This window comes from Rana temporaria, chromosome 7 (assembly GCF_905171775.1).
Source record: "Rana temporaria chromosome 7, aRanTem1.1, whole genome shotgun sequence".
NCBI lineage: Eukaryota > Metazoa > Chordata > Amphibia > Anura > Ranidae > Rana > Rana temporaria.
In genome coordinates, this window is record NC_053495.1 from 208,089,453 (window position 1) to 208,161,541 (window position 72,089).

At 47.0% G+C, this 72,089-nt stretch overlaps 1 protein-coding gene across 3 annotated transcripts; it reads left to right on the forward strand.

The window, feature by feature from the left end:
* The first annotated feature begins 16,233 nt into the window (after nt 1-16,233).
* KDM4A (lysine demethylase 4A) lies at nt 16,234-45,169 on the forward strand. 3 transcript variants are annotated; one of them, XM_040360914.1, is made up of 22 exons: nt 16,234-16,480; nt 19,309-19,488; nt 19,745-19,920; nt 23,582-23,696; nt 26,022-26,218; nt 26,310-26,359; nt 26,670-26,773; nt 26,873-27,010; nt 27,631-27,809; nt 28,351-28,517; nt 31,236-31,525; nt 31,755-31,872; nt 31,998-32,179; nt 35,327-35,522; nt 37,114-37,190; nt 37,309-37,364; nt 39,407-39,515; nt 39,599-39,784; nt 40,777-40,944; nt 42,532-42,651; nt 44,334-44,426; nt 44,517-45,169. In XM_040360914.1, exons 2-22 carry the CDS (start codon nt 19,351-19,353, stop codon nt 44,655-44,657), a joined length of 3,000 nt encoding a protein of 999 aa, XP_040216848.1. In that variant the 5' UTR covers nt 16,234-16,480; nt 19,309-19,350; the 3' UTR covers nt 44,658-45,169. The 3 variants fall into 3 exon arrangements, with proteins under 3 accessions (XP_040216848.1, XP_040216850.1, XP_040216849.1); XM_040360916.1 differs by having other exon boundaries at nt 16,235-16,480; nt 26,025-26,218; XM_040360915.1 differs by lacking the exon at nt 16,234-16,480 and adding an exon at nt 16,743-16,765.
* The last annotated feature ends 26,920 nt before the right edge of the window (nt 45,170-72,089 follow it).

The window sequence follows — 72,089 nt, forward strand, 5'->3', positions numbered from 1 at the left end:
AGGGAGGCAACCACCACCCCAACAATACCAAGGGAGGCAACTGCAATCACCACCCCAACAAGACCAAGGGAGGCAACCACCACCCCAACAATACCAAGAGACCCAACCACCCCAACAATACCAAGGGACCCAATTACTACCTCAACACCACTAAAGAGATCTAGCCAGCACCCCATAAATACCTTTATTAAAAGGGGGCTCCCAGATTCCTATAAGCCCCCCGCCCGCAGACCCCAACAACCAACAGCCAGGGTTGTCGGGAAGAGGCTCTTGTCCTCATCAACATGGGGACAGGGTGCAAATTGTATGTATAAAACGTATGGCCAGCCTTAGGAGGATGCCCAAGCCCATCTCGACCAACACAGATCCCCCTCTGTGCAGGAAGATTTACTCATAAGAAGAGATCCAGGTTGAAAAAGGGATCCCGCGATGTCGGCACCCCAAGCCGATCCATCAGCTCCGGGTGGAGGCGTCGGCATCTTCAGTTAGGGAAGTGGAGCCTTGCGGCTTCACAGCCTGTTTTCTACTACGCATGCGCGAGTCATGCTGCGCTTTCTGAATGGTCTCTCTGTCTTCTGGGACCTGTGTGTGTTTCTCCCAAGAGATAGGGGGGGCAGAAATGTTGTAGATCGCCACACGATTGCAGCAATCTTACCCAGAAGTGGGAGCGGCTACCTGGTTTTGAGAGTTATCCCCTACCCCCAAAAAGGTGGCAAATGTGGCAGCGGAGGGGGGGTGGGGTGAGCAAACAAGCGGAGCGTCCCCCCTTTTGGGCAGAGCTCTGCTTTGAGTTCACCACACTCATATTACAATCTGATTGTACCATCTCTTTTAGATCTGCTAACATGTATGTAGTCCAAGGGGGTTGCCCGATACAAATTGATTGGATGGTTTATGTAGGTCCCAGGGCCGATCCGCCCTATAGGCTCACTATACAAGCCGCTTAGGGCCCCACAAAGGTGCGGAGGGCCCCCCCAAATTACTAGAGGCCCCGCCTGGTCAGAAGTCCTTTTCGGCCCCTCACTCAACTCGCTGGCTGCATGGGAGAAGAGGTAAGAAATCAGTACCCCCCGCTTCTCAACTTTAGTGTAGATCTGGGGTTAATTGTACAGAGATTGTGACCTGTATGGTGAGCCTTAGCAGTGTGGATTTTTTTGTCCCTTTAATGGTCTGTATATATTTTAGTTGTTATTATTACCACCACAGCTTTCCCTTCTATCCCGGCTCTGCTCCCTGGTACTGCGCTGACAATGCTGACAGGTCTCCTGCTGCCTCTCTATGATTTATACACAAAGAGATAAATACTGCATGAGCGTTTCCCATAACTTCTTGCCACCCACATAATGTATGTGGTGGTAAGGGGGGGAGGGGGGGCTTCAACACCCACACAACGCACATACACTATATTGTCAAAAGTATTGGGACGCCTGCCTTTACACGCACATGAACTTTAATGGCATCCCAGTCTTAGTCTGTCGGGTTCAATATTGAGTTGGCTCCGCCCTTTGCCGCTATAACAGCTTCAACTCTTCTGGGAAGGCCGTCCACAAGGTTTAGGAGTGTGTCTATGGGAATGTTTGACCTTTCTTCCAGAAGCGCATTTGTGAGGTCAGGCACCGATGTTGGTCGAGACGGCCTGGCTCGCAGTCTCCGCTCTAATTCATCCCAAAGGTGTTCTGTTGGGTTGAGGTCAGGACTCTGTGCAGGCCAGTCAAGTTCCCCTACCCCAAACTCACCCATCCATGTCACACAAAGTGCACCTCGGCCCCCCACCCCCCCTTCTCTCTGCTCACAGAAATAGATTGACAGCAGCTGTAGCCAATGGCTCCTGTTGAGAAGAGAGAGGGCGGCTGCAGATGGGCATAGCACTGGATCGAGGTCGGGTTTAGGTAAGTAAAGGGAGCAATACAAGTAATGAACATTTTGTATCTTAATGCAGAGAATAATAAAAGGTTAAAAGAAAATGTCTAGCCTTTAGAATCACTTTAAGACATTGGTGCCGGGCAGAGAGGGGGGTATTTATCTAAAACATATTTACATTCTTTAAAGAAAAGAAAAGAAAAAACACACGTCTTATAAATTTGTAAAATAATTATATTTTGAGACATTTAGCCCTGGAACGTGGTGGAATGGAGATTCACAGAACAATCTCTATCTGGTGAAAATATATCCCTGAGCTCCAGGAAGAAGAGTCTCGCACCGATACAGTGCACTCTCACACTGAATACAGTGTACTCTCACATTGATACAGTGTACTCTCACATTGGATACAGTGTACTCTCACATTGAATACAGTGTACTCTCACACCGGATACAGTGTACTCTCACATTGATACATTGTACTCTCACATTGAATACAGTGTACTCTCACATTGATACAGTGCACTCTCACATTGATACAGTGTACTCTCACATTGAATACAGTGTACTCTCACACCGGATACAGTGCACTCTCACATTGAATACAGTGTACTCTCACACCGGATACAGTGTACTCTCACATTGAATACAGTGTACTCTCACACCGGATACAGTGTACTCTCACATCGATACAGTGTACTCTCACATCGATACAGTGTACTCTCACATCGATACATTGTACTCTCACATTGATACAGTGCACTCTCACATTGATACAGTGCACTCTCACATTGATACAGTGCACTCTCACATTGATACAGTGCACTCTCACATTGATACAGTGTACTCTCACACCGGATACAGTGTACTCTCACATTGAATACAGTGTACTCTCACACCGATACAGTGTACTCTCACATCGATACAGTGTACTCTCACATCGATACAGTGTACTCTCACATCGATACATTGTACTCTCACATTGATACAGTGCACTCTCACATTGATACAGTGCACTCTCACATTGATACAGTGTACTCTCACATTGATACAGTGCACTCTCACATTGATACAGTGTACTCTCACATTGATACAGTGTACTCTCACATTGAATACAGTGTACTCTCACATTGATACATTGTACTCTCACATTGATACATTGTACTCTCACATTGAATACAGTGTACTCTCACATTGAATACAGTGTACTCTCACATTGAATACAGTGTACTCTCACATTGAATACAGTGTACTCTCACATTGAATACAGTGTACTCTCACATTGAATACAGTGTACTCTCACATTGAATACAGTGTACTCTCACATTGATACATTGTACTCTCACATTGATACATTGTACTCTCACATTGATACAGTGTACTCTCACATTGATACAGTGCACTCTCACATTGATACAGTGTACTCTCACATTGAATACAGTGTACTCTCACACCGGATACAGTGCACTCTCACATTGAATACAGTGTACTCTCACACCGGATACAGTGTACTCTCACATTGAATACAGTGTACTCTCACACCGGATACAGTGTACTCTCACATCGATACAGTGTACTCTCACATCGATACAGTGTACTCTCACATCGATACAGTGTACTCTCACATCGATACATTGTACTCTCACATTGATACAGTGCACTCTCACATTGATACAGTGCACTCTCACATTGATACAGTGCACTCTCACATTGATACAGTGCACTCTCACATTGATACAGTGTACTCTCACACCGGATACAGTGTACTCTCACATTGAATACAGTGTACTCTCACACCGATACAGTGTACTCTCACATCGATACAGTGTACTCTCACATCGATACAGTGTACTCTCACATCGATACAGTGTACTCTCACATCGATACATTGTACTCTCACATTGATACAGTGCACTCTCACATTGATACAGTGCACTCTCACATTGATACAGTGCACTCTCACATTGATACAGTGTACTCTCACATTGATACAGTGTACTCTCACATTGATACAGTGCACTCTCACATTGATACAGTGTACTCTCACATTGATACAGTGTACTCTCACATTGAATACAGTGTACTCTCACATTGATACATTGTACTCTCACATTGATACATTGTACTCTCACATTGAATACAGTGTACTCTCACATTGAATACAGTGTACTCTCACATTGAATACAGTGTACTCTCACATTGAATACAGTGTACTCTCACATTGAATACAGTGTACTCTCACATTGAATACAGTGTACTCTCACATTGAATACAGTGTACTCTCACATTGATACATTGTACTCTCACATTGATACATTGTACTCTCACATTGATACAGTGTACTCTCACATTGATACAGTGCACTCTCACATTGAATACAGTGCACTCTCACATTGATAGTGTACTCTCACATTGATACATTGTACTCTCACATTGAATACAGTGTACTCTCACATCGATACAGTGTACTCTCACATCGATACATTGTACTCTCACATCGATACATTGTACTCTCACATTGATACATTGTACTCTCACATTGATACAGTGTACTCTCACATTGATACAGTGCACTCTCACATTGATACAGTGCACTCTCACATTGATACAGTGTACTCTCACATTGATACAGTGTACTCTCACATTGAATACAGTGTACTCTCACATTGATACATTGTACTCTCACATTGAATACAGTGTACTCTCACATTGATACAGTGCACTCTCACATTGATACAGTGTACTCTCACATTGATACAGTGTACTCTCACATTGAATACAGTGTACTCTCACATTGATACATTGTACTCTCACATTGATACAGTGCACTCTCACATTGATACAGTGCACTCTCACATTGATACAGTGCACTCTCACATTGATACAGTGCACTCTCACATTGATACAGTGCACTCTCACATTGATACAGTGCACTCTCACATTGATACAGTGCACTCTCACATTGATACATTGTACTCTCACATTGATACATTGTACTCTCACATTGATACAGTGCACTCTCACATTGATACAGTGCACTCTCACATTGATACAGTGCACTCTCACATTGATACAGTGCACTCTCACATTGAATACAGTGTACTCTTTCACCTTACTCCTTAGTACAATGTTCCCTTGTTGTTTCCTACATCCCTAAAATGATCCACACTCTGTACTATTCCTGCAACATGAGATTGTTTCCTATGAATGGACTGTAACGATCCTTTTCTTTTTTGTGGTATTTACCACTTTTATCTCATATTTCACTTCAATGAATCTGTTCTTTCATGATCACATGTCATGTTTTAAGAAGGAAACACAAATATCGCCTGTGATAAGTATCAGCGAATCGGCTCTGCTGATCAATGATACAATGAGGTTGATGATTTACTGAAGGGAAATAGACTGAGCACTCTGCAAGAGCAGTTGCTCCAGAGCTTAGTAAGTGGGGGGGAAGCTCTGCTAACTTTTGTTACCCAATCATGTGCTAGAAAAAATGCTGATTTTCCTTGCACATGATTGGGCGTTTGTTGCAAAGTAAAGTGTTACCCAGTGGCGGCTGGTGCTCAAATTTTTATTTTGGTGGGGGGCTCAAAAAAACGAAAAAAAAATAAATAAATACCATCAAATGTAGACACTGGGCCCCGTCAAAACGCAGACACTGGGCCCCGTCAAAACGCAGACACTGGGCCCCGTCAAAACGCAGACACTGGGCCCCGTCAAAACGCAGACACTGGGCCCCAAATGCAGACACTGGGCCCCAAATGCAGACACTGGGCCCCGTCAAAACGCAGACACTGGGCCCCGTCAAAACGCAGACACTGGGCCCCAAATGCAGACACTGGGCCCCAAATGCAGACACTGGGCCCCAAATGCAGACACTGGGCCCCAAATGCAGACACTGGGCCCCAAATGCAGACACTGGGCCCCAAATGCAGACACTGGGCCCCAAATGCAGACACTGGGCCCCAAATGCAGACACTGGGCCCCAAATGCAGACACTGGGCCCCGTCAAAACGCAGACACTGGGCCCCAAATGCAGACACTGGGCCCCCGTCAAAACGCAGACACTGGGCCCCGTCAAAACGCAGACACTGGGCCCCAAATGCAGACACTGGGCCCCAAATGCAGACACTGGGCCCCAAATGCAGACACTGGGCCCCAAATGCAGACACTGGGCCCCGTCAAAACGCAGACACTGGGCCCCAAATGCAGACACTGGGCCCCAAATGCAGACACTGGGCCCCAAATGCAGACACTGGGCCCCGTCAAAACGCAGACACTGGGCCCCAAATGCAGACACTGGGCCCCAAATGCAGACACTGGGCCCCAAATGCAGACACTGGGCCCCGTCAAAACGCAGACACTGGGCCCCGTCAAAACGCAGACACTGGGCCCCCGTCAAAACGCAGACACTGGGCCCCAAATGCAGACACTGGGCCCCAAATGCAGACACTGGGCCCCAAATGCAGACACTGGGCCCCAAATGCAGACACTGGGCCCCAAATGCAGACACTGGGCCCCGTCAAAACGCAGACACTGGGCCCCCGTCAAAACGCAGACACTGGGCCCCAAATGCAGACACTGGGCCCCAAATGCAGACACTGGGCCCCCGTCAAAACGCAGACACTGGGCCCCAAATGCAGACACTGGGCCCCAAATGCAGACACTGGGCCCCCGTCAAAACGCAGACACTGGGCCCCCGTCAAAACGCAGACACTGGGCCCCAAATGCAGACATTGGGCCCCCACTCGCTCGCTGACTGCCCAGCACTTACCCCATCTTGATGGGGAATCAGGCAGCGGGTGACAGCGGCGAGCTGTGGGATGAGCGGCGGGTCATTTGTCTCACTCACTTCCGTTAGGCATCCAATTGGAGCCCCTGTGCCTTCAGCCAATCATGTGACGGGTATTAGACCCGCGCCTCCTGATTGGCTGAGGGGCGCTTCAGTGTTAGAAAAGCGAACATTTTTTACCGCGATTTTGGACAGGTCTAGAGTCACCAATGTTAAAAACAGAAAAACGCCCAAATGTGCTCAATTCGAGCGAAAAAAAAAGGGTCCAGAACTTGTTTGCGCTTCAGGCGTTCGGCGTCAGGCGTTTTGGAGTGGAGATGTGAACCATCTCCATTGAGAATAATGTATTTTTTCCCCTCTAGCGTTTTGGAGCTTCATGCTGCAGGCGACAAAACGCTTAGGTGTGAATGCAGCCTAAAAGCCTCTGGGCCAGATTCACAAAATAATTACGCCGGCGTATCTATTGATACGCCGCGTAATTTTAAAGTTCCCGCGTCGTACCGTTGTTTTATATCTACAAAACAAGATACGACTGCATCTGGGAGGGATCCGACAGGCGTACGTCTTAGTACGCCGTCGGATCGTAGATGCATTTTTTCCGCCGGCCGCTAGGTGGCGTTTCCGTTGAATTCCGCGTTGAGTATGCAAATTAGCTAGTTACGGCGATCCACGAAAGTACGTCCGGCCGGCGCATTTTTTTTTACGTCGTTTGCGTTCGGCTTTTTCCGGGGGATAGTTACCCCTGCTATTATGAGGCGTACTCAATGTTAAGTATGGCCGTCGCTCCCGCGTCAAATTTCGAATTTTTTTACGTCGTTTGCATAAGTCGTTTGCAAATATGGCTGTACGTCATTTACGTTCACGTCAAATCCAATACGTCCTTGCGACGTAATTTGGAGCAATGCACACTGGGATATTTTACGGACGGCGCATGCGCCGTTAAAAAAAACACGTAAAAAACGCGGGGTCAAGTCAAATTTAAATACATCACGCACCCAACATCTCCATTTGAATTACGCGGCCTTACGCCGCAACACATACGTTACGCCGCCGTAAATAAGGGCGCAAGTTTTTTCTGAATACAGAACTTGCGCCTAAAGTTACAGCGGCGTAACGTATCGGGGATACGTTACGCCAGCAGAAAGATCCGCTGATCTTTCTGAATCTGGCCCTCTGGCTCTAATCAGGTGCTTAAAAAAAAAAAACAGCCCCGTCGCTGTAATTCAGGCGCCCGGCATCTGAAAAGGGGGCCGGACGCCTGAATAGGGGGTGGCTACTGTGGCCATGAATCTATCTAATTCTTCATAGAGGGGGTGGTGTAACAGAGGGGAGGGCGCCCCTGGTGGACGCACCGCCACTGGTGTTACCTCATTTACGCACAGCTCCCAACTTTCTGAGATGGGGATGAGGGACTTTGTGTCCAGATCAGGGACAGTTGGGGGCTGTTTACTAAGCTCTGGAGCAATTGACAAGTGCACAGTCTATTTGCCTTTAGTAAATCAACCCTTTGTCACAGCTGGCAATGCAAGCTACTAAAGAGAGCAAGCTTTGGGGGGGGGGGTGGGGGGTGTTAAAACTTTTGCACTGGGGCCCTATGCCTCATAGTGACACCCCTGCCCCTCACTAACCTCAGTCTGCTGGGTCAGGTCTCTGGGCAGTGCGGGTTCATCTGTCTTCTCTCTTCCCTGGAGAAGGTTTTCTGGATCTTCTGATGACGAGCCCACCTGTGCCTGCACCTGGAGCTCTGCAAAACCTGCACCGGATAACCATGAAATCTGGGACAGCCAGACCTGCTATGTTTAGGCTCCAGAACCCCTTATGGGGGGAGACAGGCGTCCTGCGATTCTCTTTGCGCGATTTTTGCCGTAATTTGTCGGGCAAAATCGCGCAGCAATTGGGGTGCCATTCAAAGTAACGGGATCGCGAGCGCATCCCGCGATTTTCAGCGGTTCGGGAATCACGGGGCGATCCCGCCCACAATCCGGAACACCTAGGTGTGAAGGGAGCCTTATTCTGGCCATACACTCCACGGACAATTGTCCCAACGAACTTTAGAAAAACGAATGTTCGGTCGTGAGCGCAAATGATAGTGCCATCATGTAATGACCGATAAATCGTTCAGTGGACATAATAAAAAATTGGTTCGTTTTTTTTTTACATATACCTAGTGCAGAAAGTTCGGACGGGAAACACATTAACCACTTAAGGACCGCCTCCTGCAGATACGTTGGCAGAATGGCACGGCTGGGCACAAGCACGTACTTGTACGTCCTCTTTAAGTGCCCAGCCGTGGGTCGCGGGCGTGTGCCCGCGGCCCGGTCCTAAGCTCCGTGACCGTGGACGCGGGACCCGATCGCCGCCGGAGTCCCGCGATCGGTCCCCGGAGCTGAAGAACGGGGAGAGGTGAGCGTAAACACAGCTTCCCCGTTCTTCACTGTGGCGCTGTCATTGATCGTGTGTTCCCTAATATAGAGAAACACAATCAATAACATCACATGTCTAGCCCCGCCCCCCTACAGTTAGAAAAACATATGAGGTCCCCTTCAGCGCCCCCTTGTGGTTAACTCCCAAACTGCAATTGTAATTTTCACAGTAATCAGTGCATTTTTATAGCACTTTTTGCTGTGAAAATGACAATGGTCCCAAAAATGTGTAAAAATTGTCCGAAGTGTCCGCCATAATGTCGCAGTCACGAAAAAAAAACGCTGATCGCCGCCATTAGTAGTAAAAAAAAAAATATATATAAAAATGCAATAAAACTATTATTATTATTATTATTATTATTATTATACAGGATTTATATAGCGCCAACAGTTTGCGCAGCGCTTAACTATCTCCTATTTTGTAAACGCTATAAATTTTGCGCAAACCAATCGATAAACGCTTATTGCGATTTTTTTTACCAAAAATAGGGAGAAGACAACGAACCGCCTAAACTGGGTGATATTTTTGGGGTATATTTATTATAGCAAAAAGTAAAAAATATTGAATTTTTTTCAAAATTGTCGCTCTATTTTTGTTTATAGCGCAAAAAATAAAAACCGCAGAGGTGATCAAATACCACCAAAAGAAAGCTCTATTTATGGGGAAAAAAGGACGCCAATTTTGTTTGGGAGCCACGTCGCACGACCACGCAATTGTCTGTTAAAGCAACGCAGTGCCGAATCGCAAAACCTGGCCTGGGCATTTAGCTGCCTAAAGGTCCGGGGCTTAAGTGGTTAATATCACAAGTATTTAGCACATACATATATATTAATACATTCTTTATAGTCACTAACGCTTTCCTACGTTCTCCCTCCGCCCCCCCCCCCCTTTTTTGGGGGGGGGGGCCGGAAACCACCACATAGTAAAGGAAGGTAGTATCGAGCTGCCTTTTAAGTGTCAAGACATGTTAAATGTTATATGTAAAGAAAACATTTAATAAAGAAGAGATTAAACCAAAAAAAAAATACCCTTCCCTTGATTGGCTGAAGGCACAGACGCTCCAATTGGATGCCTAACCGAAGTAAGTGAGTGAGACAAATGACCCGCCGCTCATCCCACAGCTCGCCGCTGTCACCTGCTGCCTGATCCCCCACCAAGATGGGGTAAGTGCTGGGCAGTCAGCGAAGGAGCGGGGGCCCAATGTCTGCTTTTTGACGGGGCCCAGTGATTACATTTGATGGGGCTCACGTCCCCTAGTAATGTCCTCCTCTGCCCCCTTCACCCCCCCCCTCCAGTAATGTCCTTCTCTGCCCCCATCCACCCCCCTCAAGTAATATCCTTCTCTGCCCCCCCTCCCCAGTATTGTCCTCCTCTACCCTCTTCACCTCCCTCAGTAATGTCCTCCTCTGCCCCCTTCAGCTTCCCCCCCACACAGTAATGTTCTCCTCTGCCCCCCTCCCACAGTAATGTCCTCCTCTGCCCCCTTCACCTCCCCCCCCACACGGTAATGCCTTCCTATGCCCCCTTCACCTCCCCCCCCCCCCCACAGTAATGTCATCTGCCCCCTTCACTCCCCCCGGTAATGTCTTCCTGTGCCCCCCCCCCCAGCTCACATACTTCAAAGGCCAGTCCTGCAGGACACGGCTGCTAATGGGAACGTCGTTCTTGCTGTGTAAAAAGCACAGGAACGCCGTTCCCATACGTTCCTGCTGGACTCAAGCCCTGCCTGAATCGCACCTGAACCGGTGGACAGAAACGCACCGGACTCTGGACTGCAAACCGCAGCCGCACATAGGTGACCCCAGAATTAGAGATGTGATGGATTCAGATCATTTGATTTCAATCTGCACTGAATTCCGATCTGTGTTGGATTTTGATCTTTATTGGATTACGATCTGCGTTGGATTTAGACCTGCGATGAGTTTCGATCTACATTAAGCCGTTCGGTGAAGTTCCGCGCTATCTGATATCAGTGGGGTAGATTCAGGTACCTTTGTGCATTTTTACGGAGGCGCAGGGCAACATTTTTGCCCTGCGCCCCCGCAAATTTTCTGCGCTACCCACGATTCATGGAGCAGTAGCTCCGTAAATTGTGTGGGCGCTCCGGCAAAATGCCCGGCGTAAGCGCGCGCAATTTAAATGATCCCGTAGGGGGCGGGAATCATTTAAATTAGGCGCGTTCCCGCGCCGATCGTAGAGCGCATGCTCCGTCGGGAAACTTTCCCGACGTGCAATGCGGCAAGGACGTCATTTGCTTCAAAGTGAACGTGAATGGCGTCCAGCGCGATTCACTTACGCAAACTACGTAAAGTTCAAATTTTGCGACGCGGGAACGACAGGTATACGTAACATTGGCTGCCCCTGCTAATAGCAGGGGCAGCCTTACGCGAAAACTACGTAAACTGCGTACGTACAAAAAAATGGCGTCTGCAAAAGTTTGGGCACCCTGCAGAGTTAATATCTTGTACTGCCCCCTTTGGCAAGTATCACAGCTTGTAAACGCTGGTGTAGATTCAGGTACATTTGTGCTTTTTTTGCGGAGGCGCAGGGCAACGTTTTTGCCCTGCGCCCCGCAAATTTTCTGCGCTACCCGCGATTCACGGAGCAGTAGTTCCGTAAATTGCGTGTGCGCTCCGGCAAAATGCCCGGTGTAAGCGCGCGCAATTTAAATGATCCCATAGGGGGGCGGGAATCATTTAAATTAGGCGCGTTCCCGCGCCGATCGTAGAGTGCATTCCCGACGTGCATTGCGGCAAATGACGTCGCAAGGACGTCATTTGCTTCAAAGTGAACGTGAATGGCGTCCAGCGCCATTCACGATTCACTTACGCAAACTACGTAAAGTTCAAAATTCGCAACGCGGGAACGACGGGTATACGTAACATTGGCTGCCCCTGCTAATAGCAGGGGCAGACTTACGCGAAAACCGCCGTACGCAAACGGCGTAAACTGCGTACGCAGGGCTCGCGTAACGTTGTGAATCGGTGTTAGTATGCAATTTGCATACTATACGCTGAGCACAACGGGAACGCCACCTAGCGGCCATCGCAAGAATGCAGCCTAAGATATGCGGGCATAAGAGCCTTATGCCACGCATATCTTAGGCTGCAGTCGGCGTAACGAGGTTCCTGAATCAGGAGCATTCGTTACGCCGGCGCAAGTAAGCAATTGCGCTGCGTAACTATGGTTACGCAGGCGCAATTGCTCTCTGAATCCGGGCCAGTGTATGTAGAGTGGATGTGATTGATGTGAGTATTGTAGAAATGGGGTGATATTCGATGTGTGATGTCTAACGAGGGGACAATCCCCGCCTGGCACTGAATTGGCGTAAATCTGTCATCAGTGAGTGTTCACAGCGCGTTGCGGGGATAATATTCACCGAGGTGCCGAGGACAGAGCGGTGATGTCGAGAAATCTTTTCATTTACATGAGAAGACAGAAGAGAGAATCCAGGAGATGAGTTGTGAGGAATTCTCCTGGAGGGGAGATCAGAGAGACGGAGGGCGATAGAAGTCTTCACAGAAGAATATCCAAAAATGCGTCTCAGACAATAGAAGAGGCTCAGCTTATACATGGAGGAGCCACTAATGAGCCCCATTATAAGACAGACGCGGCCTGAACTGTCACTCATGGCGGAGCGCCTGGTTATCACTTCCCGGAACAGGAGCCGCGTACTGAGCAGAATGGCGCAATGTACAATATTTAATGTGGGGGGCAGGAGCAGGTTGCTAACCCACCATCCCTGTGCTGAGTTCCCGGGTCTGTACACCCGCTGTGCCCCATTATGAGATGTTCTCACCATCCCTGTGCTGAGTTCCCAGGTCTGTACACCCGCTGTGCCCATTATGAGGGGTTCCCACCATCCCTGTGCTGAGTTCCCAGGTCTGTACACCCGCTGTGCCCATTATGAGGAGTTCCCACCATCCCTGTGCTGAGTTCCCGGGTCTGTACACCCGCTGTGCCCATTATGAGGGGTTCCCGCCATCCCTGTGCTGAGTTCCCGGGTCTGTACCCCCGCTGTGCCCATTATGAGAGGTTCCCGCCATCCCTGTGCTGAGTTCTGGGGTCTGTACACCCGCTGTGTCCATTATGAGGGGTTCCCACCATCCCTGTGCTGAGTTCCCAGGTCTGTACACCCGCTGTGCCCATTATGAGGAGTTCCCACCATCCCTGTGCTGAGTTCCCGGGTCTGTACACCCGCTGTGCCCATTATGAGGGGTTCCCGCCATCCCTGTGCTGAGTTCCCGGGTCTGTACCCCCGCTGTGCCCATTATGAGAGGTTCCCGCCATCCCTGTGCTGAGTTCTGGGGTCTGTACACCCGCTGTGCCCATTATGAGGGGGTTCCCACCATCTCTGTGCTGAGTTCCCAGGTCTGTACACCCGCTGTGTCCATTATGAGGGGTTCCCACCATCCCTGTGCTGAGTTCCTGGGTCTGTACACCCGCTGTGCCCATTATGAGGGGTTCTCACCATCCCTGTGCTGAGCTCCCGGGTCTGTACACCCGCTGTGCCCATTATGAGGGGTTCCCACTATCCCTGTGCTGAGTTCCCGGGTCTGTACACCCGCTGTGCCCATTATGAGGGGTTCTCACCATCCCTGTGCTGAGTTCCCGGATCTGTACACCCGCTGTGCCCATTATGAGGGGTTCCCACTATCCCTGTGCTGAGTTCCCGGGTCTGTACACCCGCTGTGCCCATTATGAGGGGTTCCCACCATCCCTGTGCTGAGTTCCCGGGTCTGTACACCTGCTGTGCCCATTATGAGGGGTTCCCACTATCCCTGTGCTGAGTTCCCGGGTCTGTACACCCGCTGTGCCCATTATGAGGGGTTCTCACCATCCCTGTGCTGAGCTCCCGGGTCTGTACACCCGCTGTGCCCATTATGAGGGGTTCCCACTATCCCTGTGCTGAGTTCCCGGGTCTGTACACCCGCTGTGCCCATTATGAGGGGTTCTCACCATCCCTGTGCTGAGTTCCCGGATCTGTACACCCGCTGTGCCCATTATGAGGGGTTCCCACTATCCCTGTGCTGAGTTCCCGGGTCTGTACACCCGCTGTGCCCATTATGAGGGGTTCCCACCATCCCTGTGCTGAGTTCCCGGGTCTGTACTCCTGCTGTGCCCATTATGAGGGGTTCCCACTATCCCTGTGCTGAGTTCCCGGGTCTGTACACCCGCTGTGCCCATTATTAAGGGGTTCCCACCATCCCTGTGCTGAGTTCCCGGGTCTGTACACCCGCTGTGCCCATTATGAGGGGTTCCCACCATCCCTGTGCTGAGTTCCCGGGTCTGTACACCCGCTGTGCCCATTATGAGGGGTTCCCACCATCCCTGTGCTGAGTTCCTGGGTCTGTACACCCGCTGTGCCCATTATGAGGGGTTCCCACCATCCCTGTGCTGAGTTCCCGGGTCTGTACACCCGCTGTGCCCATTATGAGGGGTTCCCACCATCCCTGTGCTGAGTTCCCGGGTCTGTACACCCGCTGTGCCCATTATGAGGGGTTCCCACCACCCCTGTGCTGAGTTCCCGGGTCTGTACACCCGCTGTGCCCATTATGAGGGGTTCCCACCATCCCTCCAGCCGATCACGTCTCCAACTAATCTTTTACCACTTCCATCAGCTCATTCCCCACAGTTACAACCCCCCCCCCCCCCTATTAGATTGTAAGCTCTTCTGAGCAGGGCCCTCCTAATCCTCTTGTATTTTATTGTATTGTCTCCCTTTTATATTGTGATGTGCTGAGTAAACTGTTGGCGCTCTATAAATCCTGATAATCCTGGGTGAGAATTATTATTACATTGTATATCTCTCTGATCATTATTATTGTTACATTGTATCCCCCCGATCTATATTATTGTTACATTGTATCCCCCCGATTTATATTATAGTTACATTGTATGGCATATAACAGAAAAAGGGGAACACGCCCATGTGTGGAAACTGCTAAGTAATAGTAAGAAGTAAAAATATAAGGTCACTCCTCTCGTGAGAGGTCTCTACCGTAACCAAAACATGTACTAGAAAACAAATGGCTTTCTGGTGTGGATATTGTATGTCCTCAATCTCATGATGATGTTTGTTACATTGTATCTCCCCGATTTATATTATTGTTACATTGTATCTCTCGGTGGTGATTATTGTTACATTGTATCTCTCGGTGATGATTATTGTTACATTGTATCTCTCGGTGATGATTAGTGTTACATTGTATCTCTCGGTGGTTATTATTGTATCTCTCGGTGATGATTATTGTTACATTGTATCTCTCGGTGATGATTATTGTATCTCTCAGTGTTGATTATTGTTACATTGTATCTCTCGGTGATGATTATTGTTACATTGAATCTCTCTGTGAATATTATTGTTACATTGTATCTCTCGGTGATGATTAGTGTTACATTGTATCTCTCGGTGATGATTATTGTTACATTGTATCTCTCGGTGGTTATTATTGTATCTCTCGGTGAATATTATTGTTACATTGTATCTCTCGGTGATGATTATTGTTACATTGTATCTCTCGGTGATGATTATTGTTACATTGTATCTCTCGGTGATGATTATTGTATCTCTCGGTGAATATTATTGTTACATTGTTTCTCTCGGTGGTTATTATTGTATCTCTCGGTGAATATTATTGTTACATTGTATCTCTCGCTGATGAGTATTGTTACATTGTATCTCTCGGTGATGATTATGGTATCTCTCGGTGAATATTATTGTTACATTGTATCTCTCGGTGGTTATTATTGTATCTCTCGGTGGTGATTATTGTTACATTGTATCTCTCGGTGATGATCATTGTTACATTGTTTCTCTCGGTGATGATTATTGTATCTCTCGGTGAATATCATTGTTACATTGTTTTCTCTCGGCGATGATTAGTGTATCTCTCGGTGATGATTATTGTTACATTGTTTCCTCTCGGTGATGATTGCACGGCGTCGGTGGAGGCCCCGAGTTTAGCACACAATAACACAGGCGCAGCCTCTCGCCACCACACCCCGGACGGCCTATTGGCGGAACAAGACACTCAGCGCGTCCCTGATTGGACAGTCTAGACCTCTCCGCCAATCAGGAGTCGCTCCAGGTAAGCGGTGCGGCCAGTGGCCGTAGAAGAGGCGGGACCAGCGCGCCGATTGGTCGCCTGCCGCTGTTTTCCTGTTGGCCGACCGTTTGGGACGCATTGCGCAGGCGCAGCGGAGAGAAAACGAAAGGCGACGCTGAAAGGAGCTCCGGGAAGACGGGCGGATTTGGGAGACACAGCGGGCGGAGGAGCGACTCCACCTCGCGATCGACTCATCGGCCGCCCCGGGGACTCCGTCCCTGAGAGACACGCCCTGTCCCGGGCCTACCGGGCGAAGACGACCGACTGAATTCTCAGCGCTTCGAACAGAAAGGTGAGTGATCCGCCCGCGGGCCCCCATCGTCTTATCCCCCCCGGCTCCGGGGCCCGGGTGGGGGAGGGAGGGAACCGAGGAGAGCGATCGTCCTCTTAGCCAATGGGAGCGCTGCGCACGTTATCCATGAGCCGACTTCCGGTCTGAGGTGCTTCGGCCAATCAGCAGCGGAGGCTGTGAGTTCTGCCCGCCCCCTCTGCTTTAGCTATTTCCGGTCTGTGCTGTCAATCACGGCGGGCGGAGAGGAGACGGCGTCTATCCCGGGGAGGTGGGCCGCCAGGGACGGTACGGGAGGGGAGAATTATTGTATCACTATGGGAGCTCTATTAGAATTCGGGGGGAGGGGAGGATACATGGGGGAGGGGAGGATACATTGTATACACTCTACAGATCTATCAGGAGGATTGTAAAGCCCATTCTAATCTCCCCTGTCATTATAGATACATTGTATACACTGACTCCTCCCACAATTCTACACTCACCCTGGGGGGGGGGGGGTGAAGAGGACCTGTCATTAGGTGTACAAAGGGGGTGGGCTATGTGGGGTGAAGAGGACCGGTCATCAAGGATATGTATGGAGTTGGGTGAAGAGGACCTGTCATTAGGCATGTATAGGGGTAGTAATATGTGAAGAGGACCTGTCACCAGGGATTTTTTTTTGGGGGGGGGGGGGGCAGAGAGTAAATGGGGCTGTCATCAAGGAGAGATGTCGGGGGTGTAAAGAGGACCGGGCATGCTTTGGGGGGGGGGGGGTGACAGTCACTGGGGAGGCTTATGTGAATTGGATGGTGAAGAGGACCTGTCATTAGGCATGTATAGGGGTAGTAATATGTGGAGTGAAGAGGACCTGTCACCAGGGATATGGGGGGGGGAGCAGGGAGTAAATGGGACCGTCATTGAGGAGAGATGTCGGGGTGTGTAAAGAGGACTGGGCATGATTTGGGGGAGATGTGTGGGGTGACAGTCACTGGGGAGGCTTGTGTGGATTGGATGGTGAAGAGGACCTGTGAGATTTGAGGAAGGGGGGTGGGGTGACGCGGACCGGTCATCAGGGATATTGGGGGGGGGGGGGCAGTGTAAATGGGACTGTCATCATGGAGAGATGTTGGGGTGTGTAAAGAGGACCGGGCATGCTTTGGGGGAGATGTGTGGGGTGACAGTCACTGGGGAGGTGTGTGTGGATTGGCTGGTGAAGAGGACCAGTCACTGGGGAGGTGTGTGTGTGTTGGCTGGTGAAGAGGAGCAGTCACTTAGATACATTGGGGGGGGGGGGGGGGGGGGAGAGATTGAGTGGGGCAGAGGTTAAAGGGATTCAGTCACCAGACATGCATTGGGTGCGATATGTGGTGAAGAGGACCAGTCACTGGGGAGGTGTGTGGATTGGATGGTGAAGAGGACCAGTGAATGGGGAGATGTGAGGAAGGGTGGTGGGGTGAAGAGGACTGGTCATCAGGGGTATGTATGGAGTTGGGTGAAGAGGACCTGTCATTGGGCATGTATAGGGGTAGTTATATGTGGAGTGAAGAGGACCTATCATCAGGGATACAAAGGGGGGGGGGTAAGATATGGGTGAGGCAGAGAGTAAATGGGGAGAGATGTCGGGGTGTGTAATGAGGACCGGGCATGCATTGGGGGAGATGGGTGTGGGGTGAAGAGGACCAGTCACCAGGGATACATGGGGGGGGGGGGGGATTGATATGAAGGGGACCAGTCATCAGGCAAGCATTGGTGGAGGGATGAAGAGGACCGGGCAATGGAGAGATGTGTGTGTGTGTGTGTGTGTGGTGAAGAGGACCAGTCACCAGGGGTGTGTGTGGAAGGGGGGGGGGGGGGGGAAGGTGTCCAGGCATTTTTTGGGGGCGATATGTGGTGGAGCAAAGAAGATAGCTAATCACCAAGGATATGGGGGTGGGGGGATAGATGACCTGCATGCATGAGGGATAGATGTGGTGGAGGGATGAACTAGATGGCCGTGTGTGTGTGTGTGTGTGTGTGTGTGTGTGTGTGTGTGTGTGTGTGTGTGTGAATAGGACCAGTCATTGGGGAGGTGTGTATGGATTGGATGGTGAAGAGGACCTGTCATTGGGGAGGTGTGTATGGATTGGATGGTGAAGAGGACCTGTCATTGGGGAGGTGTGTATGGATTGGATGGTGAAGAGGACCTGTCGTCAGGGATACAAAGTGGGGTAGATATGGGGGCAGAGAGTAAATGGGATCATCATCAGGGAGAGATGTTGGGGTGTGTTAAGAGGACCGGGCATGCATTGGGGGAGGTGTGTGGTGAAGAGGGCAAGTCACTGGGGATACATGGGGGGGGGGGGGATTGATATGAGTGGGGTAAAGGGGATCAGGCATGCATTAGTGAAGATGTGTGGCGGAGGGATGAAGAGGACCAGTCACTGGGGAGGTGTGTGTGTGGATTGGATAGTGAAGAGGACCAGTCACTGGGGATATTTTGGGAGGGGCTGGGTAAAGAGGACCAGTTGCCTGGGGGTGCTGGGTGAAGAGGACCAATCGTCAGAAATATTTGGGGGGGGGGGGGGGGGGAAGGAGGACTGGTAGACAGAAATACATGGGGTGAGATCTATGGGTGGGTGAGGGGGGGGGGGGGTGAGATCTATGGGTGGGTGAGGGGGGGGGTGAGATCTATGGGTGGGTGAGGGGGGGGGGTGAGATCTATGGGTGGGTGAGGGGGGGGGTGAGATCTATGGGTGGGTGAGGGGGGGGTGAGATCTATGGGTGGGTGAGATCTGTGGGTGAGGGGGGGGTGAGATTTGTGGGTGAGGGGTAAAGAGGATCGTCCTGTAATATTTTATCTTTGTTTGCAGCTCCTCAGACACTGAGAGAACCTCTCAGGATTGGACGTCAGAATGGCGGGGGAGAATGAAAACCCGAACCCGGGCTCCCGGATCATGACCTTCTACCCGACCATGGAGGAATTCCGCAACTTCAAGCGGTATATAGCGTATATCGAGTCTCAGGGAGCGCACCGCGCAGGGTTGGCCAAGGTAAGAGCACTGGGATTTCTATTAGTATTGTATGGGGGGGGGTGAGACACTGAACGTAGATTTTTGACATTGTATGGGGGGGGAAGACACTAAATGTAGAATTGTTACATTGTATGGGGGGGGGGGGAGACACTGAACGTTGCCCGGTAACATTGCCGGCCGTTCGCCGGCACAGTGGTAGACTCCAGAGCCTGACTATACCAGGTGCCGGTTGTCTGGAGGCTGATCGCTCAATGATTGACTGTTGTGATTGCAGGTGGTCCCTCCCAAGGAATGGAAGCCTCGGGTCTGTTACGATGACCTGGACGATCTGGTGATTCCGGCGCCCATTCAGCAGGTGGTGACCGGCCAATCCGGACTCTTCACACAATACAACATTCAGAAGAAACCAATGACCGTCAAAGAGTTCAGACGTATCGCTAACAGTGACAAGTAAGTGACCGCTGGGAGACGCATGAAAGAGGAACTTGTGGGAGCTTTGGGGGGTAATGTCCCAACCTTCCATGGAGGACCGGCCACATATGAGATGTCGGACCGGGCATAGTGTTCAATCTCTGCGGCGAGGCAGCCATGTTTTCTCACATGTGCTGTGTTGGCAGAGGTACAGATTTCTGCTTTGCATCTGGTTTTGCTCGGTGACAATATTTGCTCACTCCGGGATTCGGTTACATTCGTGGTGAAGATATTCAAATCGGTACATCTGGTGTTTGCTCTGCTTCACCTGCTCCAGCAGTATTGTGACTCCTCTTCTAGCTTGGTACACCGTGTACTGGCCAGCGAGGGACTTCTCTCTTTTTCACCCTTGTGGTCGGGTTAATATTCTGTGGAGGATGTTTTCGCTTCATCAGTTCATAAAGTACTCGATCCTGCCATAAATCTGAGAGCTTGATAACTTCCTCGGCTCTGATTGTTTGCTGTATTCTTATCAGTTACATTGTTCCCAGCTTTCTGTGACTTGGCCCTGGTTCACACTGCCGCGACTTGTCAATGCGACTTGAGAGTTCAGTCACGCTCAATTAACTGTAAATGGAACCGTTCTAATTGGTGCTTCTCAAGTCGCTCCAACTTGGTAAAAGGTTCCTGTGCGACTTCAATGTGACTTGCTTTGACTTCTATTAAAGCGGAGTTCCACCTAAAAATGGAACTTCCGCTTAACCCACTCCTCGCCCCCTTACATGCCACATTTGGCATGTAATTTTTTTTGGGGGGGAGTGGGGGCTTCAGGAGAAGGGGACTTCCTGTCCCACTTCCTCCTTCCGCCGATGGGCTGGTAAGGCGATTACCTTAATCGCCTTATTGCAGCCCCTCCCTGTAGACGAGCGCCTGTCCAATCGGACGGCGCCGCTCACGCATGCGCAGTGGGTGCCCGGCCGTGAAGCCGAAAGCTGTCACTGCCGGGTGCCCACACTAGGAATGAAGACGCCGGCGAGGGGAGGAGCGGAGCCGGTAAGTGTCTGTTTATTAAAAGCCAGCAGCTACACTTTTCGTAGCTGCTGACTTTTAATAAACTTAAAAAAAGGCTGGAACACCCCTTTAACCCCTTCCCGCCCGCCATATGCAGAGTAACGGCTGGAAAGTGGTTCTGTTATCCTGACTGGGCCTCTTATGACGTCCAGCAGGCTAACATGCTGGGGCGTGCAGCGATTGCAGTCTGACATGCCGCATCTCCGATTGTGATAAGAAGCCTCGGTCAGAGGCTTCTTACCACATGATCAGCTGTGACCAATCACAGCTGATCATCGCGTGAACCAGCAAGTGCCGGTAAACGGCATTTCTCGGTTTGCGCTGATAATCGGCACATCCCCCTAAGTTGTGTCAATCAGTGCCCAGCAGTGTGGCAATCAGTGCCCAGCAGTAACACTTGTCAGTGAAAGGGGGGGATTTTTTTTTTTTGATGACAAACTAAAACCCTTTTTCTTGAAGGGGGGGGGGGGGGGGGATGGTCTTTTTAGTTTTTTAACAAAACAATGAAAAACCCCAGAGGTGACCAAATACTACCAAAAGAAAGCTCTGTTTGTGGTAAGAAAATGACTAAAATGTAGTTTTGGGTACAGTGTTGCATAACCGCGTAATTGTCATTCAAAGTGTGACAGCGCTGAAAATTGTCTGGGAAGGAAGGGGCGAAAGTGCCCGGTATTGAAGTGGTTAAATAAGTCTTATGCAAGCCGTGGTAAAGTTGCGCAGGGATGTCGGATTCAAAGTCGCGGCAATGTGAACCCAGGCTTGGGACACCTCACTCCCCCATGTTATGGAGAGGGGGGCATGTGCTATAGGCCTAACATGTCCTGTCCTAGGGCAAGAACACTGCTCCTCCTCCATAGACACAGTATAGTGAGTACCGTATTTATCTGGGTATAGCGCGCACCCAGTTCTAGGAGGGAAATTACTTGGTTTAAATGACCCTCTTCAGTGTCTTGCCCGGCGGCCTTGTCCGGTCCGTCTTCGGCCCTTGTGGTGGTCTCCAGCGCTGTCTCCGAGTGCCGCCGCCGACATATACCGAGCGCAGTACACTCGGCTAGGCCACGCTCGGCTCCACTCGCAGGGCGTGACCGCGAGCGTGGCCGAGCCTAGCCGAGTGTACTGCGCTCGGTATATGTCGGCGGCGACACTTAGACAGGGGATCGGCGTAAACCCCCCCCACGATTTCCCCCTGTTTTTAAGGGGGGGGGGGGGAGTGTGCGTTATACGCTGATAAATACGGTAATTGTCACCCTAGGACAGTTCCTGGCATCACCAGGAGAAAAATGTAAGTACTGCCAAAGCTGCCCATAGAAGCTACTGCACAAATCAACATACAGCCAATAGTAGCCCTCTACATCTCTCTGGGGACTCAGATGCCCCCAAAGAGATACAATTTATTTATATGAATCGACCTACAGCTACGACAATTCGCACATAACTGCGGCGGCTGGTCAGCAAGTGGTTAATGGTAGTTTGCTGGCAACCGCAGCTGTTCATGAAGGATGGGGGGTAAATGGTTCAATCTCTGTATTTGCAGACGAAGCTAAGCAGGGCAATAACTTCTCCGCAGGATGTGGAAACCTTGCAAAAAGATCTGAACAAACTAATGGCAAATGAGGTTCAATGTAGAAAAATGTAAAATAAGGCATTTGGGTGGCAAAATATGAATGCAATCTATACACTGGGGGGATCTAGGATGGAAAAGGACCTGGGGGTCTTAGTAGATAGGCTCAGCAATGGCATGCAATGCCAAGCTGCTGATAACAGAGTAAACTGAATATTGGCATTAAAAATGGGATTCACTCCAGAGATAAAACGATAATTCTGCCGCTCTACAAAAGTCTGGTCCGGCCGCACCTGGAGTATGCTGTCCAGTTCTGGGCACCAGTCCTCAGGAAGGATGTACTGGAAATGGAGCGAGTACAAAGAGCAAAAAAGCTAATAAAGGGTCTGGGGGATATTACCATATTTATCTTCATATAATGCGCCCGGCGTATATCGCGCACCCCCAACCTGGAAGGGAAATTTCAGGGAAAAAATAAAATACTCGGTTTGAATGCCCCTCGTCAGTGTCTTGCCCGGTGTCCGTCTGCGGCCCTGGTGGTGTTCTCCCGCGCTGTTTGAGTCGATCCCCGCTTCCCGCGCTGTGTTTGAACGCCGCTGACATATACCGAGCGCAGAACACTTGGCCAGGCTCGGCTCCCCTCGCGGTCACGCCCTGTGCGTGACCGCGAGGGGAGCCGAGCCTGGCCAAGTGTACTGCGCTCGGTATACGTCGGCGATAGCATTCAAACACAGCGCGGGGATCGGCGTATATCGCGCACCCACGATTTTCTTATTTTAAGGGGGGGAAAAGTGCGCGGTATACGGCAATAAATACGGTAGTTATGAGGAAAGGTGGTGAGCACTGAACTTATTCTCTCTGGTGAAGAGACGCTTGAGAGGGATATGATTTCATCTTACAAATGCCGTACTGGTGACCCCACAATAGGGAGAAAACTTTTTGCGGCAGACACGTGGCCACTCATTAAAATTAGAAGGGGGGAACTCTCAATTTTGAGGTTGAATCTCCCCAGTATTGTAGAGAAAATATTTTAAACATTGTTCATTTGTGTTTTCCCCCCTTGTGCAGGTTTTGCACACCTCGCTACGCTGACTTCGAAGACCTGGAACGCAAATACTGGAAGAATCTGACTTTCAACGCTCCAATTTACGGTGCAGACGTGAACGGGACTCTCTATGATAAGGTATCAATGGCAGATTTTTAAAGAGTTTAACAAAGCTGAGGGGGGGGGGTCTTGTTTTGAGCATTTGAAAAGATTCCTCATGTATCAGTTTGGTAAATCCTGTGACTTGAGTGTTCTCATTTTATTTTTTATCTTTTGCTTAAAACAAAGTTTTTTTTTTTTTATTGAGCATGGAAAATATTTTGACAGTGCGACAGGGTAATCGTGTTGACCATACTTAAAGATTTATCAATTTTCAGTAATGGTTCTATCACGTTGTACATTGTTGAGTGACGTGGCCTTGAGAGCCCACAGGGAGAGGGGAGGGAGGCATACGTTGCACCGGTGTTTTAAGTAGGGTAGGATTCATTCTTTTGTGTTGCAAGTAGAGGCATCTTTCAGCCACCGATCACAGAATTTGTGGTATTTGTTTGGGCAGCCGCAGTGAAGATTTTTATTTATTTTTTTGTAAGGGAGGGTAGTGTTGATGGCGCTGATCCATTGCTGTATATTGGGGGGGGTCTCTCATCCATGTCCTGGCAACTTGCATTCTGGCTAAGGATAGTGTTTCTTGCAAAAAATAGTATTTATTTTTTTTGCCCTGAGAGAGAAGCCCCAATACACATTGAAGGGGGCATAGGGTCGTTGGAGAGCCCATGCGATCATGGAGGAACTAGACTACCTGTGTCCAGTACCCTTGAATGGACGGGCAGGTCCATAGTAGGTGGTAGAAGGAGCCTTTTTGGTGTTTTCCCATCTAGGAAATTTGGGGCTTTGCCCCCGACTGGTACTTGGAGAGGTGATGGGGCGTCGGGTACAACCGATAGAGGATGTAGAGATGAGGTGGTCAGAGGGCTTAGGGCACACATATTTTACATGTAGTGAGTGCCTCCTCCCAATCCTCATCTCACACCGCCCAGGTCGTGCTTAGAGGTCGACCGATATATCGGTCGGCCGATATATCGGCCGATATTTGGCCGTTTTTAAGAAATCGGCATCGGCCGATTATTGTAAAAAAATCGGCCGATTTTCGGCTGCCGCGCTAAAACCCCGCTCCACCTACAGCAGCACGAGAAATGAATCCTTCAGCCACGCTGCTGGTAGCCTGCGCGCCGGCCCCGCCCCCCTTACCTCGGCGGGCTGTAGCAGAAAGCAAACTTGTCACAAGCCTGAGCAGCTGCAGTACAAGTTGTCTGCGCAAAGAGATCACAAAAGCTTCCTGCATGCTGGGACGTTGGCGGGATTACTGAACATGGGCTCTAGGCTACGGCTCCACCTTATCAAAATGTGAAAAAATAGAAGCGCAGTGAATACTCTTCCAGGTGCACTGTATATTAGACATGAAGGTTGACACTGTGTGGATTTTGCCAGCTCAGCAAGTGGCCATTCTGTCCTCAGACCAGGTCCTAGGACAAGGGTGCCCAACCTTTTGAAGAGCGAGGGCCACTTAAGCGACTTGGTAACTAGTCGCGGGCCACAATGAGCAGATGACAGGTCTGCGTCCACTCTGCGTATGCAAAGCGGACACAGACACTGCCCACTCCACTCTATGGGCCCTCTCATCTGATCAAATGGAAGGGAAAGGATCTGTGTGTGTGTGTTTGTTTTTTATCAGCTCAGATTGGAAGTGGACAGGTGTAAATGGACACAAGTCTGTTTACATCTGCCGCTCCATAGAGGTGAATGGAGGGTCCGATTGGGTCAGACAGATTATGTTAATGGGGGCCTAAGACTACTTTTACACTGGTCTGCAATCTACCCACACCATGGATGCAGCGCAGTGCACCTGTGGCTTTCCTGCAGGTGAGCTGTACATAGAATTCTATCATCCTGCACGCATGGTGCACGTTCTGAAAGTGCACAAACCCGCCATGTAAAGCCAGAAGTCTATGGCTCAGTGCAGGTGCACTGCACTACACCTGCGGATCAGTTTGAAAGCAGCCCAGTAACCCCTGCAGAACATATGTCCATATATGCATTTGGTATCACTCCGCCTATGACAGGGGACGGTGCTATACAGGAAGCATTGGCTTATGTGGCTCTGCAGCTGCTTGCTTTCTCTACCACTGGCTTCATTCACAACAATGATGCTCTGGCATGGTGGGTAGGCAATCCCAGAGCAGGGGGTTGCGGGCCACATCAGATGGCTCTGCGGGCCACATGTGGTCCCCGGGCCACTGGTTGGGCACCCCTGTCCTAGGAGGTATGTTTAATTGCATTAAGCAGCATTTGAAGCAGAACTGTCTGAGTGTCACTTTGTATTCTTATGACTCTTCTCTGGAAGTAGTAGACGTTCATCCCTGTAATCTGTATTCTGCCCCCTCCTCACGGCTCTCTGCTTGTCAGCAGCATGTGGATGATTGGAACATCGGCAAACTGAACACCATCCTGGACGTTGTGGAGAGGGAGAGCGGCATCACCATAGAGGGTGTGAACACCCCATACTTGTACTTTGGCATGTGGAAGACGTCCTTTGCCTGGCACACTGAAGACATGGACCTGTACAGCATCAACTACCTGCACTTCGGGGAGCCCAAATCATGGTGAGTGCAGCCTGTCCTGGATGTTCCTCGCAGCTGAATTGTCAAAGGATGATCATTTTGTTCAGATTTTAATTCCTTTGTGTTTTTATAGGTACGCCATTCCACCTGAGCATGGCAAGAGACTGGAGAGATTGGCCAAAGGTGAGTCACGTGACCAGTCTGGGGGGGGGGCTTGTAATGTTGAGGTTGGCTAAGCCCAACACTACATTAAAGTGGTTAAAGACAATTTGCATTGACTAACCCCTTAAGACCAGCCGCTGCAGTTTTACTGTGGCAGGTTGGCTCTCCTGGGTGAATCGCTACTTAAAAGACAGAATACTTGTCAAGGGAAATTCTACCCCCAAGTGTTGCACCCTACAGGTATTGGGGGTCCTTTTTTAAACGCACAGAGCAGAAGACAGATTCGGGTTCTTTCATATCTGATGGCGGTTTTGTGTATTTTGTTGAACAGGCTTCTTCCCTGGCAGCGCTCAAAGCTGCGAAGCATTTCTCCGTCACAAGATGACGGTCATCTCGCCCTTCATCCTGAAGAAGTACGGCATCCCCTTCGATAAGGTGAGAAGAAAAGGCAAATGTTGTTGTCAGTGGTAATTCTCCTCTGGGTACATTTTGAAGCAATAAGCAGTGTTCTTTATATATGTGTGGTTCTTGCAGGTCACTCAGGAAGCTGGCGAGTTCATGGTCACCTTTCCATACGGCTACCATGCTGGCTTCAATCACGGCTTCAACTGTGCCGAGTCCACCAACTTCGCTACATTGCGATGGATCGAGTACGGGAAGCAAGCTGTTCTGGTGAGTGGATGTGAATTGGCTGAAAGTTTGTTTCCGAATTCTAAAGGAGTTTATTTTTAGGCCTCATGCACACTGGACGTTTTTACACCAGCTGTTTTTGACAGTAGACAATTTATCTACAGTCAAACTCCATGTTCTCCTATGTTTCCATGCACACATAGGGCCCTTTCACATGTGCGGACCGTATGTCCGCATTTTCATCCATCCGTTTGCGGATGAAAACGGGACATACATTGGTCCCTATGTGATAGCGGGTGTCAGCGGATGATTATCCGCTGACACCCGTAATCGTCCGCCTGCGCACTGATCCAATTATTTTTTGGACGGAAGGAAATCCTATTTCTCTTCCGTTCATAGACGGACACAGCCTTCATTGACATTAGGGTTATGCTTCTTCCTACCAGGAGTGGTAGGAAGAAGCATAACCCTAATGTCAATGAAGGCTGTGTCCGTCTATCAACTCAGAGAAATGGATTGTACGGTGAGTACAAAAATCCTATTTTTTTTTTTTTTTTGCTCCCACCAGCATATGGTACACCCAATCACTTAAACCCAAACTTTTTTTTTTTTTTTTTCATTCTTGAGAAAACTTTATATAAATTCTGAACTTTTGTGTCCAGTGTTCCTGTAGAAAAGACATGGTGAAGATCTCAATGGATGTGTTTGTGCGCAAGTTCCAGCCCGAGCGTTACAAACAGTGGAAAGTGGGAAAAGACTTCACGGCTATCGACCACACCCAGCCCACCCCGGAAGCAGCAGAGTTTGTGGATGAACATAATGAATCTGAACAAAAGAAAAGGTCAGTGACCCCTCAAAGGTGTGTGTGTGTGTGGTATTGTATGACAATTACAGTATTAAACAGGGGTACTCTACCACCATCAGGCTGAAGGCTTTTTTTATTTAAATCTTTTAGCCTGTATGTGAGTGATTACAGTAAAACCTTGGTTTGAGAGTAACTTGGTTTAAGAGTGTTTTGCAAGACAAGCAAAGTGTTTTAATACATTTTGACTTGATATACAAGTGATGTCTTGATATGAGTCGTCATGTCACAACTGAGCATAAAAAAAGAGCCTCAAAGTGTAGCAATATGGTTAAATTTAATGAAGGTTCAACATTTAGCAACTTATTGCTACAATTAGAGGTGCCTCTCTTCTCTTTTATACCCTGGTAAAAAAATAAATAAAATGCTTTTGATATACAAGTGCTTTGGATTTCAAGCATGTTTCTGGAATGAATTCTGCTCACAAATCAAGGTTTTACTGTAATGCTACAGTGGGCATAGTTCATACTTTGCGCCTCCTGTAATGTATTGGGTTTATTTTTTTTGGTTCTTTTATCAGTGTGACCAAACACCGCATCGGAACCAAGCGGCACCGGGTGTGTTTGGAGGTCCCAGAAGAGTTGAACCAAAATGAGGAGGACTTCAAGGAGGTGCCGTGTGAAATGGAGACCACCTGTGTGAACGAAGTCAAGGAGGAGGAGTGCAGCCCGGAGGACACAGAACCAGGTATGGGTCAGCAGCTAGACTATAACAGGGGGGAAATCTATGGGTGTACCATGCCTACCCCCCAAAGGTAATTGAAGTGAGATGATACCGCTCTAAAAACTGCTGATTCCTTGACTTTGCTTCAGTCCCGCTAAACCAAAAGGGTGCTGGCTATGCACAGGTGCATTGGATAGAAGATCCTGGACTGCCGCACTCCTTAAAACAATGTCTTTATTGTACAAATTAAATCCAAAAAAACAAAACGATGCAGTCACAGCTATGAGTAAGCATCACATGATGTAAACATGTCGGCCACCTTTTTCCTGTTCACTTCTTTTTGACTGCATCGTTTTTGGTTGTTTTTTGGATTTCATTTGTACAATTAAAGACATCGTTTTAAGGAGTGCGGCAGTCCAGGATCTTCTATCCAATACCCCCCAAAGAAGCAAGATGGGTAAAATAGGACCTTACAATCGGCTTTAACAGCAGAACATTCTCCTGTTCTGTACTCCAAAAAAGTTGTAATGAACAGACCTTTATTGCTTCTTAAAGAACGTACACACGATCAGACTTATTTGACAACAGACCTGTTTTAGCAGACAATACAACCGTCACCGTGTGTACGCTCCATCGGACATATGTTCGCTGTGAGAACGGACAACTTTCCGGCAACAAATGTCCCACGTCGGCTAATCCGATCGTACAAACATGCATGCTCTGAACCAATGCTAAAGATCAGACAACAATGGCAGAAGTTTGTGGCAGTAAAAGGCAGAAAAACCACATAGTACGTCCATTGCGCCGCTACGTTTGTGTTTGGTATGCATACACATACACACAGTAGGACTTTTACAGCCAACAAAGTTCACAGACAACGCCCTTCGGAGCAAAATCCACGGAAAAGTCCGATGGAAGTCCGAACGTGTGTGAGACTTAATACTGGGGGTTAGGAGTGAAATGCCTGCTTACTTTTGGAAGTTCGTTTTAAAAAAAAAAAAATAATTCCAGTGGTGATTTATGGGAAAATGTCTAACACTGGTCTGTAGGATAAGAGCCCTTGATATTGGTGGTCCATGGAGAAGTTCATTTAAATTGGTGGTTAAAGTGCCCCCTTGCGCAGTTGTTGTTGTAGTGTCTGCATGCATTGGTAGTCGGTGATCTCTACCATTGGATGTGAGTGGTGGGGGAGAGAATCTGCCCCTGTCTGAAGATGCTCATTGTTCCAGGTCATAGTATATCTAGTGGTGGTTGGTCCTCTTCAACTATAATTATTCTGTAGTGTTCAAGATATATTTAGTATCTTATCTACGCAAACTCTGTTCCAATGAGTGTCAGATACCCCAACATGTGTATTCAGTTGTCCCAGACACCTTAACCCAATCACTGGAATGTAGCAAGGCAGATGCTAGAACAATGCATTTTCACACCTCCTTTGATAAGCTAGCTGCATCATCCCATCTTTTGGTTTCTTGAAGCTTGCATAGGTGTCGATTCTTTGATTTGAAATACTGGAGGTGTGAATTGTCAAATTGTGGGGGTAGAGATGGTAAAACGGCATTCTATGTTGAAGGTTCCCCCATCCCTGTTTAGAGATGGTGGTTTCAGTTTTATGTAGATGACCTCTTTGTGTCTTTTTGGACATTCAAGCTTTTGTCGCCCTCTTTAAACTTCCAAGTGTTGGCCAGTTCTAATAACCGTGTGTGTGTGTGTGTGTGTGTATATGTGTGTATATATGTATATGTGTGTATATATGTATATGTGTGTGTATATATATAGATATAGATATAGTGTGTGTGTGTGTGTCTGTCTGTCCCCCAATATTGGTGGGGTGTTTAGTTGGGAAATCAATCTGCTACTGGTTATGAAACCTCTAACCACCTCTTCAGGAACACTGGTTGAAAGTAGGGTTGTCCCGATACTCGCTATCGGTTCCCGATATTTGCGGGAGTAAATGCCCCCGATACCTGAATAGAATACTTGCCCCGCCGCGTTAATCAGCGTGCAGGGAACATTACAGCTTTCGTTTGAATAGCTGTATCCCCGCCGTGCCACGTATAGACACTCCCCCTTGCGCGGGATTGGACGGATGATCAAACGAAAGCTGCAATGTTCCCTGCACGCTGATTGCAGTGGCGGCATCATCCGCTATGGGCGACATGGCTGGATATATGGTGGGGCGACATGGCTGGATATATGGTGGGGCGACATGGCTGGATATATGGTGGGGCGACATGGCTGGATATATGGTGGGGCGACATGGCTGGATATATGGTGGGGCGACATGGCTGGATATATGGTGGGGCGACATGGCTGGATATATGGTGGGGCGACATGGCTGGATATATGGTGGGGCGACATGGCTGGATATATGGTGGGGCGACATGGCTGCATTATGTGGGGGCGACATGGCTGCATTATGTGGGGGCGACATGGCTGCATTATGTGGGGGCGACATGGCTGCATTATGTGGGGGCGACATGGCTGCATTTGGGACACATTTAAAAAAAAGTATCGGTATTCGGTATCGGCGAGTACATGAAAAAATATCGGTACTTGTACTCGGTCCTAAAAAAATGGTATCGGGACAACCCTAGTTGAAAGTTAGCCCTATACCTTTTTGTAGTGAAGGATATTGCACCCCACCACGTACGCACACACAGATATTCTTCCCCAGTGTGAAGACTGGGGAATGAGTTGCTTGCTTTTCCTTTTTAATATCACTCTGCCTTCATATTTCAGGGTCTTCTGGACAACAATATGAAACTTTGAAAAATGTAGAAAATTATGGCATGCCAGAAAATTACACTCCATACTCCAACCCGGCCAGCCCGTCCTCCAGTGCAGACAGCTCCTCTTCATCGCAGGACAGCTCCGCGGACAGTGCGGCCTCGTCGGACACGGATTCTGACTCCCAGCAGAGATCTATGTCTAGGAAGAAGAGCGGTGCACACAGCTATTCCAAAGGCAAATCTGCAGAGCAGAAGAAAACCAGCTCCATGGGCAGCTTCACCGAACATGAACTGAAAGAGGTAAGAGTCAGCTGTGGTGGTAGATGTAACTCGCTAAGCTTTAACCACTATGGACCGCCCGCCGTCATTATACGGCGGCTCTTTGAAGTGGAATACCATTGTTATTAGAGTTGTACCGATACTAGTATCGGGACCGATACCGAGCATTTGTGCGAGTATAACATGCGTTTAAAAAAAAAAAAGAGAATAAAACAGACTTTAGTAAGTAAAAACCCATTTTCTTTTGCAGGTTGCTGAGAAGCACAGGAACATGCAGGAGCACCAGAATGCCAAAAGCAGAAGACAGCCCCTCTGCAAACTCCCCCGTTACCACCCGTTGGTGATGAAGGAGAGCGGCAGTGAAGATGGTAGGTGCCTTACTAAATAATTCACATGGTTGTTAAACCAAATCTAACACACTACAGCCTCCAAAATAAAATGAATACTGTATGTGTGACACTTGGACTCTTATTTCTGTCTTCCTGTCCTACAGACCAGCCTGAACAGACTCTGAAGGATGATGAGTTTGAAGAGATGGAGCCCTGGGCCAAACCCCTGAGCCAGCTGTGGCAGAACAAACCTCAGGCCTTCCAGTTGGAGAGCGAATACAACCTGGCCTTGTCTCGGGTCCCTCCGCACTGCTCCGTGTGTCTGCTCTTCAGGACATATTATCAGGTGAGCTCCTCCCAGAGACCATTGTGGCTGCCGCACAGAACGGACGCTTGGAAAGAGGGGGGGAATTCCAGGGAATCAAGACTGGGTTTGTAAAAACAATAGTTTTTGATGGGACACGGCGTCGGCGCTTCACTGTAGAGCAGATTCAAGCTGTGTAAATCGTGATTGCCAAGTAAAGTGTGGCGGAAAATCCTGTTTTTTGTGTTTTGCCGACGGCTGTTTGTCAGGCAGCTGTGTCTAATTGGAAACTTGGGCCTGATTCACATCTCTGCAGGTTGCAGCGGTTTGCATATTTGTAGGTGCATTTTTCAATTGTGAATACTTTCTTATCCATTTGAAGTCCTATGGAACCAAAAAAGTCATTGTGTTACATGGACTGTAGTGTATTTCTGCAAAACTAAAAATGAATAGGGGTCAACAAAGACTCGCTAACGATAATGGCTTGCAAGGTCCGGGCCCCGCCCACAACTGGCATGTTGCAATTTTAAATTCACATTAAAGCGGAGTTTAATCCAAAAAATATAACTCTCTAAAACGGTGGTTCTCAACCTGGGGGTCGGGACACCCTCGGGTCAAATGATGATTTGCCAGTTGTCACTGAATCCTGGAATGTTCCTAAAGCCCACACCACTCTTCCAGCGCGGCTGCTACTCGGCCTCTTCACAGCCGCCCATTTAGTTCCCGACATGGGTGGGGGGCAGAGACTAGAGGTCAGCTGACTGGTGAGGAATGTGAAGTGGGAGGGGCTGGAGGAGACCCCACCTCCTGATTTTGGCATAGGTGTCACTGCTGTGAGACACCACAAAGCTGGAGACATGGTGAGTAACAATACCTGTGATTAGAGTTGCCATTAAAAGTCCCCACTACAGTTCTTAGGCAGATGACCTTGATCAAGAGCAATTAAATTAGCCGATCAGAACTCCCCCCAGCATTGCCACTCATCCCAACTACTACTGTTAGGGGTCCACACAACTTGGGAAATTTTATCAAGGGGTTACGGCACTAGAGGGTTGAGAACCACTGCTCTAAAACCAGATCACCAACCCCCCCGTTTTTTTTGGAGATGGATATATAGATCTCTAGCTCACTGCCGGTTGATTTCACTTTTTTTTATTTTTTTGTGAGCTGGCGCCATCTGGTGGTGAGCCGTTGGTATTACAAGTTAAACAGCAATTCTAATGTCTTTTTTCACTGCCATCTTCTTCCCTCTAATTAGAACCCCCAAACATTATATATATATATATATATATATATATATATATATATATATATATATATATATATAATTTTTATCCTAACACCCTAGAGAATAAAATGGCGATCGTTGCAATACTTTGTCATGCCGTATTTGCGCAGCGGTCTTACAAGCGCACTTTTTTGGGGAAAAAATTACACTTTTTTTAATTAAAAAATAAGACAACAGTAAAGTTATCCCCCTTTTTTTTTTTTTTTTTTTTTTTTTTATATTGTGAAAGATAATGTTACGCTGAGTAAATACCCAACATGTCACGCTTCAAAATTACGTCCGCTTGTGGAATGGCGACAAACTTTTACCCTTTAAAAACTCCATAGGCGACGTTTAAAAAATTCTACAGGTTGCATGTTTTGAGTTACAGAGGAGGTCTAGGGCTAGAATTATTGCTCTCGCTCTACCAATCGCGGTGAATACCTCACATGTGTGGTTTGAACACCGTTTACATATGCGGGCGCTGCTCACGTATGTGTTCGCTTCTGCGCGCAAGCTCGTCGGGACGGGCGCGCTTTCTGGCTCCTAACTTTTTTAGCTGGCTCCTAGATTCCAAGCAAATTTGTCAACCCCTGGGTTAGGAGATATTTTATACTGCGCCAATGTCGTCGGCACATGCACTCTGAAGGAACAGCTGCCTGTGCCGTTTCTTCAGGAGCGCATGAGTGATGTCACGTGGCTCTGGCCAGTCGCACAGACTTAGATTGCGGCAATATGGATACAGCCTGCAGTAGGAATGACACAGACTTCATTTGCAGATAAGTATCACATAATGTGCTAGTATGTGATGCATACTGGCACATATGCCTTTACTTTTTTCCCCCCAACGCTTTTAATTGTGTTGTGCGCTGCCTAGTCATAGCTCTTTGCTGCCGTTTTTTTGTTGGTTGCTTTTACTCCTTTCCCTCAAATCTGCATAGTTATTGAGGTCAAAAAGTTAGCCACTGGCCTTTGCAGCAAGGAGCATTGGAGGGCAACATATGTAAACGGCCAAGGAAAAATCCAAGCTCTACTTGCCAACCAGCCAAATTAACCTGTCTTAAGGCTGGATTCGCACCTATGCAGTCTTGGTGCTATTTGCACTACAGAAATGGACTGTAGGGAATATATGCAAAAAGCGCTAAAACTACATAGGTGTGAATCCAGCCTAACTGTGTTTAAACAGGGGTTTAGTTTGCAAATAAATGTGTAAGCTCAAGGCCCTCTGTTACCTGTAGTCCCTACCTCTGACTTTTAAGACAGTGGAAGCGCATGCATTCTGATGGATAGAGGGCAGATGGGCTGGAGGGAGGCCACCCCTCCTTTAAAGACACAGGGGCACACTGAGCACCCAGCACCATGGCTGCTAAGGTGTTGGTGCGTTGCCTGACGAATATATCAACTGTACAAAAAGTAGTATACTGCACAGTGCCTGAGATCATATTCCAGGCATCCCCTACAATGTCCTGCACCAAGTTTCAACTTTTTGAGTAGTAGTGTGTTTTATATATCAAAAGGGATGTCGGGTGAATGACCTCTTCTTACAACAGTGGCAGTGATCCTGTGATAATCAATGGCAGGCCGTCACCCTTACTAAACGTGAGCCCTCTGTTTGCTTCTTATGAGTATACATAGACCATGGCATAAGATCTGAGGCCGCCTCTGCTAGTTCTTGCATTGTATATAGCTTGGACCTTACACAACTCCTGAACCTAAATGTGTGTCTTTACTAAGCTTTCTGTGGGACAATAGTGTTTTAATCATTCACTTGTGTGCATGTAACCCTAAAGATTAGGATTCCATATGTGCTGGGTTGTTCCGACAGGTCTTGGTAAATGTAGCATGAAATATGCGTTTCATTTTTTTGCCAAATATTCACTTTTTGCCTTTTTATTTTTTATTTTTTCACGCTCCCCCTCAAGTCGAATTGTGAAGCTCCAAGCACGACTGACACGACCCCTGTAGCTTTCCAGCTGAAAACAAAGCCACTTATCCCTGAAATGTGCTTCACAACCACCAGCTGCAACACCGACTTGAACCTGTCGGCTCCGTACCTGGAAGAGGATGGAACCAGCCTACTGATCTCCTGCAGAAAGTGCAACGTTTGTGTGCATGCAAGTAAGTGCTGACTGTATATGAAGGCAGAGCTCGGACACGGGGAGTGAATGGCAGGATCTGCACCTGACTTCTGGACCCAGGGGGCAGGCTTGTAAGGTCAAGGCAAGGGCCTGAGACTAAAACTTGGTCAGTTATGTATCAAGAGGTTTAAAAACTAGATCCGTGGTCCTTTTGGACTGTCCAATCCAAAGCACCTCTCCACTGTTCTTGAGACTTTTTTTTTTTTGGTGGAGATGAAACTGGTCCGAGGGAGTACACCATTTCCTTTTTCCCTGTGGTTAGTGGGAGGAGTAGTGTTCTGTTTGGAGTTGCCAAGAGCAATGTGTTGGTGGGAGAAATGATGCCCAATTGCAGTCAATGGGAGAAGTAGTGCTGGTATAGATTGCTGAAATGGTGCCTCAGTTGGAATCAATAAGAGGGTCTTGTTGGTGTCGTGAGGGATTGCGCTCAAAGGACTGCAGTTTGGGGATCACTCCACTAGAAATGGACTTGAATTCTGACCAATGTTTTTCAGGAAGACATCTTGTTTAGGAAATTAAAATCACTTGAAGAAAAAAAAAAAAAATACAATGTTCTCATACGGAGGACAACTAAAATAAAGTATGCACACCGCTATGAGGAACATCTGACTTGGTGTTATTACTAAACTTAAAGTCTTTACCTTAATGGATCGTTTGCATTAATGTGTTCAATCTCCCTGTGCCCCCCCCCCCCCCCTCCCCTGTGTAAAGAGTAAGACCCCTTTTCACACGGATGTGCTATAACACCAAAAATGGTGCCCTGAAAAAGCCAAGCCCCAAGGGCTTTCACACTGGAGCGGTCCTCTGGCAGGACGGGTAAAAGTCCTGCTAACGGCATCTTTGGAGCTGTGTGTATACCCCTCCTGCCCATTGAAACGAATGGGCACCATGGCTATACCACCAGCAAGGCACTTTGCGGGTGGTTTTAACCTTTTCTCGTCCGCTAGTGGGGGTTAAAATTGCCCCACTGGCAGCCGAATAGCACTGCGAAATTGATGGTAAAGTACCGCTTTACCGCCCCAGCGTCAAAGGGGCCTTGGGCTCCTTTCACATGGGGTGGATCCGCTCAGCATGAGATCGATTTGTTGATCCCCCACTGAGCAGGCGGATGAAAGGTTAGTCTCCACTGACTGTGCAGAAATTGACCTTTCAGAGCCCCGTTGATCTGAGGCGATCGCATGAAACGGCAGGATCCGTTGGCTCTTGCTGCTGTCAATCAAATGCAGTGGGGGGCCTAGGTCCCACTGTGCAAGTCTATGGAGCGTGGCAGTCTCTCCATTCTAGAGATTTCTGGTCACTCCCGGTCCTACTGACATTTTATCAGACAAAGGTGGAGAAGTCTTCAACCTCAACAGACTGAAATAAAGTCTTTCTATAGAAATTGGAAAGCTTGAACCCCTTTCCAGATGTGAGGTCTGTCTGCAGCAGGGTCACATGATTGAAAAGTGGATGGGGGGGGTAATTGCACAGAGCCCCCCCTTTTTTTTATTTATATATATATATATATATATATATATATATATATATCTCTCATTTTGTCCTTGTTCTTATCTCTTACTTTTTCTCTGCAGGTTGTTATGGAGTGTCCAAAGATAAAGCCGTGGAGGGCTGGATGTGTTCTCGCTGTGAGGAGGATGCCATGACGCAGGTAGGACGCAGCACACCCCTCCAATCAAACTACACTTTTTTTTTTTTTTTTTTTCTTTCTTACTGTAATCCTGTTTATTGGGTGTCTTACCATAAATCACTGTCTGCTCTTCTCCTAGGACTGCTGCCTGTGTACTCTTAGAGGTGGAGCGTTACAGAAAGCCAACGATAACCGGTATGTAGTTTGGAAATTAAGAATCTTGTCATTCAACTTTCTTTTCCCCCTTGCCTTTTTTTTTTTTTTTTTTATCGTAAATATTGCAACGTTCAACTTTCTCACTGTTAACCTTCCTCTGCACAAGCTATCGCCCTCAATTCCCTGTCCCCTTCAGTCTATAGTGAATGCTTCTGCCAGACTCCTTGTTTACCAGCTGCTCAGTGTCCTCCGCCAGTTTTGGCAGCAAATTTCGATCTAGTCTTGGGACTAAAATGGCTTTTTAGTTTTAGTCCCACTTTAGTCTTCTGCAATTAGTTTTTTTTTTTAGTTTAAAATCGAATGGGTGTAATTAAATGGTAATGCATTAGTTAACATTTCTCTGCAATTTCCAAACTCTTATACTGCTGGAGTGAAAAAATCTAATATTTATGGTATTGAGGTATGAGCATGCACTACAGACCAGTGTTAATTTTGAAGTAATATTTCAATTTCATTTTAGTCTTAGTCTTTTGACTTAAATGACATTTAAAGCGGATGTGCCATTAAAAAAAAATAAAAGCCAGCAGCTACAAATACTGCAGCTGCTGACTTTTAATATTAGGACACTTGCCTGTCCTGGAGTCCAGCGCCGTCCGCAGCAGAGGATGAGCGATCGCTCGTCTCTCTGCTGCTCCCCCCGCCATCCTCAGTGAGGGAACCAGGAAGTAAAGCGCTCCGGCTTCACTACCCGTTCCCTACGGCGCATGCGCCAGTCGCGCTGCGCCCGCCGATTGGCTGACACGCTGTGTGCTGGGAGCCGAGTATTCCCAGCACACAACGGGGGACAGACGGGAAGTCGGGGAAAAACCCGTCTTTTGCCCGCAGACTGTGGCCGGAAGTGGGTGCAAATACCTGTCTTTAGACAGGTATCTGCACCCCCCCTCCCCCCTGAAAGGTGTCAAATGTGACACCGGAGGGGGGGCGGGTTCCGATCAGCACGGGTTCCACTTTAGGGTGGAGCTCCGCTTTAAGTTTTAGTCGTCTCAATTGTTTGTCACATTTTAGTCGACTAAAATGGTTTTCATTTAGACGACTAAAATGTTTAATGGCCGAAATTTAACACTGTACTTCGCTCATCTCTCCCAATCCCTTCACCTCTCTGCCATTTCCTTCACTGGCTTCTGCTCATCCAACAAATAAAATGCAAGAGACTAACCATATATAAAGCCATCCACAACTCTGCCGAAGGTACAGCTCCTCCAACCTTGTCTCCAAAATATTGCCCAAACTATTCTCTCTGCTCTGTCCATCACCCCCTACCATGCTCACCTCCCCATGACTTCTCCAGAGACCTCTGCCACCCTTTGGAACTCTGTAGCCCAATCTGTCAGTTGCTTGCTTTGCTCTGTTTATCTATAAAAACTAATGTCTTCAGGGAAGCCTGTCTCGCATAACTGACTTTCGCTTCTTGGCTCATCCCACATTATCATTTTGTGTACCTTGCCTGACCCTTTTTTTGATTGAAACTCTCATGAACGGGGCCCTCAGTGTCTTCCACCCCCTCGCTGCCAATCCCTCTGCTCGGGTGTCTTCCACCCCCTTGCTGCCATTTCCTTCACTGACTTCTGCTCATCCAACAAATTTTAAAATGCAAGAAAGATACTACCGATATTTAAAGCCATCCACAACTCTGCCCAAGGTACATTTCCAACCTTAAGTCAAAATATCGTCAACTATTCTCTGCTCTGTGTCCATCACCCCCTCCATGACTTCTCCAGAGCCCTCTGCCACCCTTTGGAACTCTCTAGCCCAATCTGTCCTGTAATCGCTTGCTTTGCTTTTGGTTAATCCCTAAAAATGAATTTCTTCAAGGAAGCCTATTTTACTTAACTAACTTTTTTTTTAGTTTACTTTTCTGCTCGGCCCACATCATTATTACTATTTTATTTTTTATCCTTTTGCCTGACACTTTTTCAGATTGTAAGCTCTCATAAACGGGGCCCTCTTGTATTGTGTTTGCTGCACAAACTGTTTGCATTATAGATTCTGTTTAAACCATCATTTTGACTTTTCTCTGCCAGGTGGGTGCATGTCATGTGTGCAGTGGCCATCGCTGAAGCGAAATTTGTGAACATTGCCGAGAGGCGTCCTGTAGACATCAGTAAAATCCCCTTGATGAGGTTCCGGCTGGTATGTATGCTGGCTTTGATTGGTCTTTAGCTTGGTGGGGTTTTTGTTTGGGAAGGCTTTAACCTCTTCCGTCTTTGTTTTAGAAATGTGCTTTCTGCAAGAAGAGGCGAAAGAGGGTGGCAGGGTGCTGCGTCCAGTGCTCACACGGCAGGTGCCCCACGTCCTTTCACGTCTCCTGCGCCCAGGCCGCTGGAGTGATGATGCAGCCGGATGATTGGCCCTTTGTGGTGTTTATAACCTGTTCCAGACACAAACCCTCCCAGAATGAGGTAAGGTGGAGTCCGTTTTTGGGTTGATAAAAATCTCTTCCTCCAGTGTTAAAGGGGGACATGGAAAATTTGGGGTTATAGGCCCCTCCCTATAGGCGGTAGGGCATGAAGAAACCTGAGTGGGGTTTCAGTTCGTCTCCTGCACCATAGTAAAGGAGGGATGTAGGCTTATAGACTCCTTTCTTTTTAACTCCGAAAAAGTTATTGTGCCATCAAAACAAAACGCACATTACATATCCATAAGATAGTCATTTGTCGCAACTGAAAACCAAGCATTGTGCAGATAAAGATGCATGAAACTGTGGCACCAAAGAAATTATGACATATCTCGACAAAAAAGGCAAGAGAATCCATGTCAGGCAGGCGCAAACCTGCCGACCTAACACTGCAAAACAGAGGGCCAACAAATAATCACTATTGCACATATGGGAACTCACCCCTCTGGAAGCGGAGGGTGTATGCAGAGATTGCATTACCTAACCATCGTAGAGTCTGCCAACCACAAGCTTTTCATACTTGTAGCAATCAATGCAAAATCAATCACAGGTGTGCCAACCCCGGGGGTTTCCAACCATGTTTACCATACAGAATAACATTTTCGAACTGTATTTCTATGCTGATATGTTGGGTGCTCCCGGATAAGGACATAGTTGACCTCTTCCACCCATTGTTTTTTGGTCGAAACATGTGAGGAGAGCCAGAACCTGGCCACCAGCTTTCGAGCTAAGTATAATCTGATGGGCTTTTTTTTTTTTTTTTTTTTGATCATCACAACTTGATGAAACGTGGTGGTGCCCAGGTCTCTCTCCTCCCTCAGCACCTCTCGTGCTTCATGGACAGCCAAGAAATTGGCATTTTTCAAACAAAGCCAGCAATGATGGCCAATATCATTCTCTATTTCCTGTGCACTCTTAATATACTGCAAGGAAAGTACTTTTAGGATTTATAGGTGGAGTTCAGCCAAAAGTAGCATCTTCCATTCTCATTCTCAGGGAAAAGATGCAGACAGAGACATCGTATTGGGACAGACGGTAATCGCCAAGCACAAGAATGGCCGCTACTATCAGAGCGAGGTGGTCAAGCTGACAAAGGAAACCTTCTACGAGGTCAATTTTGATGATGGCTCTTTCAGTGACAATCTCTTTCCAGAGGATATCGTGGTAAGAGCTGATTCTGACATCAACCAGCATTGCCCTGTGTGTGTGTGTGTGTGTGCGCCTTACTTTTTTCTTAGGCTCTCTTGCCTGTGTATCTGTGGGGTCCCTCAAAAAAAAAATGGTGGTCCACCTGTCCTGAGTATTCTTGGGAAGTTTAGCTCTGAATGGTGGCTGGCGCACAGATTGGGGGTCTGATAAAACCTAACTTTGGGTAAAATCTATTAAAGCGGGGGTTCACCCGTACATAACAATTTTTTTCCCTTAGCTTCATGCTCGTTTTGTCTAGGGGAATCGGCTAGTTTTAAAATATGAGCTGTACTTACCGTTTACGAGATGCATCTTCTCCGCCGCTTCCGGGTATGGGCTGCGGGACTGGGCGTTCCTATTTTGATTGACAGTCTTCCGAGAGGCTTCCGACGGTCGCATCCATCACGTCACGATCTTACGAAAGAAGCCGAACGTCGGTGCGCAGTATAGAGCCGCACCGACGTTCGGCTACGAGTGACGCGATGGATGGGACCGTCGGAAGACTGTCAATCAAGAAGGAACGCCCGCTCCCGAAGACCTATACCCGGAAGCGACGGAGAAGATGCATCTCGAAAACGGTAAGTACAGCTCATATTTTAAAACTAGCCGATTTCCCCTAGACAAAATGAGCATCCATCTAAGGGGATTCTTTGACAAAAAAATTTATGGGTGAACTCCCGCTTTAAGACCCTTTTCACACTGAGGGCGTTTTGCAGGCGATGGTGTTAAAAATAGAGCCTGCAATCTTGCCCTTAAACTGCTGCTCTATTGTCGAGGGCAGGGTGTCAGAAAAAAAGTCCTGCCAGCAGCTTTTTTGGAGCGCATTGGCAGTTATGAACTCAATGCTGTTAATGGGCTATTTTGCCCATTGAAATTAATGCTATGGGTGTGGGCAGTGTGAAAGGGGTCAAATAGGTCACTTTACCCAAAACTGATTTTATTTATTTATTTGGGTTATGCTGGAAACATTTTAGATATATTGGATATATGGGTGAGAACTCCTGTCTTATCAGGTCGTTAGCCTAGGCTTATGACGTCATGCATAGCGCTCTTGTAAGAGTTTGCCAGCAGGGGGTTGGGGCAGGAGCGTGAAGGTGGGACAAGTCATAGGAGAGCTGTAGAGCTGGGTTAGGGTGGATATGGGAGACTGCAGAGATCCATGTGTATTCATTGAGAGGAGATGCCTGCAGGCAAGCAGTGGTGGGAGTGTCTGTAAATCCAGGAATTGAACAGGCAGCAGCTTCAGCTGCCCACAGTTAAAATGGCTGCAGCCAGACTCGGTGGAGGGAGATTTCCGTAGCCTATTTGGCAAGTATAGAATCAGTGTAAATATATATAATGTGCAAAGTGGTTGGAGGGAAACTTCAGAATGGCAAAGATGTTTTTGTTACAAATTATGTGAGCAGACTGCAGTTCCTCTTAATGGGGGGGGGGGGGGGGGGGCACACTACACAAAACCCAACCATACTTGAGTTTTGGGTCTCTAATGCCTGGAATGCCCTGGAGAAAAGTTGTACATTTTGGTAAAACTCTATTAAATGTGTTTTTTTATTTTTATTGCAGAGCCGTGACTGTCTTAATTTGGGTCCTCCAGCCGCTGGGGATATTGTTCAGGTGCGCTGGACAGACGGCCTTGTGTACGGTGCAAAATTTGTTGCATCGCACACTATTCAGATGTACCAGGTGAGTTGTATATGAATGTGCTGTGTGGAGGGGTGTGTACGGGGGGGGGGGGGGGGGCATCCTTTCCAGATAAAGTTGTCCAGCAATTTTAAATTTTGAGACTGAAAGACCTTCAAAAAAACCTCCTTTCCATTATAATTTTTTGAAGTGACATTCAGACCTGCAGTGACAAACAACCTTCTCCGTAATAGACTGGATCAGACAGTCTAAAGCCTCGTACTCACAATTGGATTTTCTGTGAACAAAGCGTAGGACTTTTGTCCGAAGGGTATTGGCCAGGAACTTGTCTTGCATACAAATGGCAAAGAATTGTCGGCCAACAAACACAAACCTGTGTGTGTGTGTGTGTGTGTGTGTTTTATTTTTAGCTCCAACCTTTGAGCAACTTCTGCTAGTGTTATGGTTGGCATTATTTCGGAGTAGGGGATGCAACGAATAAAAAAAACGTATGGTTCAGATCGGAGTCACGGATCATAATTGTGTATATACGGTTGTCTGCTTGCTTAGTCTTGCCACTACAGAATAGAATGCAGATCCACGAGCAGCTGAGGCGGGTGATGTCGGTGTGCCGCTCTAGGGGAGCTCACCTAGGCCGCCGCCAGGTGTACAAAGATGGCCGGAGCTAGGCCCAATCCACGGATCGCGTGCGCCGATCCGAACATGGTGACCCATTTGGATCAATGACTATCCGTTGCACCACTAGTTCCGAGCATGCGTGTTTGGAGTTTTGTCCGAAGGACTTGTGTACACATGATCAGATAATCTGACAACACATTTGTTGGCGAAAAATCCAATAACAATTGTCCGATGGAGCGTACAAACGGTCGTATTTTCCGACAAAAGCCTGTCATCGCACAAGTCCCGTCGGAAAACCCGATCATGGGTATGAGGCTTTATTCTGAAATGCAAGTCTGAGAGGGTGTGGCTGTTACTCAGCTCTGCAGGCACAGAGCACTTAAAGCGGTGGTTCACCCTCATTCCCAACATTTTAGCATTAAATTAGGCATAGTAGCGCGAGCTACAGTATGCCTGTATTTATTTTTTAGCCCCGTACTTACCGTGCAATCGTATAGATAAGATTCCGACTCCCCGCGGGGAATGGGCGTTCCTATCCAGAGGGAAGATGATTGACGGCCGGCTATGGCACGTCACACTCCCCGAAGATAGCCGGAGTAGGTCTCGGCTCTTCACGGCGCAGGCGCCGTGAAGCGCCAAGTCCTATTTCGGCTATTTCCGGAGAAGCGTGACGCGCCATAGCCGGCAATCATGCTCCCTCTGGATAGGAACGCCCATTCCCCGCGGGGAGTCGGAATCTTATCTATACGATTGCACGGTAAGTACGGGGCTAAAAAAATACAGGCATACTGTAGCTCGCGCTACTATGCCTAATTTAATGCTAGAAAAAAAAAAAATGTTATTAGGGTGAACCCCCCTCTTTAAGTGGGAGGGCAGAAAGCGGTATTTTTACACACAGGGGTGTGGTAGCTTTTGCTTTTTTTGTGCGGGGGTTTCTTCCAAACAACAAAAATCCATCACAAGTCCTTATGGCGAGTCCTCTAGTCTATTGGGCCATTTTTGTTTTTTGTCATTTGCAGTGGAGATACTGACACACTGCTGGTTTACATATTCATGTATTTTTGGTTTGCAGTATGATATAAACTTTTATTTTTTTTATTTTTAAGGTGGAGTTTGAGGATGGTGCTCAGCTCCCAGCAAAGAGGGACGATGTGTACACTCTTGACGAAGAGTTGCCAAAGAAAGTAAAGTCCCGTCTGGTAAGTAGTTTGTCTTTATTCAAGCACGTGGTTCTATTTTTAGTAGATGATTGTAATCTTAACTTGTCTCTAATTTTTTATTTTTGACAGTCTGTGGCATCCGACATGCGCTTCACGGAAATCTTCACGGAGCAGGAAGTGAAGCAAGAGGTGAAAAGACAGCGAGTCATCAACTCCAGGTATAGAGAGGACTACATTGAGCCCGCCCTGTACCGCGCCATCATGGAGTGAAGTTGCACTGCTCGGCCGCTCCACATAGGGGGGGGGCGGCGCACAACCCTGGCCAACCGTCTTGTTCTGTTGGGACCTTTATATCTTTACTGTGACTGGACTCTTTCCACCTTTTTCAGATACTGAGGCCCTGCCATCTCTTTGCAAAGCATGATGGGTAAAGGACAAACTTGGATGAACTGTCCCGGGTCTCGGCACCAACTTTCTGTAGACTTTATTTTTTTTGGCTTTTGAGCTTGCAGAGGTTATTCATGGCTCTACCTACTCTTGGAACAGTGTTACCAATATCCCCCTTCTATGATGGACTCTCTTGCCTCACCCTCTGTAGCCAACCCCCCCTCCAGGAGCCTTTGCAATCAACTTGACATTGATGGGAACTTTTTCTTTCCTCTCCCCCCTCTCGCTAATTGCTTCAGTTTGGACATTTAAAGGCTGGGTTGACTTTTGATATTTGTGGCGTTGTATGAAATGGACGTGTTCTTGCTGATTAAATAAACTGCAGATTAACATGAGTCAATGGGGGGAATCCAGTGAAGGGTTTAATTATTAGTCCTGTTCTAAGATCCAGTGGGTGTGTCTACCTCTTGTCCTAACAGCTGACCGTCTGTTAAACCTTCAGGATTTAAAAAAATTTATATCTGGTATCGAGTCTCTCCAAATCGATAAGGGGGATGTCTGTGTTTTTTTTCTTTTTTGCTCATTAATATTGAGATATCTCATTCGTTCTCCACCTTCACTAGTGAGAACTTCCATTATTTCTAACCATTTTCGTTTTATCAGCTTGAACAAATGACATAAAAGTAACCGTTTTTGTATTCTGGGTCACAAAACAATAAGCTTTGAGGATCAAATGCGGTATTTTCAAAAGTTGAGGTTTCTGAGGAAGCTCCGTCAAACCACCAGGAGCGAGTGGGGAATGTATGTAAACCCATTGGAATGACTCGCAGTATATGGGAAATTAAGATCCTAAATCGGATAAATGCATATCGCCATGAAGCAACTTTTGCCTCTCGTCTTGCAGTTATGTGATGTAGCGCATGTACCTCGCTGTCGGTGGGGTGTGGAGTAGTTTTCAGGGTGTGAAAGAACCTTTTCCCAAGCATCCCTTTTTAGACATGCATGCTCCTCTCTGCTGAATAATGGGTGCTGCAGACTTTATTACTGTCTTATCACAGCTACTTCTACAGCTAGATTGTACAGCTAAAACCACTTTGACACTGAGCCACCCATAGCGCCAGCGGTAAAACGATGTTGTTTTTACCTCCGACATTATGGAAAGATTTGCGCCACATTTCGGCCGCTAGCGGGGCACATTTAACCCCCACTAGCAGCTGAGAAAAGGGTTAAAACCGCCTGCAAAGCGCTTCTGAAGCAAACATCGCATTGCAGGCGGTATAGCCAAGCTGTCCCATTGATTTCAATGGGCAGCAGCGGTATACACACCGCTCCAAAGATTCAAGTTTTTTTTACCGTCCTGCTAGCTGCACAGGGGTCTCCAAACTTATCAAACAAAGGGCCAGTTTATTGTTCTTCAGCCTTTAGGAGGGCCGGATTGTGGCCAGCGTGGTAGAAAATGCCCCGGGCCCAGCATTGGTGAGAATAAATATGGTCTCATAGTTTGCGATCAGTAGGATAAGGAGTAGTGCCCCTATTAGTAGGAGTAATTGTATCTCATCATTGTTATCGGTGGAAGAAAAAGTGCCCCCTTGTTGGAGTCAGTGGGAAGAATGGTGCCTCATATCAGTGGGAGAAATAAAGCCCAGAGGGCCGGATAAAGGCTATCAAAGGGCCACATCTGGCCCTCGGGCCGCAGTTTGGAGACCCCCCTGTGCTAGCACAACGCTTCAGTGTGAAAGCCCTCGCACTGGAGACAATGGAGCAGCTTTTTAAGGGGGGATTGCAGGTGCTGTTAACGCTATAGCGCCTGCAATACACCCTCAGTGTGAAAGGGGTCTTGAATGAATGACTTGTATAGCGCAACGCATGCGAACTTAATCGCCTCTGGGCGCTTTTTCCAGCCAGTATCTGCTTTGCTGGTGCGGTCATTTTTACCCTGTAGGATCATGACACGCTAGGGACACACAGTCATACACACATACATATATACTGGGCCAATTTTGGACGAGATCCAATTTACCTACCAGCATGTTTTTGGAGTTGTCTTTAAACAACTGATCAGCAAAGTCTGCAGCATCCATTAGCCGGCAGAGGAGCATGCATGTCTAAAGGGATTGTGGGGGAGAGTTCTTTCACATAATGCTGTGCACTGTAGTCATTAGCTGTGCAATCTTTTGATCAGTTGCTTGTTTTACGGTCTTATCAGAGCTGATTCTACAACAGATTGCACAGCTAATGTCTACAGTACTAAGTATCCAGCGGAGAGAATCATGCATGCATAAAGGGATTCTGGAGATGTGTTCTTTTGTATAACTCGGGAGCCTAGCATGGCTCCTTTCTTCAGCCCCCTCCTTTTTTTTTTTTTTTTTTTTTTTTTTTTTTTTTTTAATACTTTAACACTCCTGGCTCAGTGCTAAGCATGCTTGGATGCAATGCTGAAGATGGCGGATCGACTGGAATAGTGTTTCCGCCTGGAAAGTAGAGAGGGGGGGACAGAGTATTACTATTGAAGAATACAGTAAGGAATGTTGAGCACACAACGGCAAATTTAGGGCCAGGGATTGGGGGGGGGGGGAGGGATATTTTGGGTTCACTGACACTTTAATTATTTTTTTTCTTACAAACTGCTAGTTAATTTAAAGAATATATTTATAATGAAGCGTGTGTAAGACTGGAGCTTTTAGTCAAACCCCCCTCCCAAGGGCGTTGCAGGTAGTTGTGGCAAATGTCTTGGTTAGCCTTTTGCTGGTGGAATTTTTTTTTTATTTTTTTTTTTCCTTTTGCAGAAGCGTAAATTTGTAGCTCTGTGTTTCCCGCTTTGGCCCCACTTTTTCCTTTTTTTTTTTTTTAGTTCCAAAACAAAAAAGTCCCAGCATGCCTCGTAGCCAGAGGAAGGGCCAGGAGGTGACCAAAAGCCGTTTTCTCTAGCACCTCTGTAGGTTTTTAGACACATGAATCGCCGTCTAAGGTGACGGGACAAGGTCAAGTCTCTGGGACGGAGACCCCCACTATCGGAAATCTTAACCGATAACCACCACAAATTGCTTTTTTTTTTTTTTTTTTTTTTTTTTTTTTCTTCTAGAGGTGCATAATGTTCTCCTGATGCTGATTTCTGCGGTATCACACCACCCCCCTATGTATTGTAATAATAAAGAAATAAACAACTTTTTTTTTTTTTTCTAAACATTAAATTATATGGCATCATAGAGCATTAATTTTAGCAATAAACTTGTGTGGCGTGCAGCTATTGTGTCTGAATATTATTTGAATATATGTGGTATTTAAATAAAAAAATAAATAAAATGACTCGGCATTGTGCTTCCTAATGTTTGTGTGTTTGGTTGGAGATTATAGCAGGCGGTTAGTACTGGAATACATATAGCTAGATTCATGTAGAGCGCCGCAACTTTAAGGAGGCGTATCGTATTTACGCTACGCCGCCTTAAGTCAGAGAGGCAAGTGCTGTATTCACAAAGTGCTTGCCTCCTAACTTACGGCGGCGTAGCGTAAATGCGGCCGGCGTAAGTGTGCCTTATTCAAATGAGGATGGGGGGGGGGGGCGTGTTTTATGTTGATGGAGGGTGACCTGACATGATTGACGTTTTTACGAACGGCGCATGCGCCGTCCGTGTACATATCCCAGTGTGCATATCCCAAAGTATGCCGCCAGGACGTATTGGTTTCGACGTGGACGTAAATTACGTCCAGCCCTATTCACAGACGACTTGCGCAAACGACGTAAAATTTTCAAATCTCGCCGCGGGAACGTCGGCCATACTTAACATTGATCTGTCCAGCTATTTGATGGAATAACTTTACGCCTGAAAATGCCTTATGTAAACGGTTTATCTTTACTGCGACGGGCGCACATACGTTTGTGAATAGGCGTATCTAGTGATTTACATATTCTACACCGAACTCGATGGAAGCGCCTTCTAGCGGGCCAGCCTAATTATTGCACCCTAAGATACGACGGCGCAGGCTGTCGTATCATAGCTAGGTTTAAGTGTATCTCTGTTTGAGAATACACTTAAACTTAGGACGGTGCAGATTCCGAGTTAGGCCGGCGTAAGATACGCCAATCTAACTCTTTCTGAATCTAGCTAATAGAAGGCATCTACTAATCAGGATGTTGGGTTGAAAAAAGACAAGTCCATCCAGTTCAACCATAAAAAATAAAAAAATCAATCGTACAATCCCATATACCCAACTCCATACCCACAGTTGATCCAGAGGAAGGCAAAAAAAAAGACCAGCAGAGCATGATACAATTTGCTACAGCAGGGGAAAAATTCCTTCCAGATCCCTCGAGAGGCAATCGGATTTTCCCCGGATCAATTTTACCTATAAATGTCAGTACTCTGTTATATTATGTACATTTGGAAAAGTATCTAGACCTTTAACGCAATCTACTGAGCTGGCCAGAACCACCTCTGGAGGGAGTCCTTTTCACAGCTCTTACTGTGAAGAAACCTTTCCGTGTTTGGAGATGAAATCTCCTCCTTTCCTCTAGATCAGGGGTCTCCAAACTTTCTAAACAAAGGGCCAGTCTACTGTCCTTTAGGAGGGCCGGACTATGGCCATTGGGAGTAGAAAAGTCCAGTGGGAGTAAACCATACCTTTGGTGTCAGTGGGAGGACTAGTGCCCCATTGTTGGTGCCAATAGAAGAAATTGTACCCTTTTGATCGTGTTAGTTGGATGAATAGTGTCCCATTGGTGGTTTTAGCAACCAGAATGATTCCCCATTGTTGGTGTCAGTGGATGGAATAGTGCCCCAAGGGCCGGATAAAGAAAGCAAAGGGCCGCAGTTTGGAGACCCCTGCTCTAGATTTAAAGAGTGCCCCCTTGTGTTTTGTGTTGATCGTAAAGTGAATAACTCAACACAAAGTTCACTATATGAGCCAGGTTTTTCTCCAGAACTGTGAAGGCCAACGGAAGGGTGATCCCCCCCCCCCCCCCCTTACATATTTCACTCCACCCCCCTGGAGCTTGGTCAGGGGGATCCCCACGATGAAGCTCTGTTGGGGGGGCAAAGTGAAACACGTTGGTGGCCTGACCGGAGTCCAGGCTGAAGCTGCCACTCCATTCATTCACTGTAGCAAGACGCCATAGATGTGTGACTTCCAGGGGTCGCCCTTCATTTCTTGAACCTTTTCAGGAGCCAGGATGGGCTCCACCCCCTGTTGGCACTCTTTTAGCTGCAGATGTACTGTCTACATACTTTTCCCAAACCATTTGATGGTGCCGGTGTTCTGTCAAGTTCTCCGAACCATCAAACTCCAGCAGCTTAACTTCCGGTTTATTTAAAATCGGCAGTATTTGGAGTTTTTGACGAATTTGGTGGTTGGACACAATGCTGGTAACTGAATGAATAGAGTCCGGTGCAGGATATTATGAGCGGAGGAGATTCTTGCTTCGCTCCGATACTAGCCAACAAAATGTCCGCCTCCGAGGCGGCCGACAACTTTGTCCTCGTTGGGCGCTGTGCTGTCAACAGCTCGGTCTTCCTGTACCGGACTCTATTCGGTTGTCAGTGTTGTGTCCAACCACCAATTTGTGAAAATCTCTGGTTACCAAGGTTTAAAATAAACCAGAAGTGACGTGGTTGGCGTTTGATGGGTTGGAGATATTCGCAAAACACTGGACTGTCTTAAAGTGAAACAACCCATCAGGTAAACGGTTTAGTTCCTGACATGTTGGGATTACTTGCGTCACATTTGCTTGTAACCTCAGCTGTCCAACCATCAAATGGTGGCTGGAGTCATAACTGATCACATGTACAGCGATTAGTAGCAGAGTCGGATCAAACGGAGGCTGAAATGGCAGCTTCCGTGGCTTAGGCCCTGTACACACGACCGCGTTTCTCGGCAGAATTCAGCCAGAAACTCGATCGGAGCTGGATTCTGCCGAGAAACTCGGTCGTGTGTACACTTTTCAGCGAGGAAGCCGACGAGGAACTCGTCGGGCCGAAAATAGAACATGTTCTCTATTTCCTCGTTCAATGAGGAAAGTTGGCCCGCCGAGATCTCGGCGGCTTCCACACTGAACTCGACGTGTTTGGCACGTCGAGTTCCTCAGACGTGTGTACGGGGCCTTAGTCTTTGGGCACCATTTAAAAATCAAAACAAAAAAACTCGGCATTAAAAAAAAAAAAAAATTACACATGCATGAAGGATTTGGATCTCTGGTATTCTGTGCATGTCTGGGGGAAACTTGGCACAAATGTGCATGGATAGATTGAGGGCAGGTATACCTGGAGGGAGCCCACCCCACCCAACTAGCACAATGGCAGCGAAGGTGTCCAGCATGCCCCCCTCACCAAATAACAATACAAACAAAAGGCAACTGCCCCAACATGTAACTGGCTTTAACAGCATGAAGCACATGGAAGGATGACGTGTGTCAAACCAAAACAAAGAAGACCCCCCCCCCCCCGATGAAGAGGATATTGGGGGTTATGATGGCTAAAAACGTCATTCAAACAGCCGACGTACAACAACGGTGGGTGGTCCTCCAGAGTCCTCAGATGACTAATTATAAGTCGTTAAAGCGGGAGTTCACCCAAAAAACTATTTTTTTTTTGAAGCAGTACTTACCGTTTTAGAGAGCGATCTTCTCTGCCGCTTCCGGGTATGGTCTTCGGGACTGGGTGTTCCTATTTGATTGGCAGGCTTCCGACGGTCGCATACATCGCGTCACGAGTAGCCGAAAGAAGCCGAACGTCGGTGCGGCTTTATACGGCGCCTGCGCACCGACGTTCGGCTACTTTCGGAAAACCGTGACGCGATGTATGCGACCGTCGGAAGCCTGTCAATCAAATAGGAACGCCCAGTCCCGCAGCCCATACCCGGAAGCGGCGGAGAAGATCGCTCTCTAAAACGGTAAGTACTGCTTTGATTTAAAAAAAAACACCCGATTCCCCTTCACAAAATGAGCCTCAATCTAATGTTAAAAATTAAGTTTTTGGGTGAACCTCCACTTTAATCATATCAGTCTTCAATGCTTCTTTTGTTAGGTAGAGTCAGGGCTACTATCGGGGGTACAGGCAGTACATAGCGCTGCACTCTTTCCATTTTTTGAACATGTGACCTATCTGACCCCCTGACACACCTCCCTGACCCACTACACAGACCCATCGGACTCCTACAGTAGGAGTCTTACTTTCTGCACTACTCACACCCCCCTCCCCCCTCCCCCCTCCACACAGCTCGGTGCAAATCCATACTCCTTACCTCTCTGCTCTTCGCCAGGACTTTCCTCATGACCTCAGCACTGAATGTGGATGTGCAGAATTCCTTTGGACTCAGTCCCGACTCCCCGCCAGCGCCATCCACCCGCAGCCCGCTCCATGTGTCACATGCTGAACCGGCACCGCTCCGCCTGTCACGCGGACACACGCTGCACCTCCGCTCCCCCCAAAGCCTCGCCGCTCCGCTAGACACACACGTACCAGAGCAGAGGGATGGGTGCAGGGGAAGACAGCGGCCCCGGGGGGCTCACACAATGCTTGCCTCCGGCCGCCATGTTCAGTGTTTCCCGGCGCACGGTGATTGGGCGTATGGCAGTCATGTGCGGAGGCGGGACTTCTAGAGCGATCGCACACAGGCCAGCCCCACACCGCACATGACCCCCATACGCCCAATCACAGGGCGCTGGACAGTAAACATGGCAGCCGGAGATCGGGGACACAGAAAATTAAAATTAGGAGGCAGGCACGGAATGTCGCCCCCCTAAATGTTGCGCCCAGGGCCACGGCCCCCCCCCCCCCACGCTACACCACTGCGAATCTGCAAAATGCAAATAGCACTAAAAATGCAAAGGTGTGAACCCAGCCTTAGGCCTGGTTCACACCTCCTGCAGGTTTCGGTTTGCATATTGCAGGTGCATTTTACGATTTGGATCCATTGAAATTTATGGAACCAAAAACCAGAAAAAAAAAATCAATGCCCCGTTCCAATAAAATGCACAGATGTGAACTGCATTCATAGGAATGTTAAAAATGTAGTGTAGTGTGTTTCTGCAAATCTGAAAATGCACTAAAAAAAAAAAATGTATAGGTGTGAACCAGGTCTAAGTAGCTGGCAGGAGGCCGGATACTGACAATGAGGCTTCTCTCTGCACTGTCCGGGCTGCGCGGCTGCTGAACAGAGTCCGGCTGTTTAATGCTCTCCAGCTCCCGACTGGCACTCTGCCTGGAGAACTTGCTGTGTGCCGATAGTTGGCACCCCCCCCCCCTTACTTCCAATACTCACTGTTATTACTCTACACACCAGAGACAGACATACATAAACAGATAGATTGCGATCCTGACGTCCATTCCAGCAACTAGACTGAATTGGTTTCAAATCAAATCTTTGGAAACATAGGTGTGCGCAGCCCATTGCACAGCTCCCAACTGTCCCTGATTTGGAGCAATGTCTCTCTGTCCCTCATTATTTGTCCCTCATTTTGGTCTAATCCATATAGCTGTATATAAACTTTGCACTTTTAGGGCCAGATTCACGTCCGATCGCGTATCTTTGTGCGGGCATAACGTATCTGATTTACGTTACGCCTCCGCAACTCAGACGGGCAAGTGCTGTATTCTCAAAGCACTTGCTCCGTAAGTTGCGGCGGCGTATCGTAAATCGGCCGGCGTAAGCCCGCCTAATTCAAATTTGGAACTGGGGGGCGTGTTTTATGTAAATGTTGTGTGACCCGACGTGATTGACGTTTTTCCCGAACGGCGCATGCGCCGTCCGTGGAATTTCCCAGTGTGCATTGCTCCAAAGTACGCCGCAAGGACGTCATTGGTTTCGACGTGAACGTAAATGACGTCCAGCCCCATTCAGGGACGAGTTACGCAAACAACGTTTTTAAACTTTTTCAAATTTCGACGCTGGAACGACGGCCATACTTAACATTGTTACGCCGCACTTCCGCCATCATATAGCGGGGGTAACTATACGCTGGAAAAAGCCTAACGTAAATGGCGTAACTTTACTGCGTCGGCCGGGCGTGCGTTCGGGAATTCGCGTATCTAGCTAATTTGCATACTCGACGCGGAATTTGATGGAAGCGCCACCTAGCGGCCAGCGTAAATATGCAGTTACGATCCGACGGCATAAGAGACCTACGCCTGTCGGATCTAACAGATATCTATGCGTAACCGATTCTATGAATCAGGCGCATAGATACGAAGGCGCAACGCAGATATACGACGGCGTACCTGGAGATACGCCGTCGTATCTCGACTTAGAATCGGGCCCTTTATCTCTCAAAAAGTGTTTCCCAGTGCTAAACCTTTCATCAAAATTCTTAATTGCTGCATTTGTAAATTTTAAAAGCCAAAATAAAGGAATAGTAGTGGTAAAAAAAAGCACTTGTGGATTTAACTTTTTTTTTATTTGTATTCTCCTTTAAGGGGGTGTGTCCTGTGCCTACATACATATGCTAGTAGGTGTCCCTCATTCCCATCTCAAAATGTTGGGATGTATGTCATTGCACACCAAAAACTCAAAACACATGTAAATGTTAAAAAAACAAAACAAAAAAAAAAAACATTTTAAAATGTATTAAAACAGGGGTGGTGCGCATTGGATGTGTATATATATATATATATATATATATATTTTTTTTTTTTTTTTTCTATATTTTTTTTTTTTTTTTACAATTTTTTTAGGAACCCCGTTGGGGGTCTTGGGTGAAATATCTTGGGGGTCTAAACAGACCCATTCTCACGCATGTAAACAAGGCATTTCCCTGTTCTGCCTAGTGACAGGACAGTGATATACTGCCCCCTGTGATCGGGAGCGGTGATCAGTGTCGTGTCACTTGTAGCCCATCCCCCCCCACAGTTAGAATCACTCCCTAGGACACACTTAACCCCTTCCTCGCCCCCTAGTGTATAACCCCTTCCCTGCCAGTGGCATTTACACAGTAATCAGTGCATTTTTATAGCACTGATCGCTGTATAAATGACAACGGTCCCAAAATAGCATCAAAAGTGTCCGATGTGTCCGCCATAATGTCGTAGTCACAATAAAAATCGCCGCCATTAGAAATAAAAAAAAATTATTAAAAAAATGCCATAAAACTATCCCCTATTTTGTAGATGCTATAACTTTTGCACAAACCAATCAATAAACGCTTATTGCGATTTTTTTTTACCAAAAATATGTAGAAGAATACGTATCGGCCTAAACTGAGAGAGAAATTTGTTTATTTATTTTTTCTTTTTTGGGGGATATTTATTATAACAAAAAGTAAAAAAATATCGATTTTTTTTTTAATTTTTTTTGTTTATAGCGCAAAAAAAATAAAAAAACGCAGAGGTGATCAAATACCACCAAAAGAAAGTTCTATTTGTGGGGGAAAAAAGGACGCCAATTTTGTTTGGGAGCCACGTCGCACGACCGCGCAATTGTCAGTTAAAGCGACGCAGTGCCGAATCGCAAAAAATGGCCCGGTCGTTGGGCAGCCAATTCTTCCGGGGCTGAAGTGGTTAAAGTATAACTAGAGGCAAAATGTTTCTTTAGTTTTGGATAGAGTGGAGAGGGATTAGAACCTCTGTCAGTTTTTTTTGCTGTCTGTGCCCCCGTTTGAGATATTCCCCCTCTCTATTCGTCCTCTTTACCACGATCATTGAAAGTGAAAGCAAAAGAAAAACCCACATTTTTGGTTGTCCCCAGAAAAGTAATAAAGGGGAAATCCTCCAATGGGGGGACACAGTGTTCTGGTGACCTGGGGGTCCCAAAGGAAGTCCCTTAAGGAGCAGAGATTTCCTTTCACTTCCTGTTTGGCTATGGGACAGGAAGTGAAGGCAAATCTCCACAAAAGGGACACAGATGGTGAACAAAAAAATCTTGGCAGGGGTTATAACACTCCCCTACTCTATCCGAAATGTAACAAAAAAAAAATTGCATTTAGTTCTACTTTAACTCTTCAATAAGACACATATAGCCAGATTTAGAGAGGTTTACGCCGGCGTATCAGTAGATACGCCGTCGTAACTCTGAATCTGCGCTGTCGTAAATTTAAGTGTATTTTCAAATTGAGATACGCTTAAATCTAGCTAAGATACGACGGCGGGCGCCGTCGTATCTTAGCTGTCTATTTAGGCCGGCCGCTAGGGGCGCGTACGCTGATCTACGCCTAGAATGCGCAAATCAGCGAGATACGCCTATTCACGAACGTACGCTTGCCCGTCGCAGTAAAGATACGCCGTTTACGTAAGGCGTTTTCAGGCGTAAAGTTAGTCCACCAAAAAGCTGGCCCAGCCAATGTTAAGTATGGACGTCGGTCCCGCGTAAATTTTTTACATTGTTTGCGCAAGTCGTCCGTGAATGGGGCTGGCCGTAATTTACATTTGCGTCGAAACCAATGAGTCTTTGCGGCGTAATTTGGAGCATGCGCACTGGGATACGTCCACGGACGGCGCATGCGCCGTTCGATAAAAACGTCATTTACGTGGGGTCATGCTTTATTTACATAAAACACGCCCACCTCTTCACAATTTTGAATTTGGCGCGCTTACGCCGGCACATTTACGATACGCCGCCGTAACTTAGGACGCAAGTGCTTTGTGGATACAGCACTTGCCTCTCTAACTTACGGTGGCGTAGCGTATATGAGATACGCTACGCCTGCCTAACGTTAGGCGCGTCTTTTTGAATCCAGCTAATAAACAGAATTCAATGCCATTTTTTACTTTGGCTAATTGCAGAGGATGTATTACCAGCCTTTTGGAGTGTAAGAAGACAATGGCCCAGATTCAAGAAGCAATTGCACCTCTGTAACCATAGGTTACACAGCGCAATTGCTTACTTGCCACGGCGTTACGAATGCTCCTGATTCAGGAACATCGTAACGCCGACTGCAGCCTAAAATCTGCGTGGCATAAGGCTCTTATCTTAGGCTGCATTCTTGCGTTGGCCGCTAGGGGGCGTTCCCATTGTGCTCAGTGTATAGTATGCAAATTGCATACTCACGCCGATTCACAACGTTGCGCGAGCCCTGCGTACGCAATTTACGTAGTTTGCTTATGTCGGGTTTCGCGTAAGGTTGCACATCCTAATAGCACGCGCAGCCAATGCTAAAGGATACGCTTCGTTCCCGCGTCGCGATATTTGAAATCTACGTCGTTTGCGTAAGTGATTCGTGAATGGCGCTGGACGCCATTCACGTTCATTTTGAAGCAAATGACGTCCTTGCGACGTCATTTGCCGCAATGCACGTCGGGAAAGTTTCCCGACGGAGCATGCGCTCTACGCTCGGCGCGGGAGCGCGCCTAATTTAAATCATTCCCGCCCCCTACGGGATCATTTACATTAGGCGCCCTTACGCAGGGCAAGTTTACACAGCGCACACGCAATTTACGGAGCTACTGCTCCGTGAATCGCGGGTAGCGCAGTAAATTTGCGGGGGCGCAGGGCAAAAACGCTGCCCTGCGCCTCCGTAAATAAGGGGCAAATCTACCTGAATCCGGGCCAGTGACTTTTCTAAGCCGTGTCTGCAAATAACTACCCCTGACCGAGGGAATATAGAAAAAATAGATACGCTCTAGCCAGGGTTGAACTAACTAGCACTAATCGGGAAGGGGGGGGGGAACAAGTTTTAGTGGCCAAAAACCACCACTAGATGTCAGCATACTACTGAAAAATAATAACTTGATGCAGGTCAATACAACACATACAAATACATGTAAGTGGGACAGAACACATCAGATAAATGATCTCTTGGTGAAAAGGAGCCAGGCATTTTAACCCCAAATATTGACACTGAGCACATAAATAAAAAATGATAAAAAAAACACCTGCCTACTCGATGTCATAAGAATAATGCTCTGTCTTTGGAAGCATGCAGCTGGCGTGTCAAGACATGGAACACCTGCTGGTGGCACTGTGGTTCCCAGAGCTGAAGGTTGTAGTTCCAGTGTACACCAGCGGGTGTCTCCCAACAGCCAGCCAGTAATAACAGTCTCCACCGGATGCTGGCTGCTGGGAGGGTAATTAGTTCCTCCTATACTAGTGTTTCCATGTTTTGCCTGTTAGCTGATTCCAGCCTGATCCTGCTCCTACGTCAGGGCTGGACTGGGACAAAAGATTGGCCCTGGACTTCATCCAGACTGGCCCACTTTGACAGGTCTCTCCCATGGCGGCCGGACAACTCCCGCCCCCCCCCCCCCCCGGCCACCCAACCCCCTTTCCCCCTTCACTAGCCAGTGGCGAAGCTAGAAATTATTTCACCCGGGGAAAAGAATCAGTTTGGTGTCCCCCCATTATGGGACAAGATTAGGCAGAAGTGAGAAACTCCCAGGCCATAGCTGTTGAGTCAGCTGTCTGTCCCCTTCCCCCATGCTCCCCTGTCGTCCCCCCTGCTCCTCTGGTCCTCCCCCTGCTTCTCTGTTCTCCCCAGGTGAGCGATGCGGGGAGGGAGAGGAGGTGAGCGATGCAAGAAGGGAGAGAATGAGGAGCGGAGGGGGGCGGCAGTCTGCTGTCACTGAAGCCAGCCCACTGAGCCATCGGCCCACTGGGAAACTCCCTGTAGTCCCAATGGCCAGCCCATCCCTGTCCTACGTTGTACCCTGCTTCTTCCTATCTGCTCCCCATCCTGTTCCCCTCCTTCTTTGTATCTACGGCAAAACTCCCTGATTGGAATTCTGTAAGCCTATGCAGAACAGGCAGGTAGGGGGCGGAGTCACTGCTCTCTCTGATTCACAAGTAGAAATATAAAAGTCGCGGCAGTTTTCCATTGAGTCTGCCCCTTTTTTGTTTTTTGTAAACATTTCTGTCTGAGTAAAGATTAATGTTTGTCCCAGGCATGTTCCAGTTGTGTGTATTTATTGCAGCTTGAGCTACCAAGGTCTGTAAATGACAGCAAAGCAGGTAACACAGCTAAAAACAAGTACAGAAAAGACATAGGGGCAGATCCACAGAGCAAGTACGCCGGCGTATCTACTGATACGCCGGCGTACTTTCAAATTTCCCGCGTCGTATCTTTAGTTAATCCTCAAACCAAGATACGACGGCATCTGGGTTCGATCCGACAGGCGTACGGCTTTGTACGCCTTCGGATCGTAGGTGCAATACTTTGGCGCCCGCTGGGTAGAGTTCGCGTCGTTTTCCGCGTCGGGTAATTAGCGATTTACGATGATCCACGAACGTACGCGCGGCCGTCGCATTTTCTAACGTCGTCTGTAGTCGGCTTTTTCCGGCGTATAGTTAAAGCTGGTATTTTGCGGCGTATAGAAAAACTTGCCATGTTAAGTATGGCCGTCGTTCCTGCGTCGAAATTTGATTTTTTTTTTTTTTGCGTAAGTCGTTCGTGAATAGGGATGGACGTAATTCACGTCTAAGTTCAAAAAATGACGTCGTTGTGACGTCGTTTCGCGCAAAGCACGGCGGGAAATTTCTGGACGACGCCTGCGCAGTTCATTCGGCGCGGGGACTCGCTTCATTTAATTGAAACCCGCCCCCTACCCGCCGATTTGAATTCCGCCGCCAGAAATACACTACGCCGCAGTAACTTACGGCGCGAACTCGCTGAGGATTCGAATATACGCCAGGTAAGGTACGGCGGCGTAGTGTATCACTGATACGCTGTGCCTATCCAAATATATGTGGATCTGGCCCATAATATCCCGAGATGCAATGTTTATTATTTATCTAAAAAATATTTACCTCCCCCTTCCCACCATGCCCAGCATCCTTTTTAACAGGGTCTTTATGCCCTTGGAGGTGGTAAGAACTGCTAAATCATATGACCACTGTAATTGGCTATGACAGTGATCACATGATCAGAAGCCAGCCTGTCAGTGCCCAATCATTACTACAGATCAGTAGCTGTCTGTGGTCAGCTTGGTGGCTGTGAATATCCTAATGTTTAGTATATTTAGTAATGGGGCACCACATCCAAGTCTATGCAATGAGCAAAAGCATAAGTAGGATGTGGAAAATATTATATGTTCATACAATGTATGAACAGCGATCTGTCATTTCCCCTAGTCAGTCCCACCCCCCTTCAGTTAGAACACACCCAGGGAACATACTTAACCCCTTCCTCGCCCCCTAGTGTTAACCCCTTCCCTGCCAGTGACATTTTTACAGTAATCAATGCATTTTTATAGCACTGATCGCTATAAAAATGCCAATGGTCCCAAAAATGTGTCAAAAGTGTCCGAAGTGTCCGCCATAAGGTCGCAGTACCGATAAAAATCGCTGATGTAAAAAAAGATATATTAAAAAAAATGCGATAAAACTATCCCCTATTTTGTAGACGCTATAACTTTTGCGCAAACCAATCAATAAACGCTTATTGCGATTTTTATTACGAAAAATATGTAGAAGAATACGTATCGACCTAAACTGAGGAAAAACTTTTTTTGGGGGGATATTTATTATAGCAACAAGTAAAAAATATTGCAATTTTTTCAAAATTGTCGCTCAAAAATAAAAATCGCAGAGGTGATCAAATACCACCAAAAGAAAGCTCTATTTGTGGGGAAAAAAAGGACGCCAATTTTGTTTGGGAGCCACGTCACACGACCGCGCAATTGTCAGTAAAAGCAATGCAGTGCTGAATCGCAAAAGGTGGCCCGGTCATTGACCAGCAAAATGGTCCGGGGCTGAAGTGCTTAAGATTTGAAGTGATTTTAAAAGGAAAATTTTTTTGTTTTGTTTTTTAAAACAAACATGTCTATACTTACCTGCTTTGTGCAATGGCATTGCACGGATCGTCCACGAACCTCCTCTTTTCTGGTCCCCCGCCAGCGCTGCTGGCCCTTCCCCCTCTGTACAGTGCCAGACAGCGGGACTCAGTCCCGCGTCACTGGCTTTGATTGACAGCAGTCGGAGCCACAAGCACTTACTTCCTGGAAGTCTTGGATGGGGAGTGATAATTGGGTAGCGCACTGCATCCTGGGAAATGATGACACACATTTCCCAGGAGCATTAGAGGGAGATGATGTCAGGATCCTAGGTGATTCCAAAGGCAGATTTCGTGGGACTGCATTTCCAGATGAGTTAAAAAAAATATATATATTTTTTAGGTCTAATGAGCACAATAATGAAAAAAACTATTTTGGGATGGAAACTCCACTTTAAGGAAAAAAAAAATGTACCTTTACATCCCCTTTAAAACTAAATAGTGTGGGGGGGGGGAGCCTTGAGCTGTCAAGTGTAAATACAGCCTAAAGCCCACCCTCTTTGTTATATGGGTGACAAGAGGTTAATCCTGGCCATATCAAATAAATAAACAAAATGTATACAGTGCAAAGACTCTTTACTTTCCCTATAACATTCTTTCCCATAGTCCTCTATTATTGGGAACATCAGGGTACCATCAGTCACTCAGACTGGCGGTCGTGGGCAAAATTCAGCGCGCCCGCCAAGCAGAAGAACCCACTTTTTTGGTTATTTTTGAGTTGTGAATGGTAATACATATAATCAGGGTGATGTGTATGGTACATATAATTAAGGATATCAAAACTCCCACACGAGACTTCATGGTTCACCCGGCAGGGACAATTAATACTTATCTCGCTCCCACTAACCTGCATTCTTTTCATCCCAATCCCAGTCTCGTTAACTCTCCGGATCCCAGAATCTCTGTAGCTCAGTCCATGGGCCGGATTCAGATAGAGATACGACGGCGTATCTCCTGATACGCCGTCGTATCTCTGAGTTCCGACGGTCGTATCTATGCGCCTGATTCATAGAATCAGGTTACGCATAGATAGCCCTAAGATCCGACAGGTGTAATTGACTTACACCGTCGGATCTTAGGCTGCAATTCCAGGCCGGCTGCTAGGTGGCGATTCCATTGCAGTCGGCGTAGAATATGCAAATGAGTCGTTACGCCGATTCACGAACGTACGCTTGCCCGTCGCAGTAAATTTACGCCGTTTCCGTAAGAGATACGCGGCGTAAAGATAAAGCTGCCCCCTAGGTGGCGTATCCAATGTTAAGTATGGCCGTCGTTCCCGAGTCGAAATTTGAAAATTTAACGTCATTTGCGTAAGTCGTCCATGAATGGCGCTGGACGCCATTTACGTTAACGTCGAAACCAATGACGTCCTTGCGACGTCATTTAGCGCAATGCACGTCGGGAAATTTTAGGGACGGCGCATGCGCAGTACATTTGTTCGGTGCGGGAACGTGCCTAATTTAAATGATCCACGCCCCCTACCCGGATCATTTGAATTAGGCGGGCTTGCGCCGGAGGATTTACGCTACGCCGCCGCAACTTTTACAGGCACTTGCCCGTAAAACTTGCGGCGGCATAATGTAAATGAGATACGTTACGCCGCCGCAGAGATGCAGCGATCTACGTGAATCTGGCCCCATGTCTTTCTTCACAGGGTGGGAGTAGAAGAGGAACATCAATGCGCTTGAGTTATGAAATCGGACCTAAAACTGTGAATGGAGACGCACCGGACGCCTGCTGTGAGCCGCTGCGTGTTCTAGTGTGAACCCAGCCTATAGGAGAAGAGAGGCGCCTCTAAGTGTAGCAATATGGTTACATTTAACCACTTAACGACCCCTTCACGCCGATATACGTCGGCAGAATGGCATGGCACATCAACGTAAAGGTACGTTGTCCTTTAAGCCCAGTTGTGGGGTTTCGGGCACGCTCCCGCGACCCGGTCCGAAGCTCCGTGACCGCGGGACTCGCGGACCCGATCGCCGCTGGAGTCCCGCGATCGGTCCCCGGAGCTGAAGAACGGGGAGAGCCGTGTGTAAACATGGCTTCCCCGTTCTTCACTGTGGCGGCAGCATCGATCGTGTGATCCCTTTTATAGGGGGACACAATCGATGATGTCACACCTACAGCCACACCCCCCTACAGTTGTAAACACACTTCAGGTCACACATAACCCCATCAGCGCCCCCTTGTGGTTAACTCCCAAACTGCAATTGTCATTTTCACAATAAACAATGCATTTTTTGCTGTGAAAATGACAATGGTCCCAAAAATGTGTCAAAATTGTCCGAAGTGTCCGCCGTAATGTCGCAGTCACGAAAAAAAAACACTGATCGCCGCCATTAGTAGTAAAAAAAAAAATAATGAATTAAAATGCAATAAAACTATCCCCTATTTTGTAAACGCTATAAATTTTGCGCAAACCAACCGATAAACGCTTATTGCGATTTTTTTTACCAAAAATAGGTAGAAGAATACGTATCGGCCTAAACTGAGGAAAACATTTTTTTATAATATGTTTTTGGGGGATATTTATTATAGCAAAAAGTAAAATATATTGCATTTTTTTCAAAAATGTTGCTCTATTTTTGTTTATAGCGCAAAAAATAAAAACAGCAGAGGTGATCAAATACCACCAAACGAAAGCTCTATTTGTGGGGAAAAAAAGGACGCCAATTTTGTTTGGGAGCCACGTCGCACAACCGCGCAATTGTCAGTTAAAGCGACGCAGTGCCGAATCGCAAAAAGGGGCAAGGTCCTTTAGCTGCATTTTGGTCTGGGTCTTAAGTGGTTAATGAAGGTACAACATTTAGCAACTCACATGATTAATGATTAAAACTAGGGTTGTCCCGATACCACTTTTTTAGGACTGAGTACGAGTACCGATACTTTTTTTCAAGTACTCGCCGATACCGAATACCAATACTTTTTTTTAAATGTCCCCCCCATATATGCAGCCATGTCCCCCCACAGATGCAGCCATGTCCACCCCATATCCAGCCATGGCCCCCCCATATCCAGCCATGTCCCCCCCATATGCAGCCATGTCCCCCCCATATGCAGCCATGTCCCCCCCCATATGCAGCCATGTCCCCCCCCCCATATGCAGCCATGTCCCCCCCCCCATATGCAGCCATGTCCCCCCCATATGCAGTCATGTCCCCCCCCATATCCAGCCTTTCCCCCCCCCATATCCAGCCATGTCCCCCCATATATGCAGCCATGTCCCCCTTACCGTACATGCTGCCGCGCCGCCGCTTGGTTAATACGGGCGGGGAACATTACAGCTTTCATTTGAATAGCTGTAGTCTTTCGCGCCGCGCTGCGTATAGACACTCCCCCTAGCTCGGGATTGGACAGTTCACCCGAGCAAGGGGTAGTGTCTATATGCGGCGCGGCGGGAAACACTACAGCTATTCAAATGAAAGCTGTAATGTTCCCCGCCCGTATTAACCAAGCGGGGATGCGGCGGGATGCGGCAGCGGGTGGGGGAGGGCTAGGTGGAGTATTCTATTTCGGTATCGGGGGTATTTTTCCCTGCATACTTAGATGTGCCCGTTTGAATCATCAACCATGTGAGTTGCTAAATGTTTTACCTTCATTAAATGTAATCATATTGCTACACTTATAGGCGCCTCTCCTCTTTTATACTCTGTAGCTCCTGCTGGATTTTGCTTCTAATCCCCTTGTGGAGGCTTCCATTTGTGGATGGACATTTTATGGTCACACAACTTATCACATCGCTATAATCTTTTTACATGGACTAGAAACGAAAGGACCTATAAATAAATGGTTGTGGAACGAATCATTTGAGTTTCCATTATTTCCTATGGGGAAATTCGCTTTGATATACAAGTGCTTTGGTTTCTGAAACTAGTTATGCTCACAATTCAAGGTTTTACTGTATCGGAAAATTAGATCAATACCTATGTACTAACAGACTATCTAATTTCTTTAGGTCCAAAAGTGTCAATGCTAAATTACCCCTTTTTGGAAAGTAGACAGTCCAAGGTATTTAGTAAGAGGCATGGCGAGTTTTTTTTAAGTTGTAGTTTTTTGTCAAGTATTTTTGGGGAAAATTAAAAAATTCAAATAAAAAATTCCATTTTTTTTTTACATACTGTCACCAGTGCTGTACAGTGTCATCATATAACTGGTGCTGCGGTGATAAGGAAGACTGACGCGACAGTTTAAATATATATATATATTAGGGATGCACCAATGCCACTTTTTAACACCGAGTACGAGTACCGATACTTTACCTCAGGTACTCGTCGATACCAATTACCGATAGCTATCGTAGCAGCCTGTGTCCCCCCTCATCCAGCCTGTGTCACCCCTCACCCCCACTGTGTCCCCCCTCATCCACCCTGTGTCCCTCCTCATCCAGCCTGTGTCCCCCTCATCCAGCCTGTGTCCCCCCTCATCCAGCCTGTGTCCCCCCTCATCCAGCCTCTGTCCCCCTGTGTCACCCCTCAGCCAGCCTCTGTCCCCCTGTTTCACCACTCATCCACCCTGTGTCCCCCCTCATCCAGCCTGTCCCCCCCTGTGTAACCCCCCCATCCAGCCTGTGTCCCCCCTCATCCAGCCTGTGTCCCCCAGTGTAACCCCTCATCCAGCCTGTGTCCCCCTCATCCAGCCTCTGTCCCCCTGTGTCACCCCTCATCCAGCCTGTGTCCCCCCTCATCCACCCTGTGTCCCCCCTCATCCAGCCTGTCCCCCCCTGTGTAACCCCCCATCCAGCCTGTGTCCCCCCCTCATCCAGCCTGTGTCCCCCTGTGTAACCCCTCATCCAGCCTGTGTCACCCCTCAGCCAGCCTCTGCCCCCCTGTGTCACCCCTCAGCCAGCCTCTGTCCCCCTGTCTCACCACTCATCCACCCTGTGTCCCCCCCTCATCCAGCCTGTCCCCCCCTGTGTAACCCCCCATCCAGCCTGTGTCCCCCCTCATCCAGCCTGTGTCCCCCTTTGTAACCCCTCATCCAGCCTGTGTCCCCCTGTGTAACCCCTCATCCGGCCTGTGTCCCCCTGTGTAACACCTCATCCAGCCTCTGTCCCCGTGTCACCCCTCATCCACCCTGTGTCCCCCCTCATCCAGCCTGTGTACCCCTGTCACCCCTCATCCACCCTGTGTCCCCCCTCATCCAGCCTGTGTACCCCTGTCACCCGTCATCCAGCCTGTGTCCCCCTGTGTAACCCCCCATCCAGTCTGTGTCCCACTGTGTAACCCCTTATCCAGCCTGTGTCCCCCCTCATCCAGACTGTGTCCCCCTTTGTAACACCTCATCCAGCCTCTGTCCCCGTGTCACCACTTATCCACCCTGTGTCCCCCCTCATCCAGCCTGTGTACCCCTGTAACCCGTCATCCAGCCTGTGTCCCCCTGTGTAACCCCCCATCCAGCCTGTGTCCCCCTGTGTAACCCCCCATCCAGTCTGTGTCCCACTGTGTAACCCCTTATCCAGCCTGTGTCCCCCCTCATCCAGACTGTGTCCCCCTTTGTAACACCTCATCCAGCCTCTGACCCCGTGTCACCACTCATCCACCCTGTGTCCCCCCTCATCCAGGCTATGTCCACGTGTCACCCCTCACTCAGGATGTGTCTCATCGATACAGCTTGCTGCTGTCCCCTTCTCCAGATGCATCCAGATACAGCCTGTGTCTTTAAAATCCAGCCAATCACTCGGCATGTAAGTGGGTTAATTTACCACAGTTGTGTTTGGCTGCAGCAGCTCTGTGCTCAGCTTCACGCGGGATACCAATACTGCTACCCCGGCCGGCATGCCAGTATCGGTGCATCCCTAATATATATATATATATATATATATATATATATATATATATATATATATATATATATATATATATACACACACACACACACACATTTATTTTTATTTTTTTATGATTTTTTTTAAGACACTGTGACCAGAGCAATATAATGTTACCATAGTAACATTGTACAACTCTGGGGATCAGGATATTCTTTTGTTTACACATTATGATTGCTTATATTAGTGAATTTCATTGCTATAAGCAAGCATTTTACTGAATAAAACTGATTCATTCAGTTTGTTTTGTTGTGATTTGCCGGAGCTAATCACATGGTACAGATGGGCTGTGATTGGCCCTGTCCGTACCATGTTATCACACTGACCAATCACAGCTAGGAACACAATTCTACACAATGGATGGCATGAAAGGAAGTCATTTAGTGTTTACAACTGTAATGTGACCGGCTGTGACTGGTCACAGCGGTCACATGGTACTAGCCGCGAGCCAATACACTGACTGATCAGTCACTATCACTGTATCCGGTAAACACAACCAGTGACAGATAGCGCCGCTGCGCTGCCCTAACGATTGGCAGCCTTGGAGAGGACATAGGTGTGCACCCCAAAGCTCAAACACATATGCGTGTGTGTGCGCATGTGTATATGTGGATAAAATTGGTGTCATTGGGCCTTATTCTTGGTGTCATTAGGAGGAACTGTGCCCCATTGTTGGAGTCATTGGGCCCCATTGTTGGTGTCATTTGGTGGAACTGTGCCCCAACGTTGGTGTCAGTGGATGAAATAATGCCCCAAGGGCTGGAAAAAGGCAAGCATAGGGCCACATCCGGCCCCCAGGCCACAGTTTGGAGACCACTGCTGTAGACGGATAGACAGAAATGATTAAGGTAGATAGATAGACATGGATGATTAATTGGGATAGATGTGATTGATTGAGATAGATGGATAACGAATGGATGATAAATTGAGATAGATCGATATATAGATGGACAGACAGAGATATGATAGATAGATAGATAGATAGATAGATAGATAGATAGATAGATAGATAGATAGATAGATAGATAGATAGACAGATATGATTGATTGATTGATTGATTGATAAAGAATGGATAATCAATTGAGAGAGATAGATCGATAGATAGATACAGATATGATAGATAGATAGATAGATAGATAGATAGATAGATAGATAGATAGATAGATAGATAGATAAAGTTATGATTGATAGATATGATAGATAGATAGATAGATAGAAAGATAGATATACACATATGATTGATTGAGTTGGATGGATAACGAATGGATGATTAATTGAGATAGATAGATAGATAGATAGATAGATAGACTTGAGCGATACAGATAGATAGATAAAGATATGATTGATTGATATGATAGATAGATAGATAGATAACGAATGGATGACTAAATGAGATAGATAGATAGATAGATAGATAGATAGATAGATAGATAGATAGATAGATAGACAGATATGATTGATTGACTGATTGATTGAGATAGATTGATAAAGAATGGATAATTAATTGAGAGAGATAGATCGATAGATAGATAGATACAGATATGATAGATAGATATACAAATATGATTGATTGATAGACATAGATGGATAACGAATGGATGATTAATTGTGATATATAGATAGATAGATAGATAGATAGATAGATAGATAGATAGATAGATAGATAAAATTATGATTGATATGCTAGATATATAGAAAGATAGATATACAGATATGATTGATTGAGTTGGATGGATAACGAATGGATGATTAATTGAGATAGATAGATAGATAGATAGATAGATAGATAGATAGATAGATAGATAGATAGCGCATGGATGACTAATTGAGATAGATAGATTGATTGATTGATAGATAGACTTGAGCGATACAGATAGATAGATAAAGATATGATTGATTGATTGATATGATAGATAGATAGATGGATAACGAATGTATGACTAATTGAGAGAGATAGATAGATAGATAGATAGATAGATAGATAGATAGATAGATAGATAGATAGATTTGAGAAATGCAGATATATAGATAAAGATATGATTGATATGATAGATAGATAGATAGATAGATAGATAGATAGATAGATAGATAGATAGATAGATGTAATTGATTGAGTTGGATGGATAACGAATGGATGATTAATTGAGATAGATTGATAGATAGAATTGAGATATATAGGTAGATAGATAGATAGATAGATAGATAGATAGATAGATAGATAGATAGATATGATTGATTGACTGCCTGAGATAGGTGGATAACGAATGGATGATAAATTGAGAAAATTTGATAGATAAATAGATCGATAGATAGAATTGAGAGATACAGATAGATAAATAGATAAAGATATGAAAGATATACAAATATGATTGATTAAGATAGGTGGAAAACGAATGGATGATTAATTGAGATAGATCAATATATAGATAGAATTGAGTGATACAGATAGATAGATATGATTGATTGATTGACTGACTGAGATAGGTGGATAACGGATACATGATTAATTGAGAAAATTTGATAGATAGATAGATCGATAGATAGAATTGAGAGATACAGACAGATAGATAGAACTGATAGATAGATATATAGATAGATATATATAGATAGATAGATAGATAAAGATATGATTGATACGATAGATAGAATTGAGAGATACAGATAGATAGATAGAACTGATAGATAAAGATATGATTGATACGATAGATAGGTATAGATATGATTGATACGATAGATAGGTATAGATATGATAGATTGATCGATCAATAGATATTACATTTTACACGGCCCCTGGAAAGCCAGGCCAAGCACGGTTTTCCTCCTCCATGTGCGTTTCTTACGTGCCGGTGTCCTGGCAGATCAGCGCACAGTGCACAGGGTTAATCTGCCAGGCTGTATGGTGCAGGCCGAGCTCTAATGAAATTCCTTGTCAATAAGCTCCTTTGTGTCTTATAGTGGACAGGGACTTGTGTGTGCGCAGTGCCGGGATTAGGAGGTGGGACCGGCTGTGCTGGCTGCACATTAACTGCTTCCCGACTCAATCTTGTCCCCGCGCCTGACTACTGCCCCCAGGGTCTGAAATACGTCCCCGGCATCCCAGAACCTCAGACTCAGCTCCTCCACGCTGAGAATCTTTATATATCTGTTTTATATTCCGTCCTTCTATTGCATCGGTGCTGGGAAACTCTGCAGTCTTCCCATCGCAGTCTGTAGTCAGTTATGACGAGATTAAAGCGGGAACTAAACCCATCAATTTACGGTTTAAAAAAAGACAGTTACATCTCAGGACGCCGGGAATGCCGTCACATTTGTTTGTGCGCTCAACCAAACTGTCAAATCATCAAACAGCCGGTGTCATAGCTGATCATATGTGCAGCACCATGGTAGTTGCAGATCAAACAGAAGCTAAGATGCTGAAAAAGATAGGAGGGTTTAGTTCCACAACAAGCATGCATCCAGTAAAGTCAGGGTGAATAAAGTCAAAAAGTCAATATAGAAGAATCAGGACATCCTTCCTGCTGGTGACCCCTCTAGATATATAAAGATCTATATAGAGGAACCAGGACCTCCTTCCTCCTGATGAAGACCCCTCTAGTGATATAAAGATCTATATAGAGGAATCAGGACCTCCTTCCCCCTGCTGGTGATCCCTCTAGTGATATAAAGATCTATATAGAGGGATCAGGACCTCCTTCCTTCCTCTAGTGATATAATGATCTCCATGGGGGAATCAGGACCTCTTTCCTCCTGCTGGTGATCCCTCTAGTGATATAAAGATCTATATAGAAGAATCAGGACATCCTTCCTGCTGGTGACCCCTCTAGTGATATAAAGATCTATATAGAGGGATCAGGACCCCCTTCCTCCTGCTGGTGATCCCTCTAGTGATATAAAGATCTATATAGAGAGATCAGGACCTCCTTCCTCCTGCTGGTGACCCCTCTAGTGATATAAAGATCTATATAGAGAAAACAGGACCTCCTTCCTCCTGCTGGTGATCCCTCTAGTGATATAAAGATCTATATAGAGGGATCAGGACCCCCTTCCTCCTGCTGGTGATCCCTCTAGTGATATAAAGATCTATATAGAGATATCAGGACCTCCTTCCTCCTGCTGGTGACCCCTCTAGTGATATAAAGATCTATATAGAGAAAACAGGACCTCCTTCCTCCTGCTGGTGACCCCTCTAGTGATATAAAGATCTATATAGAGAAAACAGGACCTCTTTCCTGCTGGTGATCCCTCTAGTGATATAAAGATCTATATAGAGGGATCAGGACCTCCTTCCTCCTGCTGGTGACCCCTCTAGTGATATAACGATCTATATAGAGAAATCAGGACCTCCTTCCTCCTGCTGGTGATCCCTCTAGTGATATAAAGATCTATATAGAGGGATCAGGACCTCCTTCCTCCTGCTGGTGATCCCTCTATTAATATAAAGATCTATATAGAGGGATCAGGACCCCCTTCCTCCTGCTGGTGACCCCTCTAGTGATAGAAAGATCTATATAGAGGAATCAGGACCTCCTTCCTCCTGCTGGTGACCCCTCTAGTGATATAAAGATCTATATAGAGAAAACAGGACCTCTTTCCTGCTGGTGATCCCTCTAGTGATATAAAGATCTATATAGAGGAATCGGGACCTCCTTCCTCCTGCTGGTGATCCCTCTAGTGATATAAAGATCTATATAGAGGAATCAGGACCTCCTTCCTCCTGCTGGTGACCCCTCTAGTGATATAAAGATCTATATAGAGGAATCAGGACCTCCTTCCTCCTGCTGGTGATCCCTCTAGTGATATAAAGATCTATATAGAGAAAACAGGACCTCCTTCCTGTTGGTGACCCCTCTAGTGATATAAAGATCTATATAGAGGAATCGGGACCTCCTTCCTCCTGCTGGTGATCCCTCTAGTGATATAAAGATCTATATAGAGGGATCAGGACCTCCTTCCTCCTGCTGGTGACCCCTCTAGTGATATAAAGATCTATATAGAGGGATCAGGACCTCCTTCCTCCTGCTGGTGACCCCTCTAGTGATATAAAGATTTATATAGAGAAAACAGGACCCCCTTCCTCCTGCTGGTGATCCCTCTAGTGATATAAAGATCTATATAGAGGGATCAGGACCTCCTTCCTCCTGCTGGTGACCCCTCTAGTGATATAAAGATCTATATAGAGAAAACAGGACCTCCTTCCTCCTGCTGGTGACCCCTCTAGTGATATAAAGATCTATATAGAGGAATCAGGACCTCTTTCCTCCTTCTGGTGATCCCTCTAATGATATAAAGATCTATATAGAGGAATCAGGACCTCCTTCCTCGTGCTGGTGATCCCTCTAGTGATATATAGATCTATATAGAGGGATCAGGACCTTCTTCCTCCTGCTGGTGACCCCTCTAGTGATATAAAGATCTATATAGAGAAATCAGGACCTTCTTCCTCCTGCTGGTGACCCCTCTAGTGATATAAAGATCTATATAGAGGAATCAGGACCTCCTTCCTCCTGCTGGTGACCCCTCTAGTGATATAAAGATCTATATAGAGGAATCAGGACCTGCTGGATAAGTATCCTTATGTTAAAAAGTGACAGTTATTTTCAGCCAAAGAGAAAAAAATAAAAGGAAGAAAGACATGTAAATTGGCTGAAATAAGAGTACCTAAGGCTTGTGTTAAAGCTTGGTGAATGTAATCTATGGTGCGGATAAGGATACAATATCCTTTCTTAGATGTCAGAATATGCAACAATGAGTCAATATTGATCTCCATGGGGGAATCAGGACCTCTTTCCTCCTGCTGGTGATCCC

What these genes read in the sequence shown, in the direction of transcription:
- KDM4A (XM_040360914.1), top strand. Translation starts at nt 19,351, where the DNA reads ATGGCGGGGGAGAATGAAAACCCGAACCCGGGCTCCCGGATCATGACC. An exon ending in CGTATCGCTAACAGTGACAA is followed by an intron (nt 19,921 to 23,581) that starts GTAAGTGACCGC and finishes CCCCTTGTGCAG; the next exon opens with GTTTTGCACACCTCGCTACG. An exon ending in ACACTATTCAGATGTACCAG is followed by an intron (nt 42,652 to 44,333) that starts GTGAGTTGTATA and finishes TTTATTTTTAAG; the next exon opens with GTGGAGTTTGAGGATGGTGC.